Genomic DNA, 72,089 nt, shown 5'->3' with positions numbered 1-72,089 from the left:
ATCCACAGCTATATAGCCGGAGGTGGTCATCACTGTTGAAGACCCATACCAGCCATCATTCATCTATGCCTTGTACGGCCCTAAGCAAGGATGGGCCATGAACGCAGCGTCGCTGTTTCTTCTTCCCGAACGGTCGAAAAATTTAGCAAGAAATCGGATCCAAATCCCGCAGGATTTGGATACAGGGCTCGAGGAGGGCCAGAGAGACGGGATGGGATTTCTCGCTTATCCCACTGTTCGCTGCTCTATAACCCATGGGGTGAAGACTCCCTCTCTTAATCCGTCCGCACCAAACGCGAGCGTGGGATGGCGACGTGGGATCGCATGATCCCATCCCTCCTAATCCGTCCGCCCAAACACGCCCTAAAGGTTGGGATGAAGAATTAACATCGGTGTGATTTAACGGCAATTGCTGCATTTTGAATGATTTTTTTTTTTATGTATATTAGATTTTGCACGGAATACATCACAAGTCTTTTATATATAACAGTAAAATCATACAATTCTGTTTTTTGTGACTTTTGGCTTACCATCAATTCTCTACCCATAATCAGTTCTCCAGCCTTCTCATCCAAATACAAGCTGCTGGCCATATTTAGTAAATCCGATCATCGAGTGGATTCCAATTGATTATGGTCACTGGCCAGTACTAGGGATTCCATGTCTATTTCCAATGCATTTCAAGCATGGGCGACTCTAAAACAAGCTAGAAAAATCGAAGGACAGAGTAGATGTTACACTTGCTCGCATCCAATCTGAGTGTGCGATCTAAAGGCTAGTAAGCCGACATAATGCCACTAATATATGAAATGGCAAGATAAGATCCTCATGCTGATGTGCTAAGCTTAGCAGGTGGAGATCGTGAGGCATGAGGGACATTGCCACTGCGAGATATGTGTCATCGCGCTCGAGTAAAAGTTATTGTTTGACATCTAATGATGCAAGATAGACCATATGATCCGTAATGGCTTAAAAAGTAAACCGTGACCACTACTCTAACTTCCGATGATGCTTCTCACAACACACGGTGGAAGTTGAATAACTATACACATGTGAAGCTGTAAATGGAAAGCTTTAACATGCACAATGAGTTAAGGCGGTGATCAATAGAGATAAATGGTGCAACATGATTGGCTACACAATTTTATTTTTTTTTAAAGCAAGTTGGTTATACTAAAATCACGAAGACAACTCTCAAGATAGGAATACAAGCAGCTATGCTTGCTAGATGATTGGCCAACTAAAAGAACATCTCCCAAACTTAAGTTAAAATACAATCAATTGTGTCTGATAATTAGGCAACATATATATATATATAGGCTAATTCCAATGTGTGTCTTTAGTAAACTGCTTTACACACAGCAAAGAATGAAGAGCTTGATGCCTATGCCACTCCAACACAGTACAATGCCACATTTTTCCAGTTGTACGCTACCCATCCTTTATCTGCAATGGGCACTTATCATTATTGCTATTTTTATTTAACTTATCCACTGATAAGACAATGCAACGCTTATGTCAACTTAGATCGGATAGATTATCCACATAGCTCAGTTAAGAAAGATCTAAGTAACTAATGGATTGTCGTGAACTACTATATCACCGTGAAGCAACGAACAAATAATCGCTCCATCAATCTTCTCAGCGTGAAGTATGTGGCCAAGTAATGAATGGTCAATTGTTTTCCAAATGACCAACTCACTACAAAGCTTGGTTGTGTAGGAAACAAATGAAATGTCATTTTCCATTAAACATCTCATCACAAAGCCCAGTCATGTGATGACCGTGTTAAGCTCAGTCATGTGATGACTGAGATCATTGATAGGGACAGTCAAATCCCTTGATCTTCTCCAACAACCTTAACAAATCTGATTTACAGTCTCTCTTTTGTATTTTAAATTTTAAATCAAATGTTTGTTAGGGTTGTTATTTTCCTCTTTGTTTGTAAATTCAAATCTCTTGTAACTTACAATATCCTAAGTGTATATATATGCAATACACCTCTTGGATCTGGTCATCAAGCCAAAATTCCAAACAGTTCAATCTTTGTCAGACCGGACTGTTAAAAACATAATTGCCATTAACCATCTAGTTACAGAAATCTAGTCTCGTTTGACGAACATATAATTGCTACAATGTCCGTCTAACCACGGAGGTAACTATACGATGAACAAACATTTATCTTTTCATATGAATCATGATTATCTCGCACAACAGAGTTTAGCATGTGATGAACGAATTGTGGTTCCTAATGATCATTTGGCCACCAAAATCACATTGAGGAGCCGATCTAGCAAATGTGTTTGGCAACCTTTTTGCTCCTGACATACAACCATTCTCAACAATCATCTTGTTATGGACAAGCTATCATTAATTACTATTATTATCATTTATGATTTGACTTTTTCAACCAAATGCAATTAAAACTCATTTATTTAATTTATCGGCCTTAGTTTAGTCTTATTTATTTTATACCGAATAATATAAACTATCACACACTTGATTGAAAATAATTTCTTTGCACGAAAAAAAAAATCCTCCATTTTAATTATTGCTTGGTAAAATGAGTAGTTAAGGTTACAAGTGTTTCATTTGAACTGAGCCACAGCTTGCTCCGGCACACGTATCACATCACACACATAACACATGGGACAGAATTGAAATCTACCAATACTCACATCGCAATGAGGCCCACGTGGCTCTGGCTTACTTGAACCCGCTCAAACTCTTGTCCACACGGGCATCACCAGGCCCATGGTAGAAATCATGAGGTGGGCCAATTCAAAAATAGGTTGATCCACTCATCACATGCGCCACTCCCAACTCTTTGTACGAAACAATGCCTTGATGCACCAATATTTGCAAGTTGAAGCGTCCAAACCGAGGGTTCCTATTATCCCATGAGATGCACCTAAAGGGCGTCGCCCATTAGCTTAGAGGCGTTTGGCGTGGGGTGTTAGATGCGATTAGGAGGGATAGAATTGCATTTGGTCCCGTGCAAAGCATTTGGAGGGAAAGGGAAATGTTGGGATTAAGTGGGATGGAATTGTATTTAGTCCCATGGAATTGCATTTGGTCTCATGCAGGATTTCTACGGATTTTGAAATCCACTACACATTACATCGATGCACATGTTTATCCATGCCATCCATCCATATACACCGCTTATGAATGACATTCTGGTTATATATGCGTGCAAGTGGGGTTGTACACAAACGGAGCTAGCTCGGTTAGCTCGCTTGACTCGACTCAAAAAAGCTCAATTCGACTCGGTTCGAAGCCGAGTTCGAGCTGTAACATCTAAAAAAAAAATCGTACAAAGACTCGAGTATTACCTCAGACAGAATGACCTAAGGGCCGTATTCTGCAGTAATTTAGACGGAAATTAATTAAGTACTAAACTAAATTAATCGGCGGATTTAGCTTGAACCACCATTAACAAAATGACAAGGCTTAAAACCATCAAAACCACTAACTCAATACTACTTAAAAACCTAGGAGAAATCCCGTGAGCTTGTCGCTCTCGGGAGTACATCGAAACTCCATATCGAACCTGGACCGCACGTCGAAAGTTCGGTGTCCGCGAAACTATAGGATCATGTCCACCTTGCTAGGCTTGACAACCAGCGCAGGAATCGAGCCCAAATGGTTTCTAGAAATGCATAACTTGAGCCATGAATAAAGTGTGTGAGAAACGCGAATATCTTTAAAAAACGTATCGAAACTTAAGTGAATTGGGTCATTCACTCACAGGCGAAATTGAAGATTTTGGACCTTCAGTTTTTTACCAAACTTCACACATGGGGAAAGAAAATTTTCATTTTCATATCCGTATACTCGTGGCCCCGATTGAGCAAGTTCGACCGTTGATCTAACACGAGTCCTCCACGATCGATCGGCCTATCCAATCGCACCGAAATCACATCTTAGCATAGATCCATAGTAAGGGAACTTACACTGTGACGTGGGTGAGTAGTGGGCCTCTCTATGTGCCCTGTTTGTAAAAAACAGGCACCCTCTGGTTATAAACTAAGTATACCATGGCCCTGGGGTCATTTACATCACTACTGGGCCTATATAAAGCCCTTAAACCACCCCATTTATATTCCATACGAATTTCTCTAACCCTAGGAGAGAGAAGAGAGAAAATAAGAGAAAAGAGTGAGGAGAGAAGATAGAGTTTGGGAGATCGTTGATGTGATCCTTTCCCGCTACTGCATGTACTGAATCACCTCTCCCTTTTCATTACACAATCCATTTCAGCTACGATTTGAGTAAGAAAACCTAACCCTAATCTCGATTTAGAAATCCAGATAGTGTAATCGATGAATTAGCTAACTTATTTCATTATTTAGGTGCCCGACGTTCCGTTTCGGGAACGTAGAATTCGAACCGCGTCCGAATTGAATATTCCGACGAAATGTGCGAGCTATAAACGTTTAGGTTATGGTTTTCAATGCTTTCAATGTCAGCTAATGATTTATGTCTAACTTGATTTCTACCATATTGTCTTAGATACGACGTTTTCGATATATCATGCATGTGTGAACTATATTGAATACATGTTGCATCCCATGTGTTTGTTGAAATGTTTGAATGAACTTGTAATTGTGATTTGTGCTTGCCATGACTGTTAAGCTAGGATTCATGTTTGTCGAATGCATAATGATCTCCTTGTGTAAGGAAATTGCCATAATATATGTCATAACTAATCTGGTTTGTATGTTTGGTGAAGTATAACTTAGGTGTTTGATAAAATGTCTGAATGAGAAAATGTTGATGAAGTGTATTTATTAAAGGTATTAATATAGGATTCTCAATCACTTTATGTATATGTCTAGTTTCTTTCATGTAATTTTAATTTCATCTACGCGATTAATGATAAAAATGCAAGTGTATGGAACATGAGCAATGTGTTTGATGAAATGCTCAAATGAGGAACTTATTTGGATTATTTGTCAAATGCTGAAATGATTATCGCATGTGTTTACTTGTTACATCTGAGTAAGATTGGGGCTACGCCGTAGTTCAGGCAATCGGTAACAGTCCCCATTCAGGTGGCTGAATTAGTCTCGCCACTTCGGATATATTCGACGAATCCGGATTGCACGACGATTATCGATAGTGGTTAGGCCATGAGGGGTGCTTATGCACTTGATGTCGATTAAGTCGGCGTGTGCCTGTACCAATCGAACTTATCTAATAAATCGATTGGCCCATTGTATGTTCACCACGTATGGTGTAACGCCTTGGAAATCGGGGGTCGTGCATACACTAGACTCCCGAGTTCCTGGGTATCACTTATAACCAATTTTTTTTATTAAAGTGTGATTAATCAGGTTTAAATATGCAGCCTGAAATTTCTTAGAACATAAAGTACAACCACACATGTCAATTGAAATGAAAGAGATCAAGTGTATATATATATATATATATATATATATATATATATATATATATATATATATATATATATATATATATATATATATATATATATATATATATATATATATATATATATATATATATATACAGGTCCAAAAATATACAAGGGTCGCACCAAGCGTTGCCTAACAAAATTACAAAAGAATAGTATGTCTAAAAGAATCAAGCTGAATCTACTACTCAGCGATCCAACATCCCATCTACTAAGCCGATGACAACCCGCCCATCAACTGGAAGTAGGAAAACTCGTCCTCCTCCTCGAGGCTCGCATCGCCGAACTCCTCATACTTTGCATCACTTGCATCTATGGGCGAGTCTGGTTGGTGTTTTAAAATACCGTCCCAGAGTGGGAGTGAGCGATCAACTCAGTGGGTATTATTAATCTTAAGTTGTAACAAGCATCAGTTATAATATGAATTTAATGAAAAACAATAATTCATAAACAACTAACTAATCTTATTAATGCATATGTATGATGGATGATATGATGCATGCCTTTATCACAATACTCCCTCGAGCGACTTCATTTAACGATCGCATATGACCAACACTCTCTCAGAGCGACCTCGACTGCGAGTCGCCACCCTAATCAGTGCAATGCAATGCGGTTGTGTTAGCTGAGTTTTTAGTTGGGTCTGTTCATCCAGCAGGTTGGGGAATCTGATACACCCCACGTATCAATGCCCTTAATTGATTACGATGTCTAGGCTCCTCAACGTGCGAGGCCAGGGCACCGCAATCTTTGATCCTGTCGAGTTCCCCATCCCCGACTTTAAGCACATGGGGAGTGCTCAGAAAGGGATCGCTCGCGGTCACTATGGGGAGGCGCGTCACCCCAGCGTAGGCCCACAGCTCTGCCACAATGTCTCATTCCACCATGTCCGGCTCACGAGTCGGTGAATCGGCTTCAGGTGGTTATCAATGGGCTACAATGGTTGTAGGGTGTTCCAGGCTCCATACATATGTGAGCAAACAGGGTTAACAAAGAAGGTTGGTCAGCAAATAGGCTAGACCGCACGAATCAGGCGAGCACGTGACAAACGACATCGGGCACAAGGGACCCATGTAGTCGAACTACTGCCACCCGTACACACCTGCCCAAACCCACGGGCAAGTCCCAGCATAGTCTTACCTTGGGACTACCATCTCTCCTCATGTTCCTAATCAACCCAAAGGTGTGGTGATGATCTATGGCATACCAACTATCCAGGTTATCAACTAGCATACTCCTATTTAGCAAGCTAAAATTATCAAGAAACAAAGTGCATGTGAATTGTGTGGGTAGGTGAGGAAGTTAAGCACTTCATCTTAAGGAACCACATGCACAAGAGTAACGAATCATACATACTATAAAGCAACACTAAATGAGAAATTCAAACAAGCATGAGCAAGTAATCATCCATACACAAAATCACGTGAGAGGCAAGAACAACATCATGGGAGAACCAAACATACAATTCCATACACTTCCAACAAACATGCAATTCCTAGGGTTTCTCTAGATTCTTCAAATATATCATCCAAGCAATCACAATCATTAAACTCGTACTATAATTGGTGTTGAGCCACCTAAGTACAGTAGTCCGCACATATAGTTTGTAGAGATCTTGGAAATGACCTATAAATGCCGAATTCGGAGTCGATTAGCCGGAATCCTGAGGAAGCACATTTGCATGTTAGAATCTCATGCAAAACCTCCCTCAACATAAGGGGTTCCAAATAAATGAGAGATTTACTTACCTAATTGGCGGAGAAGGATTCTCCCGGCTGTGGATGATGAATTTTCTTGAGGAAGAGGTAGGGTTTTGCAAGATGGGACTCCCTTGGGCCCCACTTTGATCTATGACCTACCTTCACTCTCCCTTCCTCTCTTCTTCCTTTCTTCTTTCTCTCTTCTCTCTTTCCTTCCATAGGGCAAATTCGTATTGGGAGAGGGGGTGCCCAAATGAGGCCATTTTATAGTGGCAGATTTGGTGTAAATGGCCCCAATGGCTAGGCTTTTACTATATTAGTCCTATGGGAGGGTCTTTATAACCTATAGGGCCCACTATGGGGCGTACATGTCGATATACAACGTATGATAATTAACCCTAATGATGATCTAAATATGGACATGATCGGCCTGCCATTTAGATGCGTTGATCGATAGATATGATTAGAAGTTTATTCAACGGTCACCGATGGTCGATCGGGGCAGCGGCTATATGGATATGAATAGGAAAATATCCTTACTCTACGTGTGAAGTTTGGTCATAAAGCGACGGTCTGAAACTCTTAACTTCTCATATGAGTAGACGACCCAATTCATTTAAGTTTCAGATTGGTATTTGCACTTCTCATGCACTCGTCCTTTGGCTCAAGTTGAGCGGTTCTGGACAACACCTAGGTCTGACTCCCGTGATGGACGTCAAGCCCAGTAAGACGGACATTATTCTATAGTTCTGGGACTAGTGGCCCACCAACGAGCGGTCTAAAACTTGTTCGAAAAACCAGGGCATTTCTGGAATGAATTAGGTATTGAAATTTCTTGCAGGCGATAATTAGGGTTTAGATTAACTATGTTTATAGTAAGGCCTATTTATAGCTAGTGAAAGTGGAGATTTAGTCATGTTTATTCTAAACCGTCGGTTTTAGGCTAAAAGAGTAATGGGGTTAATTTGGTCTATTACTCAAGATCCGAACCTTAACTGACTCTGCCCCGATTAGATCTTTAATTTAGTCATACTTGTTTTGATCAGTTAATGAAGGGTCGGTTAAATTTTGGCCCTACGTGAGGAAATCATGGGGCTAAACTTGCTGTTCAAATGATCGAGCAGATTTGGTGGTTTCCTATGGTTGATCAATCGGACTTGTGTGGTTCTTTACTGGTACCATCCCTGTATAAACTAACATTGAGTGTTAATGGTCATTTAGGTGATATTATAAGTTAATTTATAAAAGAAATTTCAAGAATTTTTGAGAATCCAAAACAATGAAAATCCAGGATGTTACATATGAACACCACCGCTTGAATCTAAGGTAACCCTTACCGATGTAAATGCCTTTTTTAACCTTAGTACCATGATCCACTAAGACTCATGAGCTGGGCATGGTGGTACGGGATACCGTGTTCGAGTTGTTAGTGACCAGTGAGTAAGACAGGCTCGTGAGCTAAGCATGGTGGTATGGGACACCGTGTTCGAGCTGTTGGCCTACGCCGAGCTGATTAACCACCTCGTAGTGTCCGCGAGTATAAAATTTAAACTTGCCTATTGGCTGCTTTCCATCGGGAGTGACGACCCTACAACTTGCCTATCATATGTACTTGACCAGGAGTAACGAACTTAGATGCATCCTTCAGTTTGGGTTAATGATATAAAGATAGTTACCCTAGCTTTTCAAATCTGTTGTATGAATAAACTAAGTTAATTACTGGGCTAACATGACCATGCATAACACTACATTAGTTAGGACATGCTTTAAAGGTGTGGAAGTCGCACGAAAGGCAGGGTGGTCATATGCAAAATGGTGTTGGCATCGCTTGTTGAGGAAGCTTTGATGTGAGGGCATGCATCATTACTTGCACTCCATTCCTGCATTAATAAGAGTAATTAGGAAGCGATTGTTATGCTGTTTTATCATTATTGCTTGATTGAATTGATAATATGTTAACCTTTGCTTATAGTACCACTGAGTTGATCACTCACTCCCACTTTGGGACGGTGTTTTAAAACACCAATCAGACACTGGTTTATATGTAGATAATGATGAGGTTTACGTGACGGAGCAGGATTTCATGGACGAGGAGGAGGAGTTCTCCTATTGTCAGCTTTCAGGCGGGTTTATGTATACCTTGAGCTGCTTCGTCGGGTTACTGGGAGACCTGTCTAGTTGGACATATTACATTCCCATTTTGTCTATTTTGCAACAAATTTTGTATATATTAAACCCTGTTACATTATCATACTCTGGAGATTGAGAACTTCTTACTTATTTTAATACATACATGTCAGACTTCCGCTTATTCAATTACATTATCTATGGAGTATGATATGCTGTTTTAGTATAATCCCATTCATGCTAATGCATTGGTATGGACGCCACTTAAACATTATTATTTATATTGCATAAGTGATATGCTGAATCTCGAGAGTAGAGCTTTGCTCGACCCTCGAAATCCAGGGCGTTACACGAGCTGATTTTTTGAGTTCGAAAATGAGTTCGACCGAGTTCGAGTAGGCCCCAGCTCGACTCGACTCGGATAGAATCCAGCTCGAATCGAACTAGTTCGGCGACTCGATTACTTTGTCATTGATGTTGCTCACCAATTGTTTGATAAAATGACTCAACGAAATGTGGTAGGTGGCAAGGAAGGTTTGGCTGGTGGCAAGAAATGTATGTACTTTTTTCTCTTTGTTTATTTGTTTTACTTATTTTTATTATTTTTATTTTTTAATATTATTTAGAAGGTGTTTAAGAAAATACCTGTAAAACCATGGACTCTGTTTGTAAAATAGTGGGATTTTGAAGTTGCAGTTAAGGTGTTTGTGGAAATGCCTCAATGGCGAACTCGGCTCAATCTTAGCTCGAACTTGGCCAGAGTTGGCCCGAGCTGCTGACCGATCCGAGCCGAGCTGGCCAGTCAAGCCCGAGGACCAAGCCGAGCCGAGTTCGAGCAGAAGTCAGCCACTGTTAAAGGCCAGCTTGACTTGGTTTAACTCAATGTACACCCCTACGTGTAAGTGAACATATCTGCCGTGAATTTGGTTCATTGATTACAATTCCTTGGTCCACCAAACATGATTTTGCTTAATCTCGTGTTTTTCCATTGCAAAAATTTTATCCCAGGTTTGGATGACTACAATACCATAATATTTCTAGACATGCAATCATTGAATGATAATGATGTTAATCCCATCTAATACGGTTCAATTCGACGAACCAAACAGGTCAGTGTTTTGGATCGTCTGACCGGAGCGCATCAGGGAACTGTTGGCGTACAGGTCCATCACGCCCATACCAGATCGCTCGATTCTACGCAATCCAGACCGTCGACAAACAGAAATCTCTGAGATCAGCAGCAATCCATCAGCGGCCAAATTTCGGACGCCAAGGATTTTCCATATGCGGCGAGTTCAATAAGATCAGCCGTCCAGATTACTGATCACGTAACCCACCTTCATGGACGGGTTGAACAAGGGGAGTTGTAAGACACGTGATCTTGTGGAGCTGCTATCTTTCTCTTATCCACAGGCTATCCGCAGGCCACAAATTGAAAGGGTCAGATCGTCCCGTCAATGAGATTTCTAAGGCGGAGTCCATTCCCTGCAGGACACAACAAAACAACGGTCCGGATTACTGAAACATGACTTTGCACCTGTTGGAACTGGAAGCCCGTTGTACGGACAATAGCTCCTCTCCACAAGCTCTCTTTCATTCCACCAGAAAAAAAACCCTAAAAATTCGAAGAAGGCCGGAGACTCGGACTACGCGAGCTCAGTTTAGGTATGATGAGATTCGTTTCGTATATCTGATTCCCTTTTTATTCAATTCGCTATAAGGGTGCGTTTGGTTGCACCAAATATCATGATATTCACGATTAATCAGTCCATGCTGCAACCAAACGCGCCCTTAACCAAAAAGAAGAAGAAGAAGAAGAAGAAACTGAAATAAGAAGTTCTAACAACTTCCAAATTACAGTACTCGCGGAATTGCTAGTATCACCTGCTCTGACTGATAAATACACCCATCTTTTCTACTTTTTGGTGACACAATAGTACAACGTGTACCCACAAGTAAAAAAGGATGGGTGTATCTATCAGTTAGAGGGGGTGGAGAGTCCGTAGACAGTGGCTGCTCAGTTTTATTTGTTGTTGTGGTTTTTGCACCAAAGCATATGCCCATTGATTTCTCTCATCTAGTGTATTGCACTCAAAGTAGACACGTGGCAAAATTGGCCATGATCTGTGCCGTTCATTGGGTGGTCCCACAATGGTTGGAGCCTGTGAACTACACGGATTGGACGATCTCAGCCTTACATTTGGTGGGCATTACCACATTCTATCCTGCTGTCTATTCTTATGGTCACTGACTGGACGGTTTGTGATCATCCAATTAGCAGGATTGTTGTACCAGGGACGATCAACAGTGGGTCCCACCCAACATATAGGTTGGATTCAAAACATGAGGCACGTCCCGTTTTTGTGGGAGCTCATGATAGATAGCATTGATGCATGGTGAACAAAATATATTAGCACATGATCATTTGCAACTGAGAAACCATCTTGCAATTATGCCCTGCTTGGATGGGGGCCAAGCAAGGGCGGGTCTGATTGAATTTGATTGGATAAGATTACTTCACTTTGATATGTGATGAACAAAAGGAGTTGGAAAATGGCGTCAGTTTTAATGCTACCTCATCTCTTGTTTACCACATTTTCCTTGAACCAAAAGCCCCCTTTTCCCACTTCAAGACTCCCTTAGATAAGATTCTGATAAAGTTGGGATTCATCCATTGCGTGAAGAACTCAGTTTATATTTCAATCATCCAAAACAAAATCGATTTAATGATCCGAACCTCTGGTTAATAAGCATTTGCTTGTTGAATTTAGACCATTGACTCTTTATATATTTTGATCATCCATTAAATATCCACCAATCATACAATTAGGGAAACACACCTATCCACCAATCATACAATTAGGGAAACACGCCTATCCACCAATCATACAATTAGGGAAACACGCCTATCCACCAATCATACAAACCTATGTAAATTTTGGTGTAAGAGCCATCTAAATCAAGGCCCACAATTTCTACAGTTTATATTTATTATTTACTATTTTAATGGATTTGTACGGTTTAGCTTGAGTTCGTTATGTGCCATATGATTCTTTTTACTGCCTGCATATCAACCATCATGCTCTGCTAGCCCTTCCAAAAAAAAAAAAAAAAAAACCGTTATGCTGTGCTGAAGTACCAAAGTTTTCTCATTTTGAGAAGTAGCAAACTGTCTAACAGCCAGATTGCTTCAGTTAATTTCCTAAAGGGGCATACTTTTAGTTTAAAATCCCTCACGCATCCTTTAATAATGCAAAGTTGTAACCTTCCTAAAAATTAATTGCTTGGAAATTTTGCGTTAAGCTCCCCCCCTGAAGATTAGGGCCTTGGGTACTTATTTCCTTCACCATGATCCGACATTTTATTACTGTGCTCTCTCTTTCTCTCTCCTCTTGAAGATTAAGGCCTTTAGTACTTATTTTCATCCTCATGTTCTAAAATTCTGATCATCATCATCATTAATAGAATCGTACAAAAAACTACCTAATTAATATTGAATTTACATTCCGGTGCCTTTTTCAAAAAGGATTTCAAAAAGCTACCTCATTAATTGATATAATTATGATTCCACTACCTTCCATCACCCCATTGTGAGAGCAAATGGGTGGGTGGCACGGGTGGTCAAGAGCCTAGTGCGTCACCTCATGTTAGGTCAAGAGCCAAAAAACAGCTCCATGTGTGATTTAGGTGGACCACATAATTGGAAACAATGCATAGGGCAAGCTCACCCTCTAAATTGTTTCCATTAGTGTGGTCCACGTAAATCACGGATGGGTATGATTTTTGGGATACTAGCTTAAATGCTTGTGTTGAATCTAATGATTGGAGTGGATTTCATATAATTATCATGGTGGACCGTGTAAAAATCAAGGGTGGATGTCTCTCTCCCAACAATTTCCTTTGGTGTGGACCACCAAAATCATAGGTCCACCTCATTTTTGGTCATCGGGACTAATATTGTCCTATTTTATATCTAATGGTAAGAGTTGATCTTAAATAAACATCATGGTGGGTGGGCCCCGTCAAAATCAAGAGCAGTGTACCATACAATTTTTTAATCAGAATACTCTCTATACAGTTGGAGTGAGGGATGCCCGGAGTTGATTTTTGGCAGGGCCAACGGTGATGTTTATGTAAGACTACTCTAACCATTAGATGCGTAATCCCAATTTAGGTCCTGAGCCAAAAAAAGCAGGCTGACTTGTGATTTAGGTGGGACACACCAAAGAAGATAGTTGGGAGAGAGCCATCCGCCCTTGATTTTCATAGAGCCCAGTGTGATGATTATATGAAATCCACTCCAACCATTAGTTGCCACACAAAAATTTAGGCTTGGGGCGTAAAATTCAGGCCCATTTGCGATTCATGTGGGCCATAGCAAGGGAAACAATTTGGAGGTGATTGTTGCCTATGTACCGTTTCCAGTCATGTGCCACTTGAATCACGGATGGGGTGATTTTTTGGGCCCTTGGCTTAATATGAGGTGACGCATTTGGTGGTTGAGATGGATTTTACATAAGCATCATGGTGTGGCCCCCCAAGCAATCGACCTATTTGCTCACCCACCCACCCACCCAATCGGTTGTAAAAAACAGTGTAACTGAAGGTAGTGGAACGATAATAATATCGATTAATGAGGTAGCTGTTTGAAAACCTTTTTGAAAAAGGTGCCAGAATGTAAATTCCATATTAATTAGGTAGTTCTTTGTAAAATTCCCTATTATTAATTTCATCAGTTATAATTGGTCCATATATTTGGATTTCATGATTCCCAAATTCTGGCGTATTCCCATCACTCCTAGAAAATGGATTTTGACTTCATCTCCATAGAGGTCAAGCAAGTTGCCACCTTTTGGTGTGGCAGCGATTGCTTCTGTCAAAAAGTGGGCCCGGGTTATTTGGACCCTGTCATCATCTTCAATTGACTCAACCAGATGACAGCTTGAAAGTCATTGAAGGAGTTCTTGACGTAGAGAGTGGCATTGGCAGATGTTGCCAAGCTTGGCTCAGAAAAGTGCAAGGTAGCAGAAAATCTCTAATCTCCGGCCAAGAAGAAGGAGAGTTGGCTGAGGAGATAGGGGCCACGGATGAGGCTATCAGAAAGCAAACTAAGGATTATGTGGTCTAGAGGCAGGATGTTGATGCCGAGACAGCAGCAGCACAACACGCCTAGCTACTGAAGGACGCTATGGTCCAACAGATGGCCGAGGGATGAAACTTAGTTCCATGCTGACCTTATCTATTAGTGAGAGATGAAATCCTACTGGAGGAATAGGCACCATGCTGGGTTGGCATACTTGATTCCGCTCTACCCTTGGAGGTGAGCACGAATCGAATTTTATTCCTTTGGAGACTGCATGCTAGTCCTTTCATGTTGTCCTTGGATAGTGAGCTCTTAAAGAGATCATAGAACGACGTTGGCTTTGACCATTAGCCGGAATGGTGTAAGGATAGTCTCATGCTAGCCTTGGTTAGCATCATATCCACTCTGCGCCAACTTGGAGGTGATCATGGAATGCTTTGAGCTGGCCAGTTATAGTCAGCTCAGATCAAACTTAATACAATTCAGGAGCCAACAATTTGGATTTTAGGCATTGTCTTGGATGCATTTGAGAAAAATTTGGCAAATATTCTTATTTGGAACAATAAATCATTACATTACTAATTTTATTTATTTATTTATTTATTTTTAATTTTACCCACGAATTCCAGTCGATAAGTTTAGTTTTCTCAGCCCATGATTTCTTGGCAAAAGTTCAATGACCAGCTACCCACACGATATAAACCATTGTTTCCTGGCCTTGGGAGAGTGTTGCTATTGGGTAGAGTTAAACATTGATGCTCTTACCGAGGATGTGGCATTTATATATGAACTTGCAAAGGCTTCTTCATGGATTTGGGTCAAGGTGGTGATAAGGGCTATGGAGCCTCGTTAATTACCGAGGATAAGACCTTAGAAAGGCATGATTGTTGAAATAGGATTTTCGTTAAGCCAATACCAACTAGCTGTGGCATGGTTATGATGATGATGATATTCAGTTTTGTGAATCCAGTTACCTAACAAAATAAGTAAGCATGCTTTGTTAATATAATTGCAACAAAGTTCTCAATTCACTTCCTCAGGTGGATTCACTACATGAAGTACTGAAGTTTATGCTTTATTTTGGGATTATGTTTATGGTAAATTTCATTATATAACAAGAACTAATCCCAATGAAAAGTAGAATAAATTGGATTGGTAAGTAATACCACTCCCAGGCCTCCTAATATAAGACCCAATCTTAGAAATACTAAAAGAATATCTTGTATTGGTCCAAGTAAATCCATTATGTGTAAAATAAGGGATAAATAAAAGCTGAATATTTCATTTTCATGACCTTACTGACTGGGCCAGGAAAAGAGAGGTTACACAATCTTTCTTTTTTTTTTTTTCTTGTATATGATACATTCCCAATTGAATTGAATCTTAATGTGGTGTGGATAGATGTAGATACAATTATTGGACCAATCCCGCTCCTGTATCTGAAATAGTAGTTGAAATTGTATTTTTCAAAATCATCACAAATATATGAATCTGTTCTAAATCCAAATCAAACAGTGACTCTTACCAATCAATAGTTATGTTTTGCAGTTTTTTTTTTCTTTCTAAATCCAAATCTAACCAGCCGAGCTCAATCGCGAGAGCTTGTAACCTGAGCGGGGGCATTGAGATGGTGAGGACGGTTGGCTTGAGTCTCTTGGGTCGGATCTTGGGCAGCGTTATTGGCTCGCCCGTTCCAAGTTGGGTAGTTGACTCACGTGACTCGGGCGAAGGCCTGGGTTACTCGAGTCTTAGAGTGTAGGATACCGCGTGAGGCTGGCTTCACAGAGCAGCGATCACCTTCTGCTCTCGATAGTGGAAGGAAAACGTGTTAGTGCTGACTCGGGCCCAATTCACCCACAGGCCTTGAATCAGCCGGACCACCATCTCTTTAAAATATTATATAAAAAAAATAAATTCTCTTGACGATGGACAACCAGAGTTAGAGACACAAACCGTTTAGATTCAACTCTTCCTGGATTGCTATATTTGGATTTTCTCAATTGATTGAGGAGTGGTGGCCGACCTTCCAGCCTGAAGGTTTTGCAGGCCATAAACTGTTATGCAAGTTAAGATTGTTGAAGGTGAAATTGAAGGATTGGAAAATTAATGTTTTCGCCAAGAGGGAATCGGAGTTGAACGATCTCTTCGCCGAGCTTCAATGTATTGATTTGGAGGTGGAAGACTCATCGATGCCTTTAGATTATTTGGGGGCGCATTCAGATGATTCAAGATATAGCCGCCAGGGCATTGGAAGATGAGACTTTGTGGAAGCTGAAATCTAGAGCCAAGTGGATTTCTGAAGGAGACAAGAACACCAAATATTTCCACAGCATAGCCAATATGAGGCCTCGGGCAAAGGCTATTCATACAATTACAGTTGATGGTATCCAAACAGAGGAAAAATAAGAGATTATCGAGCTAGCCATGAGCCATTTCAGTTCTCTTCTATCTTCAGATGGGTGGAATAGACCGGGCCTCGATCGTATTCATTTCAAGTCCCTTGATGCAGAAGAAGCAAACTCTTTGGAGTCTCCATTCAATGAGGAAGAGGTTAAGTCTGCTGTGGATTCCCGTGGTAGGGGTAAATCCCCTGGCCCTGAAGGGTTCCCCATGGCGTTCTTCCAAACCTTTTGGGAAACCGTAAAGTTGGATGTGATGGAATTCTTGGCCAAATTTCATGAAAGAGGGAGGCTTTCGAGAGGGTTAGGAGCTTCCTTCATTGCATTAATTCCAAAGATGGTAGGTACTTGGTCTTTTTCAGATTACAGACCCATCAGTCTTATTGGAGGCCCTTACAAAATCCTTACTAAAGGTCTCTCTTCTTGGCTAGCCAAAGTTATGGGGAAGCTCATCTCTATTAACCAAAGCGCTTTCATCAGAGGCAGACAGATCGTCGATTGCGCATTAATCGCCAACGAAGTGCTCCATTCCTGTTACGTCTCCAGATAGAAGGCTGTATTCTGTAAGCTGGATATCGAAAAAGCATATGATCACGTGGAATGGGGTTTTCTTCAATATCTCATGAGCGGAATGGGTTTTGGTTCTAAATGTAGAAAATGGGTCGCAACCTGCATCAAATCTGCTCATTTCTCTATTTTCCTCAATGGAACTCCTTTTGGATTCTTTAAGAGTTCCAGGGGGCTCAGGCAAGGTGACCCCTTATCCCTCTTCCTTTTCCTTATGATTGGGGAGGCTCTTTCTCAGCTGCTGTTTAAAGGTCGGGCGGAAAACATCATCAGAGGCATTCTCATGCGTGGACTGCCAATGCCCATAACCCACACTCAGTTTGCCGATGACACACTTATCATTTCTACGGCTAATTAGATTTATATTGACAATCTCAATACAGTACTTTGTTGTTTTGAAGCTGTATCAGGTATGAGAGTCAATATGGCCAAATCCAAGCTCTATGGAGTGAATTTATCAGATGAGGAGTCGGCAAGGTATGCTATGTCGTTGGGTTATTCTACGGGTTCCTTTCCTTCCTCTTTCGTTGGGCTTCCCCTTCTCATCGGCCCCCCTCCCAAGTCAATATGGGATAAAGATAGTGGACAAGATTCAAAAGGCTCTTGCTAGGTGGAAATGCAGGTATCTCTCGATAGGTGGTCGTATGACGCTTATCAAGGCAGCCCCATCCAGTCTCACTACATATCTTATGTCTATGTACAGATGCCCCTCATCTGTGATTGCCGCCATAGACAAATTGAGGCGTGATTTTCTCTGGTGCGGGAAAGACAATCAGAAAAAGTTTCACCTGCTTCATTGGAAGGAGGTTTGTAAACATTATAAAGAGGGAAGTGCGAGCATAAAAAATTTGAAGATCATGAACCAGGCCCTGTTAGGTAAGTGGATTTGGTGTTTGGGGATTGAAGGGGATTCTCTGTGGATTTCCATCATCAAGGGTAATATGGGCTATCGCCTGGTGGCTGGTGGACCAGCGATACGTCTGTTTACAGAGCTTCCCCTCTATGGAAAGGGATCATTCGCATGAAGAAGGAAATGCTCAATTTCATCTCTTACGAGCTCGGAAACGACAAGTCGATTCGCTTTTGGGAAGATAGGTGGCTTGGAGAAACTCCCCTTAAATCCCGCTATCGTAATATCTATCGTTTGACCCCTGTTAGGAATGTTTTTGTGGTAGATTGTTACTCTGTCTCAACTGCCAAAGTGGTTTGGGACGTTAAATGCCTCAGAAATCTCAACGACTGGGAAATTCCTGAGTATATTGATCTCCTTCATGAGATTTCTTACGCCATGGCAGACCCAACAACTCAGGATAATCTCATTTGGCTCAGCGACAAGTTCAGCGCATTCTCAGTCCGTTCCTTCTATTCTCTCCTCCCTTCCTCTGGTCCTCCTTCTGCCTCCGTTGCTCCTTTCCCCCCCCCCCCCCCCCAAAGTATGTCTGTTTTGGTTGGCTCGTTGGTAAGAACAGAATTCTGACAGTTGCTAATCTCAAGAAAAGAGGAATGAATATCGTCAGCATCTGCCTTTGCTGCATGAAAGCAGAGGAAACCGTGGATCATCTCCTGCTTCATTGCATGTTCATGTTCATCTACCAGATTTGGTCGGAATTTCTGTCTCGGTTCAACATTTGCTGGTGTAACCCACTCTGGGCTCACTCCCAATTGTTCTCTTGGCATGGGGTTAGGATGAGTAAAGTTAGAAAAAGCATCTGGAAGATGGTGATCCTGGCAATTTGGTGGTCAGATTGGGAGGAGAGGAATAACAGATGTTTCAATGGCATATCGTCCTCGGTCAAAGATGTCTGGTTAAGGGCAAAAAATCTAATATTTGAATGGGCGGGTAATGTAAATGGGCTGTTTCAGGACAATTTGTTGTTTCTTGGCTGTTAGGTTCTCTGCTATCTCAGCAGGGTCCTTTTTCTTTTTTGTTGTTTCTCTGTCCTTTTTTTCCTTTTATCTATTTCTCAGTTATCCTTAAAATAAATAAATAAATAAATAAAATAAAATAAAAATCCAAATCTAACCAATAAAAATGAAAGAAACTTCGCTTCTTTAGATCCAAACTGAATCTTAGTATGACAGGTGAAAAGTTGCTAGAGTCAACTTATGGGAGCTTCCGATAAGGTCGAGCTTTGTGGGCCCCACCATGATGTGTGTTAGACATCTGAATCGTGCATCTGGTGGGCCCCACAAACAATCAGGAAGGTTTTAATGGGTGGGCGTCTACTCTCAGTTGTTCCCTACCATGTGGCCCACCTAAGCGATAGCTTGGCCTGATTTTTTGTGCCTTACCATGGGAAGGCACATCTAATGGATGAGGTGGATGTCCAACACACATAATAGTGGGGCCTACAGCGCCTGGCCTTATTGGAAACTTCCATATTGTTGACCTTTTCCTTACATTCATATGTACATTCATGCATACAGGGATTATGTTGATGTTTCAAGATTTCTAGCCCAACAGGTTAAGAGATGGGAGGAGTCTTTCTGGGCATGCCTGGACCATGGGCTGAGGATAACTATGAAGCTTCTGATCATTACACAACAAAAATTGGTGGACTACCAGTAAGTAGCCGTAGGACATTTTATAAAACTCATGTGAAATTTTGGAAGAGATGTTGCTCCTTACCTACAAAAGCTCTTTTTTTTTTTTTTTTTTTTTTTGTGGTTTTCAAGGATTGGCCTTTTCCTGAATCAGACATCAGGCCTGATCTGCTTGAGTGTGGCGTATGTGGAGGTAGACTTTGTCTGGTTGCACAGGTCTGTCTTCAGTTTCTTTTAAGTTGTTGAAAATGTACATTTGATATGCAGAACCTCTCAAAAAGGAAAAAAAGAAAAGAAAAGAAAAGAAAAGAAAAAAAAGAGATACTCAGAATGAGATAGCAACCACAACCATAAGTCCTTTTCTTCTCCTTGTAGGTCTATGCTCCTATTGCAATGGATTCTTTAAAGGTTGAAGACCGTACAATCTATATCTTGGGATGTGCAATGACAAAATGTGGAAGCAGCCCTCTTAGGTCACTGTTATCCACGTCTATTGAGCTCTTGTTGAGTTGGTGATGTATTATTCAGAATAGAAATTATAAGGTGCTAGAGTGCACTTCCATACATGTGGACCCATGGTTCCATGATGGAGACTGTTGATTGGATGGGCCTGTGCCTATAGGGGTGGAAGATCCTAACTCTTTTGTTAGTATTATTATTATTATTATTATTATTATTATTATTATTTTGGCCTGCAAATAAATGTTTGGAGACAATTATGGGGATTGTTCACATCAAACGGAAAAAGTCCAATGATTGAAGGGTCAGGATCTTCCATTCCAAAAGATATTTGGGGCACCCCCATCCTGTTGGCTCATCAGATCAATGTCTGGACCATAGAATCATGGGCCCCACATACATGGAATTTTGCATCTTAGCAAACTATATGTTTCCTGAGGCTCAGCATCCTATTCTTCCTCGTCTAAATTACTGATGCTGGAATCAATTGAGAAAAATTCATCCACCTTAAATCTACCTGGAAAAACTTGCAGCTGGCGTACTCTTAGAGTTCAGAAGCCACACAGTGAGGTGGAAGCTAGCCCTGCTGGTCAGAAAGCATCCGCATCGTCCGAAGTGGTTAAAAATTCCAACAAGTGGTGGGAGGAGGGGTGGTGGACGGTAGGAAATGATGATGGAGATGATGGGGATGTGGATCTGGAGGAGTTGGCCAGGGCGCTTTCTGAAGCTGGATCCCTGGCTTCTCATTCCAAAAAACAAAATGGCCATGCACTTTCTGACACTGTCGCAAAAGTCTCACCTATGAAATCGAGCATACGAGTAAAAGATGCCAGCATACCAGGTGAAGCTTACCAATTTTGAAATAATTAACTCTTAATGACCAAACTGCATTGATTGTATGACTCTGGTTTTGTATAATCTCCACTTTTTACGTCTTTGTACAATCAAGGCTCATGGTTCGGTGGTCAATTGACCGTGCCCCAAACTCACGCATATCGGCAGATCATAGCCAATCCAATCTTTTGCCTTTTTTTCAGTTGAATGCGGACCCTTGCTCTACTTCTTAACCATCTATCTGTAGGCCAACGTTGAAGGTTTATGGTTATTCATTAAAAGATACTTTGGGCATGGTCCATCCAGGTTCGCACAGTCAGATACAGTATAGATTACTGAACCATAGGGCCCACTTGTCCAAACTGAAGACCATGATGCTGTGGCATGTCGAGAATCACAGAGTTCCTCTTTGGATAAACCAGTTTGTACCATTATTTCTCATACAGCTGCACTTAAATCTCAGCCATCTTGTCTTTGCATGCATATGATCTCCGACTCCGATAGTGTTGTTAGCTTATGATGATTGCATTGGGTTTCATCTTTGTTTGTTGATTTATGTTATGTTGATTGCAGTGGTGCCTTGCTTTTACATCTATTCTCAGGAAGAGCAATCCTCAGATGATCTCTCTTCTGTTTGTGCCAACTACTCTTCACTTACCATCAAAGGGAACAAAAGCTCTCTTGATGATGATGATGGAGAGGGAGAATTGTGGGAAGCAGAAGGTTACGAATATGATAGAGCTTTGGATGCTGATCGGACCTATCTGAAGTTCAAGAAACGAATGGATGTATATCCAGAGCAATGCTTCAGGTATTGAGGTTGCTAGGAATCTTCTAATGGTTGCAGTGTCGAAACTGATAGAAATTTGATCAGAATGGTAGAGTTGCAATTAGAAATATTGAAAACAAATCACATGCTATTACTTCTTGGTACTACCCCTTGACAAAAATGTTAAAGAAAGGTATTCCATAACAGTAATGGTGGCCGTAACGCATATTGTTGCCTTTGCATAACCGTTTTGAAATACCTTCGGTATAATACAAAAATGAGTTGAACGTGTCCAAACATGACTGGGTGTCCATCCGACCCTCTGCCTCAGGTTGTGGACTCATCATCATCATCATCATTGACACTTTGTCTGAGTTAATTTTGAGCAGGCTTTATGAATCCTATTTAGCCAATCATTATTATTGCTTGGGAAAAGTTCTAGGATCGGCTGCCCACCTGACATCAAACCCTCCTTTACCCTAGGCTTGGGACCGGCTAGTGCATCGCTGTCCAAAACGAAAGACACCACAGCTTGGCAAGCATCAAATTTCTAAAGTTTCTCTAATCCTATGCTGAAATCCCTTGCCACTCCTGCTTGCCAAGGTGGTGGATGGATCATGTGCAGATATGCCTGCTACTTTTCCTTACCTGATGTAGGTTTATCCACTTCAAGACTCGCCTTCTTCAATCAAAGCTTATAGTATGAATGGAAATTGATTTTGGTAGACAGTCGCCCCAGCTTGGTCGTTGTAACCCCCTTTGTGAGGAGGCACCCCTTCTCCCTAAGCTAGAGAGCCGTTTTTCCGAGTTCCTGAGCAAGTGTTGTCTCACGCCCCTACGTACTCTCCTTGCTCATCTCTGTCGGTTTTGGGTACAAGTACCCTTCTGTTGAAGGATGCTTGATATTTCCCTAGGAGTGTGGCAGGGGTTACTTCAGCACACAGCGCCTGTTACTCAGATATGATTACCAAATGTTTATATAGTTTCCTGTAGAAATGCAAAATGTTGGAGGATTTGCTGACTACACATTAGACCATGGGATTTTAAGACTTCCGAGGCGACTCGGACTCAATTGGACCTGATTTGGTTTGATACACGACTCACCCTCATGAGTCACTCCAAATTGGCTGGTCAGGCTGATTCAACCCCAACTCAGGTGAGTCCCAACTTGAGACATGAATGAACAAGTTGGTCTGTGTCCGAGTTTTTCAACCATAGTAGTCTATGGTTTTTTGTTTCCCCCGTTTCTTCCTGAAGGCTTTCCCTGTTATTTCATCTTGATTTCCATGTGAAGATTTATAATTTCAAAGAATAAAAAAAGAAAAGAAAAAAGGAAAAAAAAGAAAGAAAAAGGTTCAGTTTACGCTATCTTCTGTGTAACCCTTCACTTCGTTTCTCTGTTTGTTTTTTTCTTGATTTCTTCTTCTTCAGGTACTCATATGGCGGTAAGCCACTCATAGCTACAACCAACTTGGGAGAACCCAGCACCTGTGGGGTTTGTGGCAGATCCAGACACTATGAGATGCAGCTGATGCCGCCACTCCTATATTTTCTACGGCAGGCTGCTGACGATTCATCTACACATTCACCTGATGATTGGAACTGGATGACCCTCATTATATATACTTGTACCAATGTGGGTAATTTGCCTTTATATAAGTTAAAATATCCAAAACATGTAGAATTATCATCGATTGAAGATATGCTGCTACAATAAGATGTTCCTTGTTGTTGCAGAGCTGTTCTCTCCCATTGCCTGAAAACGGCACCAACAGCAACGGTTGGAGTGTGGTGGAGGAGGCCACTATCATACAGCATGAAAAGTCCTTGCATGGTTCTGCTCGGCTCACTTATTTCACCTGAATTTCATAGTGCAGAAAAGGGAGCTCTCTTGGACATTAACACGTAGGTGAGTTCTTCCATATGATAACAAGCATATGCTTACAGTTAAAAAGGTTCCACCCTTTACCAGTGGTGGAAATTATATGATCCCCAACGCAGGAATATGCGCAAAATCCTCATTCTTTCAGTTTGTGCAAATGGGTCCCGTGGTCCCATTACCCAGCGCATCGTTCTGCTGGATCCCATTGCTGCAGAAAAAGGAAGTTTAACATTTGTTAAGCTGCAGCCACTTATTCTGCATTTTTTGTATTCTCCTTGTGTATAAAGTAGTCTGTGTTGTCTGTTGGACACCATGGGTGCCCGCAAACAGTTGTTGGCATGTGCCAACAGCCCTTTTCTCCTTTTAAAAGGAAGGGATTTACCAACACATTGCATCGAACCGAGGTGTCTTTTCCACTTGTACTGTGAGTTGTTCTGTTGTTGTAAACTAGAAAACTGATCACATGCAGACAAGTACTGCAACTAGTTGTATTGTACCATCTTTCTTGCCAACATGCCACTGGTGCTGGAAATCAGTACCATGAAAACCGTAGGACCCACCTTGAAGATTGCCTGGGACAAATCAGGCCTTTGCGCTTGTCATGTGGGCTACACCTTTAGAGTCGATGGACAACTGACAATCTGACTGGACATACAGGTGTGGCCCGCCTGGTGGGACCAATTAGGTTTTTGCTCCACGCACAGGTGAAAAATGGGCAGGTCCAATCTCCCTGTTGATCACGTGGACTGCCCCTTAAGCATGCCCTGGCTGTAAAATCTGGCTGGTCCGCTCATCAGGTGGGCTACATTGACATTGAATTTAGACCATTGGTCAGTTTGTTGGTGAGCTTCCAGTGGTTTCATTGTACATGCGTGGTGTCTGGTTCATTTGTAGACCTGCCTGTGTTTTTGCAGTCATATTCTGGATTGGACTCAACAAACGGCTTGGATCTTGCATGCATGCTGTTCTCTTCACATTATATAAGACTAAAGAAAAACTAGCTTTGCTCACAACTGACTGACAGAGAATCTTTAATATTTATATGTTATTAAATATTACCATAAAAAACTAGGAAAAATCTCTAATAACTGTCTTAGTCGAGTGTGGGGCTAGGTTTAATGAGGTATGCTCCAAGATCTCAGTAGAGCCAGTTTCGTTGTTGAATGTCCGCCGTTGTGGGGTGTTACAGCATGGTTTCGGTGGTCAAAAAACCAGTTGGAATGGGTTTTCAGCGGTTCAGTATTTGCAGGAAAATCCCATTTGGGAACTGCGTCCGTTGGGGCTATTGGAGTGGATTTGGTGTAGTTTTGAGTAATGCGACTGAGATTTGCTCGAGGGCTAGGATTGTCTCAAAACTCAAGCGAGCTGCACCCCAACAGGAACCATGGAATGAGAAGGCCCACAGGCATAGTTATATGCCATCAAGGTCCGTTTGTAGAGTGAGGGCAACGCAGGCCTTTTCATCCTTGTTGTTTTGGACGTGAGTTGGGCAGTGTGGAGCTCACCATCCACATCGGTGGTCAAATGACGTGTGGCCAGATTTGGTTGGTGGGACCCTACACTTTTAGAGATGGTCCCGAGTCTTTTATCAGCCCAATACGTGCTTGGCCCATCTCTGACAGCCTATAACACAACCAATCAAATCTTGCCACGTCATTTCACTACAAAGGTGAGTGGTGAGCTACTCACCACCCAATCCGCCTCTGTTGCTGGTTGTGTGTACCACTTGAGTTTTGGACTGGCCTGATTGCTGTGTAATGTCCTGACATGATCTATCGCAGATGATGATCAGAGTGGATGAACGGAGGGTTCACAGAGTTTTTGTTTCATGGCCTCATAATGCAGAGGGACACGTGGTGATTGGACGGTAAATCGCCCTAGCATTATGGTTTTTAAACCTTTGCTTCATACCAACATGGCCCCTCTTTCCATGGGAAGGTGAGAGAACTGCGAGTGCACTAATCCTTGGAGCACTTGATCAGTTACCCATGCCTTGCATGTGCAGTGTGCCACATGTGCGAGATCTGAGTCGCACATCACGCAGGCCTAAGTGTATAGGCTCGTCGTGCAGGAATTGGGCTGCCGTGCACATCTGGTTTTTCATGAATGAATATGACTGTCCCCTTTGTCATTCTAACGGTTCATTTCTTCTTAACGGTGTGGCCCACCTGGTGAGTGGACTCGCCGGATATCTAGTCCAGGACTTCTCTACAGTAGAGTTGATCAATCACGGGTTGATCAGGTAGTGTTTCCCACACCACCCCCAGTGGGGATGTGATGACTTGGGCGCAGTGGGGCCCACCTTGATTTTTATTTTTATTTTATAATAATTATTTTATTATATGTATACACACACACGCTGTCCATCCGTTTTTCCAGCTCATTTTAGGGTTTTATATATATACACACACACTCACTGTCCATCCGTTTTTCCAGCTCATTTTAGGGTAATGAACCAAAATATGAAACAGATGAGAAGCTCAGGTGGACTACGCTACAGGAAACAGCTGTGATTTGAACGCCCACCATTAAAAACTTCTTGGGGCCATAGAAGTTTTGGATCAAGCTGGTATTTGTGCTTTCCCTTGATGAGGTGTGTCTGACATTATCAATAGGTTGGTGGGCAAACAAACATTACGTTGTACTCTAGAAAGGTTTCAACGGTGACTGTCATTGTCCCCACCGTTTCCTGTGATGCGGTCCACTTGAGCTTTGGATCTGCTACATTTTCGGGTTCATGCCTTAAAATGATCCGGAAAAACGAATGGACGGCGTGGATATAATCAAGGTGGGCCCCCACAGCGCCCAACACATCACCACACCACCCGAGCGGTGACAAACTAATCCGCGTCCTGTCCTGTGATGGTTGGTTTGGCAAAGCACCTGGTAACTACCGCCGACAAACGTGGAGGTTGCAGGTCCAAGAGAATAAAATAAAAAAGAGAAATGCTTAGATAGTCGGTAAGAGTGTGGTGGATGATACACTGGCAGTTAGAAACTACTCAGAAATTTCCTGCATGGCAACAAATCTCGTATGGGCACCTCATATGTATCAGGAACCAAAAAATTTACTGTTATTTACTTATTGAAACATTCGATTGCTCGGCATTTATTGGACTGTTAGGAATGAAAAATATCTGATGGTCATATTTCAAAGAACAGCTGTCCACAAATCAGAGGTTAGGATTATTCAGCCATGATTTTTATAATCTAACAACTTAAAGACAGTTGCTTCCACAATTTAGAAGGTTTTATTTTTTTAATATAAGCCAATTATGTAATTTCTAAGTGCCTGCGTATCAAGCGTCGTACGCAGCCGGAGTATCGAATAACTCCCCAATAATTATTTTTTTTTTGCTTTTTATATTAAAAAAAGCCCCCGAAGCGAGAGTTCTTTCCTTGCACGACTCTCGACACGAGAAATTCCATATTTATTTTTAGTTTCCGGAGGACGCGGATTGTGTAGTAACTCACCACGCTAGAGCGTCGTGAGTAAACTCTGTTAGGCCCAGCTTCGTTTTTCCCACTCATTTTATGTCATTAAACCAAATTTCTAGCATATCAAAAGCTAAGTGGACCACACCACAGAAACAGTGGGGATAATGATGTCCACCGTTGAAACCTTCTCAAAGTTCCCCAGTAATGTTTATTTGTCATCCAACCTGTTCAAAAGGTCACACTGACACGATGAATGGAAAACACAAATATCAACTTTATCTAAAACTCATGCTCCCCAACAAGTTTCCCAGACAAGTTTCCAACGGTAGTTGTTCAATTCCTGTTTTATGTGGTATGCTTTGCTTGAGCTGCTTCAATTTTAGGCATCAGGTAAAATGGGCTCTAAAAATGGATAGACGGCGTGGATAAAACACATACATCAGGGTGTGGGCCCTGGAGTTTACTCGCCACGCTATAGCTTGATGAGTAGGACAGTGTGGATAAAATACATACATAACAGTGGGGCCCACAGAGTTTACTCGCTGAGCTGCTTACCCCGCAATCCGCGTCCGTTTCCGAAGGCCCTCCCCAACAACCGGTAGATGACATGAGTTCGTTTTGCATCAGACGCGACACAGGATTGCCACTAACTAGCATGCGCCGCCACGGTAGGGCCAACGTGCTGAGATGCTCAGATGATCGGAGAACGCAGATTAGGTGCGACCCCGGATCCAGCGAGGTAGGTGCGGCCCTGACCGTCGGGCCCACCTTGATGTATGTGTTGTATATCCAGTCCGTCCATCGGTTTTGCAACTCATTTTAGAACATGGTCCCAAAAATAAAGTATATACAAATCTCAGGTGGACCACACAGTAAGGACTGAATTCCCACTAAGATTTTCTCGGGGGTTTTGGATCAAGCTGCTATTTGTATTCTGGAAGAAACTGGACGGATGATTCTGATAATCGCTATGCTCGGATGAAATTACAACATTCAAAAGAAGACTTTTAAGGGTCCGCATTCAACTTTAGCAATAGAAGGTCAGGATCATCGCTGAAGCATAATCGCCTCACGAGCCTGATTTATAATAGTGAGTAGAGAATGGACGGCACTAATCATCCTTCTCAGCATGTGGGCCCAATGGGGCGACACTTGCTGGGGATCCCGATCTTAAGGCAGAGGCAAAGCCTCCACAACATTTGCGGTTAGGATCATCCGACCATCTCAGAAGGCGAGCCCAATGTAGCGCAACAAATTCCATGGATTCTCAGTCGCAACGATTGGAAATAAAGTCCAGAGCCATGATAAGCAAGACTACCGTGATAGTCTACAACCATTTAAAAATGGTGGCTACTCGGCAAATTCACGTGTGGCGCTCGTGCATGTCTATCTAAACCAGCCAAATTGCGAGACACGTCCTGATGAAATCATATCTCTTAAATCACAATTTTCATGCAATCTCAACCATCCAATTCATAACCACCAAATAGATAATGAAAGTAAATTAGGCGGCTGTACAAAAAATCCAAGACTAAAATAAGAGATTACTATTTCATTTGATTTGAATGGTGCAAGAACGTGGATTGCCAGCTACCCTGTCACAGGAAGTTTCTCCTGGAAAGTTAGGTGGGCCCACACTGATGTTTGATAAATCTACCATATCCATCTACTCTAAGGCATATACAAAATTCAAGTGGGGCTGCACGGCGGTAAAAAAGTGATGATTGAACCACTAGAGCCAGTCAGCTTAAAAATGTATGCCTTGCACTGGCTTATTTTACCAATAGGATTTTTAGTGTCCACTGTTAAAATATTCACGAGACTATGAAAGTTTTGGATCAGGCTAATATTTTTATGCTTTCAGTTTACTATAAGTATAATCTTATGAACATTTTGGATGTCACATAAACATTATAGTAGACCCGGGTAGGTTTCAATTGTATGCATTTCCTTTCGTTTGACCCACTTGAATTTTAAATCTAGCTCATTTTTGGGGTCATTTTATAACATGAGTTGGAAAAACGAATGCATGGGGTGGATTTCTCACAAACATTACCCCACCTAGCTTTTGAGCATAAGAACTTCATGCGATACCTGACATCCCTGGTACAATGATTTCAGGTGGATAATAAAGACATTGATGATGACGACTGGGCTGATGGGAATGAAGACCAACAACTTCTTTTTCATTCTTTTTTTTAAAAAAAAAAAATTATTTTAATCATGTAAAAAGAGTACAATCACCAACACTCACCTAATTTACCCTCCATTTAGTAATGGATGGCTCTAAAATTTTAGAAAAGGGATTTGTATGGCCGCCATGCTGGCTATTTTTGTCAATTAATTTCTTTTTAACCTATAAGAGGCTTTATTGAGGCCACCACAATAATTGTGTGACACCTGCTCTATACATTTATTATGCCATCTCATGTTAAGATGTCATGCTAAAAATTGAGCAGATCATGAATTGAGTAAGCCATATTACCAGAAGCAATAGAGATGAATCACTGTTGTTAAAATTATTTATCCTTATATTTGCATGTAACCCCACATTTTTCATCCACCTCTCTCCTTTTTAGATTCTCCCCTACCACCTCCACGTGAGTTGTAATCAATGTATTAATAATTAGTCATTTTCTAAAGAAAAGAAAAATTCATATGTTTCTATATTGTTTATTAAATAATCAATGTATGACGTGTGACTTTGTAAGTGAGAAAGTAGAGAATTACATGGCAGGGATTTTCAACATATTGTTTGATTAAAAGAAGTGTATTTTCAAAGTAGGATAATCATGCCTCACGTCATGTTCATTTATTATAATTGGAATAGTTGCTTGCCAAGTTGGAATCTAGTGCACTAATAATGGAGCGTGGGTCTTCACCAATTAATAGGAAAAAAGGTGTCGAAGAATGGCAAGGTTGTTGTGCATTAACATATAGTACACCTTCATGGCCCCAATGTTGGAAGATTTGGCCGTTCTCTGTGACCTATAAAAACCGGTTTATCTAACATCCCTCACACATGTTGTGTGAAGTGCAACATGCTACAGCCACATTGCTTATGCTTGTGCGCTCATGCGCATGCGTTTCAATCTTCAAATCTTCAAATAAAAATGCAATACACACCTCTACATATAAAATACAAAATATATTTTTTTATTTTTGATGCGTGACTAAAGAAAACTAAACTTTTCATTTAAAATTTTTGAATCATTTTAGTGGAAAAATAAAAATTTTAAATATTTTGATTTTTTCGAAAGCTAAATTTTCAACATTGAAGGAGCTTGTGCACGGACCATGAGCCAATCTCCTTGGATGGAAGACCCTAGACCTATCCTATATATGTTTCGCCTCCGTTAGGCTGGGATGCTTGGTACAGATGGCTCGTTTCATAATCCATCCACAATGAGACTGGCCGATGGTCTGGACACATGAAACACCGAGCCCACTTGTACATGCCATAGTTCTAGCTAAAACCTGGTGAATGGATTGGAAGCTCGGTGAGTCAAGAAGATTAAGAAAGTCCAATCCATTAATCTCTACTGTTTATTAGGGGTGGGCATCGAGTCAAGTCGAGTCGAGGTGGGCCAAGTTCAGCTTGGCTTGTCCATGATGTACTCGAGTTTGGGCTTGAGCTCAAGCTCGGCCTCAAGCTCAACATTGAAGCTTGACTTGTTTATCAAAGTTGTCGAGTCGAGTTCGAGTCGAGCTAGTGGTTCGAGTCGAGTCGAGTTTACCTCGAGTCGAGCTCAAGCTTGTTGGGTGAGAAAGTAATGGACTCTGTTCTTGATCCTCCTCCATTGATTTAGAAGAGAAGCTAAATTTAAAAAAAATAAAATTAAAGAGGCATTTTGCATGACGCTCCACCAAGCAAAATTCATTTTTGGTTTGGCCCGGCAATCGAAATAGGGTGTAGTCCATCTTTTAGCAGTCCAGAAAATTCATCTGTGTGGACCCTATGATAGAAGAACCATGGGGCCAAAAGCATCCTCAATTGTATGTTCCGAATTACCCATCATCAAGCCCATACTTTTCAATAGATAGGATTTTGAACAGACCTAGGACCCACCTGTATTGTTGCTGCTCAGACAAAAGCGCAGTTTCCATTACCTTGCAAATGATCTGAAGACTTGTAGCTCACAACATATTCAGGAAGGATATGTCTATTCATGTGAGTGCTCCATGCAAGATACCATTTTAGATTCAAGAGATCATCAACACCAACATCAAACTCTTCGTTGCTGGGGTGAAAGCAAAGAGATCCCACTTTAACTTTCTCCGTATTCCCCACAACTTTAATATATTTATTAATCGAGCCGAGTCTAAGCTCGAGTTTGAGCTTCGAGTCGAGTTGAAATGCCCCTTGGTCAAACTTGGCTTGAACGAAACTTGAGCTTCAAATAATTAGCTTAAATTGGCTTGAATCGGCCATTTAAGCCGAGTCAATCCGAGCTGACTCGAGCCAATTCGAGCGAGTTTTTCGAGCTAGCTCGACTCATGAACAGCCCTACTGTTTATTAGGATCAATGCACATTTCATTGGCAACCATGCAAATATCATGCTGATATGCTAAATATGAATCATTTGATTAATGGTTTTTAATATTAATGGTCAAAATCATTTACACAAAAGTAGGTCCAATCAAACAATTTGATCCAGAAAAAATGGGTTGCTTGTTATTCTAAAGAATCACTTAAGTTATGTCCATGGCTTAAAAAGTGGACGACTGTAGAGAATAAAGCCAAATCAAAGATGGAGTGGACCATCCGATCAGTATGATTTTTGTAAGATAGCTTAAGAAATGTTTTATAGATTTAATGGACGTTTCTGATCAATTAAATAGACTGACAAGTGAACCAATGGAAGTAGGAGCACTTATAACATATAGTGCTTTAGGAGTATGAAGCAAATAACGTTGTGGAGTGACTTGAGTCTACCGAACCCTGTCAGTCGCATTTCTAGGGTTTTGAGCTAATTAACATGGGTCGGGCATCATATAGTTCCTCGGCTGAAGGATATGGATAATATCCCCAGGTTTTCGCCATGTACGGTGGGCCCATAGATCAGTAATTTAGACGGTTGGTATGATGGGAGCAATCATGGATGGACCATACTACAAAAATATACTTGATAGGACAGTCCTACATCTTCAATTGGCAGCACACAAATAGACAGTTAAATAAAACTATTCATATTTAACTATAACATAGGCCCCTGATTAGTGGGGCATACTATATATATATATATATATATATATATATATATATATATATAGGCCATTGTTTATCGACACAATACCAATCAAACCAACGGTGTAGATAATCCAATTAGGGGCCGACACATCAGACTGTTTCATAGATGGTAGCAAACCCGACTTGTCTTAAACCCCGTCTGTCCCTTGCTAGGAGCGGACAGGGGCTCTGAGGGGCCACTATGATATATGGATTGTATCCACACCGTCCATCCATTTTTCCACATTATTTTAAGGGAAATGCCCATAAATGAGGCAATTTCAAGTCTCAATAGTGCCACACAGTGGGGATTAAATACCTACTATTGAAAACATTTTGGAGGCCGTAGAATATTTGGATTGAGCTGATACTTGTGTTTTACTTTCCTATAGATATATCTGATCACCTTATGAATGGGTTGGATGGCAATTAACTATCATGTTGAGCCTTATAAAGTTTTTAAGAGTGTGTGTCATTGTCACCTCTGCTTCCTGTGGTGTGGTCCACTTAAGCCTTGGATCTGACTCTTTTTTGGGCTTGTACCCTAAAATGGGCCGGCTCAACCAAGGGACGGATTGGATATAACAGGGATTTCTGCAACCCAGGGTTCCAGGAAAGTAGCGTCCTTATTTGCCTGTCGATATTCTGGGGAAAAGTAGGACAGAAGCCAACCCAAACACGCTACGGAATCTGATTTTGATGGCTGAGTTGTCAAACATGGGCTTTGATTGTGTTGCTCTAATCATTTGCCAAGTCAACCTGGAGACTTATATCTAGCGTACATGGACGGTTTATATTACAGAGCTGTAACAACCGTTATAACGATATTATTGTGGACGTGAACCACTGGTTTCAACCATGGTTTAAAAATTCCGGTTTTAGTGTGTATCAGGGTATCGGGTCGTTTACCATTGATACTGGTCGTATCAACCCATATCGGCTTGTAGAGAATGGATTAGGTGTGTCCCCGGCATATAGTGTGACTCTTAATGTGGGGCCCACCTTGATGCATGTATACCATATCATTCATCCATTTTGCAAGATTATTTTAGTGCGTGAGCTAAAAAATGAAGTAGATTCAATTCCTACGTGGACAATAGTGATTGACCATTAATTGGCCAGAAAAGTTTTAGATCAAGTTGATATTTGTCTTCTTCCTTTACATAGGTTTTTCACTTGTATATGGTATTTGGCTGAGGAAGCTTAGGACAGGCTGGAGGTCTTGCCTTCTTGGGACTCCATAGACCAAGATATGCTTCAATTATGGGCAATACAATCTACTTTAGGGCCTGTTTGGGAGCATTGATTTGAAACCTCCATGGATTTGAAATACTCTTGTTGTGTTTAGCACCCTTGATTGAGAATCAACTTTAATCCCTAAAGTAGCTATTCATAGTATATCGGTAGGGGTTTGAATTTAATTGCTAAAACAACTTTAATATCTTTAATTAATGAATCGTATGTAATTTTTGACACAATGTAATAAGCCGCTGAAATATATACTTTACCAAAAAATGATGAAATTCGATGTCTTGGATGGACCACAAGCACAAGATCATGTCTGAGCGACTAACCAATGATTTTTAACCGTTGATTTACAGGGACAATGTTTGGACGGTGCTGATCATCGTATTAAAGTAATTATAGTGATGCAATTGATAATCTAATTATTTTAGGATATCATTAGTGGGTCATGTGTACAATAGATTAATAGTCTAGTGATACACATGTTACACATGCAACAATGGAAATGCTTTTAGACGGAATCCAAGGTTTCATCTTAGATTTCTAACTCCTGATTGAGGGAATTTGAAACCCCCTTTACTTTATGGTGCCTAACAATCTAGGGGATTTGAAATCCCCTAAAATCCTCCCAAATCCAAGGTGCCAAATGACCCCTTGGTATATCATATAGATGTAAAAAAAGCTTATCAACAAGTTGGATGGTAAATAAACATTACAAAAACATAGGCCCTAGGAAGCTTTTAATGGTAACGTATTCAATTACCATTGTTTCTTATAGTATGGTCCACATGATCTACTCCAATTTTTGAGCTGATGCACTAAAATGATCTTGCAAGTCGAATTGAATGGACCACGTCGGTATAGAACATATGCATCAAGGTGTTCCCAAACCAAGTGCCACACTTAATCTGCTCCTGGCCTTGTATTGGCCTGAGATTGTGTCGTCAATGATACTGGTGCATGTTCAGCTGTTATTATAAACATTGGTTTTGCCCACCATTTTAAGCAACTTCCGTTTTTTATTTTTGGACAAGTACAATAAACATTAGTATGTATTTAAATAATTTTGAGCCCACTTTAAGCGTACCCATTTTTTATTTTTTTTAAATGTCACAATCATGTATCACAAATTTGCCATTTATAGTAGTAGGGTGTTGCACATGCATAACGGGATAAAGGGACGTATATGCTAGACATGCATGTGAAATTAAGTTCGTACATGTGCACATTCCTAGCATGGAGTTCTAATGCTCAATGAATCAATTGAAGTGATCCGGTAAAACAAAAATTGTTCATAGTCAAATATACCAAAGTGGATTGTCCGAGGTGCCACGCACACCACCAACCTTTGTGGCGTGTTAATGTCAACGAGTTTTGTGGGCCCCACCATTATATATATATATATATATATGTTATATATATATTATATATATATATATATATATATATATATATATATATATATATGTTATAACTACATTGCCTATCCATTTTGTTAGATCATTTTAGAGAATAATCCAAAAATGGGGCAAGATTCAAAACTTAAGTGGACCACTTGATAGAAAGAAGAGGGAATTGACCAATACCTACCATTGAAAACCTCTTGAGATTTAAATGGTGGGTGCCGTTGCCTCTACTGCTTTCTGAAATGTGGTCTACTTAGGCTTTAGATATGGCTTATTTTTGGGCCATGCCCTAAATTGATCTCTCAAAGTGGATGGACGGTGTGGAAATAACACATAAATCATTGTGGGACCCACATAATTTGGTAACGTCAACATACGTGACAAGCTCTTTGCATTGAACCATTGTGACCATTCAGTTTTAACCATGTGTTTGCAGGGTATTAATCAGATGGTTTAGAATCTTCCCATGAGGGGGTCACACGTTTTTTATGACTGCGTGTGCGTGCTCACAGTCAATGCACACACATGTGGAAAGGCTCCCATTTTTATTATATTAGAATGCACTTGCAAGATATAAGTGTCATTTAACCGGAAGTGGGCACACAATCTCTTTTATCCTATGGATAAGATAACAAGTTAGCCCCAGATTCATCGAAAGACCCCCGGTTGTGAAGAGAGGTACGATGGGATGTGGTCTGAGTACTGGCGGGTACTGCTTTTGTCATCATGACCTCTCTTCTCGAGATGATGTGGCAGAATTTAATTGGACAGTAAATTACTACTGATCTGTAACCAGTTTCAAACGGAAGTGAATTGGCTGGGGTACCACACACCAGCTATAGCTATATAGCTGCTCTATGTACGTGCCTTCGTGCGAAGACAAGCGCTGACGCTCCCGAGCTCCAAGTACGAACGGTTGGAAGGAGATCAAAGTTACATGAGCCTCACAATGATACATTTATTATATCTACACCTTTCATCTAATTTTACGGATCATTTTAAAGCATTATCAAAAAAATGAATCACATCCAAAGATTATCTAGACCACACAAATAGCAGCAGATGTAATGATTTTTGTTGTTAAAAAATTTATAAGGCCACCGTAACTTTTATTTTCCATCCAATCTGTTCATAAGGTCACTAAGACTTAGATGAAGAGGAAAAAAAATCTCATATTGATCCAAAACTTCTATGACCCCAAAAAGGATTTCAATGGTAGACATTCAATCCCCAATTACTTTTTGCAGTGTGGTTCACTTGATAGTTATCTTTGTCCTATTTTTAGCTTCAAGCCTTAAGATGTGCTCACCACGTAAATGAATTGTTTAAATATAACACATACCTTATGACCAACCTGCATAATTTGTTGACATCAATACAACAGCTATATATAGCTAGTGCGAGCTACCCCAGCCAATCCGCTTCCCAAATGTGCCATAAGTGATTATATATCTGACAACGGTCTATTATCCAGTCAAATTCGTGGCTTGGAATAAAAAGGTTTTACCTACTTATTAGATAAGACATACTCTAAAATGCAGGCAAATGGCAATTGTGTAAGAGATCTAGACTATACGCATGGGTGAAAAAAGTAACAATGTATTTTAAAAATTTTGGTAGGAAACTTGTCAAGTCAGCAACGTACTTTGAATGAGCTTTAATCATTTGTTAGTAACAAATGTTATTTTCATGTTTGTTGGAATGTGATTGGACTGATCCAACTTTAAAAATCACCTTCTTTTTTTTTATATATTTATTTTTAAATACGCACACACACCTCACACATGCCTAAATGGGATTTCACCACCTATGGATACACAAACCCTCGACCGGGTGTTGAAACTCTTGAAAGTCCATAACACCGGAGCAAGAGAAAGGATCCTTCGCCATTCGCCTTAGCACGTCTGCTTTAAAAGGTTGTTGCATGGATGCTCCGTGCAGACGGTTCCATCGAATGATTTTCTCTTGCAACTGAAGACCCGACGCGTATTTGGGGCGTCACACAACACCAATAATAGATAGGTCAATATCCAATCATATACGGACACGTGTTCAAGCTTTGAATTTCGCGTTCTTTTTGTCCATTGGGAATTTAAAAAAATAGTGGACATTCTACGTACAGCTGATATTGGTAGGGCCATCTTTCAGCCCAGCACACGTGTTATGTTTTCTCATCATTTTTTACCGTCCATCTAGATTAACCTAATGTTGATGTATGATGATAAAAACAACATACACGTCGGACGATCTTATACATCTAATCGATGTCCTTCGAACAAACGATAAATCGATAAATATTCATATTTTTTACTATTTTAATTTAAAATTAAAATTAATAATAGGACTAGAGAGATGAACGGACCTGATTCAAATGTTACTCTTCCACTTATATTGTGAAGAGAAGTGTCCACCATATCCTGGTTCAACCGAATTTACCGTATCATCTCTCGTTCGCTATTTTGACGACACCGCAATTTTGCGGATCCCAAAGTATCTTATTCAAACATGCGAGTTAGAGACATTTGGAATCCAAAGCACGCGGATTAGATACTACCCCGTCTGTTCGGAGCTCGGTGGCGTAGGCTCCGAGGGCCACTGAAGGGGCGCCTTGGTGTATGAATTTTATACACACCGTTCATCTATTTTTTTCATATCATTATAAGGATATGAAAACAGAAATAAGGCAAATAGAAACGTCATGTGAACTGTTACAGGTAAATCTGAGCCGACCTATACCGAGGCCGACTTAGAGATATCAACAAGCAAAGCTTTAGATGGATAGCGTCCTAATTGACCTGATTCCAGGTCCTTTTGTGGAACTTTAGTGTTGACCTAAAACTTAGAAGAAACCATCATCCAACTGACCCGCCAATTCCGACTTGGACTAGTTCACTTGTGAAGCTCAGATGGATATATTGGAGCCCCCAACCCGGATGGGAATGTGGCCGATGGATATATTCGAGCCCCCAACCTGGATGGGAATGTGGCCGAGGATCGTGCTAAATAGTCAACTCTAGTGACGCAGGTCCAAAGATCACCTGATGCACAATCCCATGGTAATGGCTGACATCAGCGCGTGCGTGGCTCTCGCATAATGGCGGAGACTGTGTCGAGATTATTGAACACGTTTAGTTCAACCAGAAGGTATATATAAGGGACATTACGACAGCGAAAGGTACGCAATATCTAACACCCTAAGGGCGTGTTTGGCCGGACCAATCCCATGGGATTAGGTGGGATGGAATGGTTTTTAAGGTAATGATGGTGGTGTCAGTGTTTGTCTGTTGATCCCATGGGTTTGGAATAGCCCATGGGATATCCAGCAGGGTGTTTGGATGGTCACAAATGGATAGGTTTGCATCTCCACTGCTTCTCACGGTGTGCCCCACTCACTGCTTTATAGCTGCCTCAAAACAACTTCATAACTGAATTTAGGCAGGTGAAAATGATGGAGGGAGTAAATATCTCATTGATATTTTGGTGAGCCCTACACAATGGTGAAAACCTTTATCCCGGGATTGGCGGAATCCAAGTGCTGTTTACTAGGGTGCGGTGGAATGATTTTTATCCAGCCATCCCAAACAAAAAAAAAAGAAGATAGGATGTAAATAATATAACCTTCCAAAAACGTATTTATCTCATATCTAGCGCCCAGCGAAACACGGCCTAAATCTACCCTATGCAACGTAGACTCAGATTCTTAGCCTGATTTTGGCATTAGAGGGTTCCTTACTCTAACCAGGGTCTCCTTTGTCTTCCCTCAGGGTTCGGTCCGAGTACCTAGAGCTCGGTGAAGGGTGAGCCAAATTTTAGCATCAACATGGACCACACCACATGAAGTAGCGGTGCCAAGGATCTCTACCATTGAAATCTTTTCAGGGTCAATTGAATGGTTTATTTACCATCTAACCTGTCTATATAGTCATATACACTGGTATGAATATACACTGGTATGAAGTGCAAAAACAAATACCATTTTGATCCAAAATTTTTGTGCCCCTAAGAAAATTTCAACGGTAGGAATTTAATCCCCACTTTATGGTCCAATTGAGATTTGGATCTTCGTTATCTTTTGGTTCATGATCTACAGATGGATTGTGTAGATAAAATTCATATATCATGTTGGCCTCTCAATGGCCCTTGGATCCTCCGCCTGTTGCAGCTCTGACCAATGGGGTAGTACTTAATCAGCCCTAAATCCCAATGGCGCGAATTAGGTACTACCCCAAATGTTCGGAGCTTAGGATAGACGAAGGATCCAAGGGTCATTGGGGAGCCAACGTGACGTATTACTTTTATCCATACCCTTTATCCTCTTTTTCGTATCATTATATACTACTAAAATACTGAACTAAAAATAAGACAGATACAAGGCACAAATGGACCACAACATAGAAAGCAGCTGTGCTAAGGATGCCCACGGTTGAAACTTTCTTAGGGCCCATTGTATCATTTATTTTCCATCTAATCCGTTGATATGGCCATATACACATGGATAAAGTGAACAAACAAATATCATCTTGATCCAAAACTTTATAGCGGTTCATAATAAATTCTCAACGGTAGTAGTTTAATCCTGACCATGAGTCTCTATCTGAGACTTGTATCTAGGGGTGCACATTTAACCGGTAGAACCGTAGAATCGGACCGGAACCGACCAAACGGTCCGGTTTGGTCTGGTTCTAGAGTGCACCGGTTTCGGTTCCGGTTCCAAAAATCAAAGAACCGGTGACATCGGTTCGGTTCTCGATTTGGGGGTATGTAGAACCGAACCGAACCGTGAACCGATCCGTAGAACCAAACCGTGGATCCGATCCGTAGAACCGAACCGTGGAACCGAACCTTGAACCGAACCGATGTATTTTTGCATACCTTATAATAATTTTATAAAGAATAATTATTTTCGTAAATGTATTTTTAAACACCTTATACAACATCTAAACCATTCATTAAATGGACCACAATGTGGATGGACATGGGCTTGCAAATAGGCTGAATTATAAAAAGCCAAGAACCGTGGAACCGATCCGGAACCGAACCGGTTTTAACGGTTCGGTTCCGGTTCGGTTCTAGGGTGCCAACGGTTGAGTTCCGGTTCCAAATTTCCTAGAACCGTTAGTAACGGTTCGGTTCCGGTTTCACCCTAAAACCGGACCAAATCGAACCGTGTGCACTCCTACTTGTATCTTAGTTATTTTTTATATAATATTTTAAAATAACATGAAAAATAAATAAATTGGACAGTATAGATAAAGCTAATACATCACGGTGGCCCTTGAGTGCCCTCGGAGCCTCCGCCTGTCCCGAGTACCTAATCCGCGCGCAAATCGGAAAAGCCGCGTATGACACGGTGACCGATACTGACTGCCACCTGTCTGGATGCAGCGAATAGGGTGCGGTGCTTTAGCTTCTCCGCATGAGACAGCAAACTATTTTAACGGATCGGCGTGGTGTTAGCCTGACTCGGCTAATCGGCTACGCCAGCGGAATTAGAAGGGAACCATTGGGCACGGATTGCGTACTGTGGGGTCTAAAATGACGTATTTGTCTCATCCAGGCCATTCATACGTTTTTACAAAACATTTTAACGAAATATTAAAAAATCGAGCATATCCAAAAGTTCAAGTGGAACACACCAAAGGGAGGTTTCAACATAGACGTCATCATTCCCATTGTTTGCTACTCTGTGGCCCACTTGAGATTTATCTATATTTCAATTTTGGTATCATACCATAAAATGATATATAAAAACGGATGGACGAAGTTGATAAGACATATACAAGTGATCCCCACAGATTTTACTCAGGACGCTATATCCTGCTGAGTTACTCAGTACGCAGTCCGCGTCCGGTAGTTTACCACATTTCGGCAAGAGGATTGCTTCTCGCACACGCTCACATAAAAACACCCACACGTGCTAATTTGGCACGAACGTGTGGAATTGGGTGGGTTCATCTGGCCGGTCATGGTGAATGTCATGTTTTTATAAGAAGGAAGGTTTACTCATCAAGGTGTGGAACGTTGGTTTTCTTTCACCGTCTACTTTTTTCCTACTCTATCATCTAACGGATGGTAAGCCTTACTGTTGGCTAGTGTATCTCTCCACGGTGTACGGCCAATGAACGGTTCCGATCATTATCATCATCACAGTCTTGCTTGTTCCAGCTGTCTGGCCGAGATCTCACACTCCACTTCCAGTTTTGCACGTGCAGGCCGTTCGTGGTTGGCTTTGTGAGACTGGCGACAACGGCACAACAACTTGTGTATGATACATCTTAATCTCCACGATACTACTTGTACAAATACATGTACTTTTCAAAAGGTGGGCCCCACCATGAAGATGACACTTGTCTAAAATCAGGCTGATCGGCTCCATTGGTGGGCTGCACCTGTATGTTGAGTCACACTTGCGGTGTTAATTCCAACCGTCTGGCCCACTTGATGACAGGAACAGCTTCGTTTTATTGCCGGGCGAATCATTTCCATGGTATTGATGCCCTCCACAGAAGGGTTTGGTAGGAAAGATGACACGACACCGCGAGTTGCGGTTCGGAAGTGGACTCCTTGATGACCCTAGTGGCAAGCGCTGTGGGTCTACTGTGTGATGTTTTTGTTTTATCCATGCCGTCCATCCGTTTTTTCAGCTTGTTTTAGACCAAAAACCCAAACATGAAGTAGATTCAAAGCTCAAGTGAACCACACTCCAGGAACCAGTGATGATTGAACACCAACCGTTAAAAACTTCCTGGGACCAAACTTTTGGATGAAGCTGATGTTTGTTTTTCCCTTCATCCAGATCCGCGTGACCTTGTGAATAAGTTGGATGGCTAATAGACATCACGGTGGGCCCTAGGAAGGTTTCAACGGTGGTTGTCACCATCCCGACTGTTTCCATCGGTTTGGTCCACTTGAGCTTTGGATCAGCATTGTTTTTAGATTTTTGCCCTAAAATAAGCTGGCAACCTGGATGGATGGCGTGGATATAAAACAGATACATACAGTGGTCCCCACAGAGCATGCCGGCGAGGATGTGGTAGGGTCGGTAGGGAATTCGTTTCCAATCGTACCATCCAAACTTTGGATCCCACGGAAGCGGATTGGCTGGCGTACCACACAGCAGCAGGTACGTGTCGTGCGCAGACGAGGACGCTCCTCCAGCTACGAGTTATACGAACGGTTCAAAGGAGATCAAAGTTCCATGGCCCCACAGTGATGTATTTATTATATCTATGCGGTTTATCTATTTTTAGAGATTATTTTAGAGCATTATCCAATAAATGAATCATATCCTAAGATCATATGGACCACACCACAAATAGCAGCGGAGATAATGATTTTCAGCCTTAAATAATTCATAGGGCCCACCATAACGTTTATTTTTCATCCCATTTGTTCGTAAGGTCACAAAGACCTGAATGAATAGGAAAAATAAATTTTATATTGATTCAAAACCTCAATAACCCCAAAAAGTATTCCAACGGTAGATGTTTAATTTTCCACTGCTTTTTGCAGTGTGGTCTAATTAATAGTTAGATTTATTATATTTTTCTTCTCAAGTTTTAAGACAAGCTCGCCAAATTAATTGATCGGTCTGATATAACACGTACCTCATGGTAAGACCCACAGAACTTACTGATGTAAATACAGTAGCTAAGTAGTTGGTATAAGGCACAGCAGCCGCTTCTGGATCCACAGCAGACCATTTTCTTAGCCGTACATTTGATGATGATAACCGACACAAGCTCCATCATCAAGCCCATAATTTGGACGGCGGGGATTGACTTGCATGTGCGCAGCTATAAGAGAGACATGCTGCCGTCATTCAATGATGATTGCTCGAATATAGACACTGTCAACTTGAGAAAAACTTTGATACTCGGACAATGTGTGGTGGATGACACGCAGGCACTTAGAAGTCCCATACCTGGGATGCAAATGGTTAAATTAAACTGTCCAAATGGTGTGTCCCAGTTTAGATGGACCGTTAGCCAAAGATTACACTTCTTTGGTTTTCTGACTATCGGATTAATAGGAATTTATTGGACGGTCAGATTAAAGAAAATCCAATGACCCAATTTCAGCAAATAGGTATCCCCTACTCCGATGTGGTCGGTGGTCGGTGCTCTGTGGGCTCCACCATGATGTAGGTGTTCCATCCACTCCGTTCATCCATTTTTACAGATCATTTTACAATATATCTCAAAAATGAGAGGGATATAAATCTCAGGTGGACCACACCCCAGGAAAACAATATTGATTGAATATCCACCATTAAAATCCTCCCAAGGCCAACTGTTCTGTTTATTTGACATCCAATCTATTGATTAGGTCATACAGACCCAGATGAAGGTTAAAAACAAATATCAGCTTGATCCAAAAGCTTTTATTTCACCCCAAATTTTTTTAATGGTCGACGTTCATTTAACACTGTTTCCTGTAATGTGGTCCACTTGAGATTTGGATATACCTAATTTTTGGTCTCAAACCATGAAATGATATAGAAAAATAGATGGACGGCATGGATGAAATACATACATCATGGCGGGGCCCACAGAGCACAGACCATCAGCCATTGGCTGATGGCAGGGGGGGTAGCCAATCCCTTTCCACATACGTGGATCTAATTCATTCACTGGGACCCACATGTAAAGGCCCTTGTTTGACCCGAATACGACTCGGATCCGATCAGAACCCGACTCGAAACTAAGGTCCAAAGACCCCTTCGGTGCCCGACAGGCGACAGCTACCCCAAAAAAAAAGGAGACCTGATCCATGGCTCGACCCTTCGTCAAACCGTGCAAGGACCCAAATTTGTAGTTTGCTTATTAAGCCATGTGTGTGGGTGATCACAACCATTCAATTAGTAGGTCGCATCACAAAAATAAGCCATGGGCAAAGCGTGGGTCCACTACATATGACCCTTTCTTATAATGGGCCGGGATGATTATGTACGCCTGAACCACATGGTAATTACCATGCATTCGAAATATGTTGGGTCCACCCATGTTATGTGTACCTAGAATCCAATCCGTGCATCTGGTGTCTCTCATCATGTTCACTATACATAACAAGAATCATCCTAATCCAAAACTCAGGTGGACCACACAACAGGGAGCAATGTACTGTCACACCTAAAACATATATATATATATATATATATATATATATATATATATATATATATATATATATATATATATATATATATATATATTTGCGTGGTGTGGCCGCCCCTAGTTTGGAATGGTCAATGAGTTTTCATGTACCTCTTTATCCTGGTAGGGCTCAGCCGACGAACGGGATGGAATGCATGTATAAAACGCCGTGGGCCCCATATTCCATCTGAACGTTTCTATGGTAGGTGTCTCCCCAATGTCTCCATTTGTTTCCCTTTGTGTGGCCCACTTGAGTTTTGAATCAGGCTGAAGTTTGATATCTAAGCCTAAAATTGAGGGGAGTATATTAATGACATGTCCTCTTGGCCCCACAAGACTAGGGCTGTACATCGAGCCGAGTTGAGACGAGGTGAGCCAAAATGGGCTTGACTCGAATGTGCTATCCTCAGGTTTGAGTTCGAGCTCAAACTCACCATTGGAGCTTGGCTTGTTTGTCAAATCTTTTGAGTCAAGTTTAAGGCAAGCGAAGTAGATTGAATCAAGGTGAGCTTACCTCGAATCAAGTTAAGCCTGCTCCCAAGCTAATTCCCGACCCATTAATATATATATATATATATATATATATATATATATATATATATATATAGTTGAGCCGTGTTCGAGTCAAGTCAAGTTAAGATTTACTATGATCGTATTCAACTTGTTTTTAAAGCGAGCTGAGTTACATGAAGCTTAGTTTGTCTTGAGTTGTCGTTCAAGCATAGTCTAGCACAGCTAAATCGAGTCGAGTCGAGCGAGCTTTTTGAGCTAACTTAGCTCGTGTAAAGCCCTACATGGACCATAACTTATGATAAATACTCTTCTTTTATTTTAACACACCACCCTACACAGAACACAACCCAAAAAAGGAGAATGATCTAAGACTTAAGTAAACCACACAATAGGAAGTAGTAGTTATAATAACACCTATGGTTGAAACCTTCCCAGGCTCTCATGAGGTCATATGGTCATGAACGAAGGAAATATACAAATATCAATTTCATCTAAAAGTTTTGTTGGCCTTAAAAAAGTTTTAAATGATAGCTATTTAATCCCATTGTGTGGTTGGCTCTACCTTGGAATCTCTTCATTTTTCATCTTGTACCTTAAAATGGTATGGCAAAATGGATGGATGGTGCATATAAAACCCATACTTCATGACGGTTCCTCAAAGCCCATGTGTTCTTTGGTAGGGATAGGTGGGTAGTATCCAACTCACGTCTAGTCTGAAATGCTCCCACCTTTCAGCTAAGTAAATATTTGACCCAACAACTTCCAAACATATATCAGGTAGGGTATACTTTGGGTGGATCTAATCATTGGATCCCTAATTGTGGGGCCCACCGTGATGTACATGCCTTACATCCACACTGTCCATCCATTTTGAAATCTCATTTTAAGACATGATTTAAAAAATGAAGCAGATCTAAATATTAGGTGGACCATATCATAGGAAATAGTTGTGATTGAATCCTCACCATTAAAACCTTCATGGGGGCCACCAGAATGTTTAGTTGCCATTCAACCTGTTGATAAGGTCACAAAAACCTAGATGACTAGACCACACAAACATTAGCTTGTTCCAAAACTTTTGTGGCCCCAAAGAAATTTTCAATGGTTGATTACCATTGTTTCTGGTATTATGGTCCACTTGAGATTTAGACATGCTTTATTTTTGGGATCATCAAAATGGATGAACATCATGGATATAATGCGCACATACAGCAGTGGGCCCCACGGCCAGAGATCCCACCCACCTCGGTGGATCCCTGCCACCCTTTTATGTATGCTCTATATTTAGGGGCAACCTACCGTCCGATTAAGTTCAGCCTGATCAAGCTGGAGGGAGCCCCAGTCAAGCCGGGCAGACTCAATCAGCCTTATTTGAAAAGTCCCAACTCTAGCCGTGGGAATTTTGAAAATGCAGGCAAAGCGCAGCTTTCATGTCTCTTTCGGTGGACCCGTTGAGATGGACGTGCAGTCTCCGTCAGCAAAAAGGCTTACTATAGTGATACAACGTCAACCGTCCATCAAGAAGTTATTGGGGACGTGAAGGAAGTGGAGAAAAATTCGATCAAGCAAAGACCATAGTTATGAAATTTGATATAATGGCTAGGTGCTTTTCATTGGCTAGCGTAGGATTTTTTGTTTTCTGCCAATATCCAGGTTAGGTGGAGACCGTTGAGGTGGGCCACCAGGTTTAACGAGTGGAACGATTGATGGCTGAAAAAATCTACTTCGTTTCACCACATTCAGCTAATCCCTTTCAAAAGACTGCTTTCGGAAAAAAAAAAAAGAAAGAACCATCTTAAATTAGAGGGCATAGATATGTACAATCCTCCTCTTCACACGTCCCATTCACAAGAAGTTTTTAACAGTGGGTATCCAGTCACCACTGTTCCAGTGGAGTGGTCCACATGACATTTGGGTCTGCTTCATTTTGCCCAAAAAGGAGCTGGCAAAATGAATGGACGGCATGGATATGCAACACATACATCAAGGTGGGCCGCCCCACCATCACGGCCTGACGGAACTCAAGTTTTAGGCAGAAGGAACCCAATCGTTCATCCACTGGGGTATTAATTAAACCAATCCTCAATTGTGATGTCATAAATGTGATAGCCTCGTCACGTGAAGCAATTATTATTTTAACCCTCTGAATATTGTCCGAATGAAAATATCCTTGTGCCCGTTTTAGGGTAACTTCCCGTGGAATTCAGATAATTTTAGAATGGGATGAGCTCCACAATCAATAATTAAGGTCACCTCTTAATTAATCTAATTCGTTTAATTTTATTGGACAACTGTGAACTCACAATAAGATTATTTAAAAAAATAAAATTAGAGTTGTGTGTGACCCAAAATTGCATTAGAATTGTATGTTAATTTCGAATTGTTTTATTTGGTATGGTATATTTGTGACGAATTTTTTTCCTAAAACTCCAGTAGATTTCATGAAATTAAAATCCATTTAATATGGACAGCTTGAATCAACTCCAAGACGATCTAGTGGGCCATATCTAAGACATTGAATGGGTTCAATAGGTGAGTCCTTTATGCGGGATCGTCAATATTAACTGTAGATCATCAATATTCAGTGAGGATCGTTGATATTAATTATGGATCACTGATATTCACTATGGATCATCGATACACACTGTGGATCATCAATCAAACGAAAACGGTTATAATTCCCTCGTTAGATGTCTGATTTGGACGATCTTGTACTGATTGGAAATATAATTTGATGAACATTCAAATATCTTTATAATCACTTTATATAGACACTATTTGATTACTCAAAAGTGGGCCCAAAGTTATCGTGGGTTGCTGATAGTCACTATAGATCGTCGATCCCATGAAAACGGTCATAACTCCTTTCTTTCATTTCTGGTTTAGGTGATTTTATATTTGTGGAATGGTAATTTGATTAATTTTCCTATGATTTTTGAATTACTTTATTTAAACGTAATTTTATATTACAATAACACCCAGATCCATAGCTCAATTGTAGACTGAGTGGAGATACCTCATTTCAACACTTGAGGTCTTGATATCGATCCCTAGTCGGGGTGGCTAACATGGAGTGTGTGTACTGACATGGGTGTGTACTAACAAGCTAACACCCCCCCTCCCTCTAAAAAAAAAAAATTATATTATAATATTCATCTATTTCAATATTTATCACATTAATTCATTATAACATTATTTTATTACAACATTTTTCAGTTGAAAAAATTGATTAATCACAATATTCTTCTATACTCTCATTTCCTTAAAAAAACTCTCACCATTCATATCAAACCAAATAAAAAAACAATTATAAAGGGAACCATCACACCCTCATCCTTTTCACAAATTCTCGCAATCAATAACCATCAACATAAACAAATACAACACCAAAAAACTCACATTTAGTCATCATATGTTATTTGTTGGAGATTGTGGCCAAAGAACTTGAAAAAAGTTTTTTTTTTTTTTTTAAATAAACCCCCAAGCTTCACTGGAGGTTGTCCGAAGTTTTTCATCGTTGCTAAGGATTGTAGTGTCTGTCCACCCAATTACTAACCCTAAAGAGGCTTCAGCTCTTTGCGTGTTCACCTCTTGTGAAAAAAGAATGAAGAATAAAGAAGAGAATGCCATAAGGCATTATCTTGGAGCAAATCTAATCCGTTCATATGAAAGATGTTTTATTTTCATGTCATATGTTGAAGTTTGAGTGAAAAACTAATCATAGATGGACCACATCGGACGAAAACAATTTAGAATTAATATATAACGTAAATGGAGTTGCAGGGTATAAATAACTCTAATTTTTAAATGATCCTATTATGAGTTCACGATTATCAGGTAAAAGTGAATTAAACATATTGAATAAGGGGTGACTTTAATTGTTAATTTAGTGAAGGCCATACCCATTCTTAAAACAAACAGTCAACTTCTAAAAGACTATTGCGGTACCGAAGCGCAGCCAGCAAAGAGGCACTTTCACCTTGGAAAAGTCAAATATTACTCACAAGTTGAAATAATAATACCTTCAACTACTGATATCATTACCTTTATGATATGATAAGTGATGGCTATTTTAATTAGTAACACTTAACACTTGCGAAGAAAAGTGAATTAGGTGCAACCTTGGCCTCACCAAAGACCGTGCACCACTTACCATAGGGCTGCCGTGGAGCTACGCTTTGATGTATGTATTATGTACCTATGTTATCCTTCGGTTTTTACATGTCAATTCAAGGCATTATCCAAAAAAATGTAAATCCAAATATGAGGTGGGTCATGCCCTAAGAAATAAGTGGTGATCGACTATTAATGCACTACAAAAGTTTTGGATAACTTGACATTTGTTTTTTTCTCCATGTTAGCTTACGTGACTTTATCAACAGATTGTATGATAAATAAACGCCATGGGAGAAGCTTTTAATGGTAGGACAGTCAATCACCACTGTTTTTTATTATATGGTCTACCTAATTATTGGATGTGCTTAATTTTTTATTTTTTATTTGGCTAATGCCCTAAATGTTTGAAAAAACAGATGGACGGCATGGATACATAGCAGATACATCAAGGTGGGCCTCACCGTAACCCCATGGTAAGGGCCGCATGCACTGTCTTGGTGATGCCGGCGTCTCACCCAATCCGGTCTCGCTCAAGAGCCAGCTGTGGTTGGCCAATCATATCAAGATGATCTGGAACGTTCATTCGGTTGGCCTCATCGTTGAGTGGCATAAACCAAAGATTTCTCCAATTTAGGGAACCTAACCGTTTGACCAGTGGCATGAAATGGGCAGTTGAAATGTAAAAATACGGTCCAGACTCACTAGCTCGATGTCCTTCGATTGAATGGTTATGCTCCAGTGTTTGCATTGAAGTGATTTTCAGATCAACGGTGACAATCAAAGCAGTGGTCCAGAATCCAGAGAATGCTGCAATCATACGGGTGGGCCCGATTTTGTTTTTTACTCTTCGCGGAAAAAGGCTTCTATGATGTCATTTTCCAGTGAATCAGGAGTTCAAGTTTCCTCTTTCGCGGTTCATAATCCTAGTATGTGCCCCAGCTCACTGGGGTCCACATGCAGAGTGGTCCAATAATCGGAACCATCCATGTTTTGGAATCTCTGCTGTAAGAGCTGTCCAAAAAAAATTACACTGATTTTCAATTTCTTGCATTTAACTTTAATAATCAAGGTCTGGGATCATCTCTGTATCTTGATCATGGGATAGTAGTCTATTAACGGTATAAAGAGAATATAGACGGTTCAAAAATCATAGGAATATCTCAGCACGTGGGCCCAAATTGGTGGCCACACACGCTGAATCCTGACTCCGATAGAGGCGAAACGAACTCGTGAAGGGCGGTTTCCTCCGCCGTTTTCTTTTTAATTTTTCATTTTATTCTTCTTCATAAATTCAAATTCAAGTAAATGGAACACTCTACTGTACACATGGTAGGAGAGACGCTGGATCGAAACCGTCCACCCAATGGATCTTAGCATTGATGGTTTTTGTTTAAAACGATAATAAAATTGGATGATCCTACACGTGTAGTTGGTGGCCCACTAATGGACGGTAGCAAACAAATTTGATTAACGTTGACATTGTCAGTAAAATATAGAGGCGATAATTTGGATTTGGAATTCGTCCGCATGGCGTTGAACGTGAATTTCGACAACAACCTTACACGGAGCCCGTCCAATGAATACTCCGCTGGGTCCAGCGAGATGTTTGGATGACATACACTCCATCCATCAGTTTCGCTGGCTCATTTTAAGAAGCAGGGAGATCTAAAATTCAAATGGGCACACCACAGGAAAATATAGGGATGAAGGCGTTTATTTCCAATATCACTACACCACAGGAAAATATAGGGATGAAGGCGTTTATTTCCAATATCACTACACAACTGCCGAATGGATGAAGGCGTTTATTTCCAATATCACTACACAACTGCCGAATGGACCGCTTTTATCTTTGTATGGGGGCGCGGTTTGGGTGGATCGCTAAATGTGGGGCCCTCTGTGATGTGTGTGCATTGAATCCACACCATCCGTCCATTTTGAAGGTCATTTGAGAGCATGATCCCAAAAATGAAGCAGATCCAAATTTCAGGTGGACTATACTACAGGAAGGAAACAGCAGTGACTTAATCCCCACCATTAAAATCTTCATTGTACCCGCTGGAATGTTTATTTGACATCCAACCTGTTGATGAAGTCACAAAGAGACCATACAAAGAGAAATCCACACCGTCCATCCGTTTTGAGAGGTCATTTTAGGACATGAGAATGGATCCAAAGCTCAAGTAGGTCACACGAGAGGGGAAACTGGGGAAATAAATTCCTACCATGGAAGCCTTCCTGGGCTCCAACACGATGTTTATATGCCATCCAAACCGTTTATAAGGTTATCACCACTGGGATGAAGTGAAAATACCAAAATAATTGCCTCGCACAAAAAAATCGATGGCCACAAGAATGTTTCAATGATTAACATTGAATTCCCACTGTTTTCTCTAGTGTGACCCATTGAAGTTTTGGATACACATCATTTTTAGTCTCATCTCCTACAATGAGCTCTCAAAACGTCTGAACGGATTGAATTTCTAACAAACATCTACGTGGGCCCCACCCAGCATCCCTGCGCAGTAACTTCTGCTAAAGGCTTTCCCAGTAAATCCCCGTCCGGTGTGGGCTTACAAAACCCATATATATATATATATATATAGAGGAAAAGGTACTATGCGCTCAACCTCACGATTAGCTCCCGTGAGGTCGAGCTGTGTGGGCGCCACCGTGATGCGTGTCGACCATCAACACCGTGCATTTGATGGGTACCCTCTAAATTATGGGATACCCCAAAGATCAGCCGTATACGGAACTCAGGTGGGCCATACCATCTAAAATCATGTGAAACACCATTAAAACATATAAAAGCACTTGGTGGGGCCAGTGAAACTTGGTCTGAACTCTCATGCAAGTGGGACACACATAATAAATGGGCTGGATTTGCAAACCACATCTCGGTGGGCCCAAAAAACTGATTATGAATGTTTTAATGGTGCACGGCCCCTCCCTACTTCTGTATGTGGTATGGCCCACAAAAGTCACAGATTGACTTGATTTTTTATTCCTAGGTCCACGATGGAATGGTGCATCTGACTGATGGGTTAGATGTTCGAAAAGCATCACGGTGGGGCCCACACAGCTCGACCCCATGGGACGGACTTGTGAGGTCGAGCGCATATATATATATATACCCTGCCAGGTATCGCAACATCCCTCATGCAAACATGTCAGTATTGTAATCAGTATTAATGTACAACATGAGTACCATGGACAAGGTAGGTCCCAACACCATTAAGATCACACATCCAAAAAATATCAGGCCTTTTCACTCCCCACGTGGGCCATATGTCTGCATAAGGTGCAGGTGGTAAAAAATGTAGGGCACCGTAGTTTCCACAGTGCTGATTTCCTCAACAGTGAGTGGTGTTGATTAAATGTATACATGGTCCATCCCCTTTTCCAACTCATTTTAGGATGAAATTTAAGCAGATCAAAATCTTAAGTAGACCACACCATTTGTCACAGTGGTGAATGACTATTAAAAACATTTTATGTATCACAAAAGTTTCGTATCAAGCTCTTCTTTATGTTTTCCCTTAATCTAGGTCTAGTTGACCTTATCAACGGTTAACAAACATTTCGGTGGGCATTATTGTAGGCACTAGGAAGTTTTTAATGGGGGGTGTTCAATATAACTGTTTTATGATGATAGTCCACCTAATATTTGGATCTACTTAATTTTTTGGACATGTCTGAAAATGGGCTGGAAAATGGATGGATGGCATGGATATACAACATATCATTAAGGTGGGTACCACCGACTAAGGGTTACTTGGGTAACACGTTTAAGATTGGGACGGCTACGCTAGTATGATGTCACTTGGTGGCGTGTCAAAGATAGGCTTTGCTCTATCAAACAACTTTCAAACAAGATTTGCATAGAGGGGTTGAGAATTTGGTAGTGACCTGTCTAGTACCAGGCTTGGTACTGCTTATTACCGATTAAAGCTCCATGACCGCACTATAATGCTTGTGTTTTATCAAGTTGTCCATTTATGTTTCAGCTTATTTTTGTACATTATCCAAACAATGAGGCAGATCCAAAGCTCAAGTAAAACTACACTATTGGAATCAATAGGGATTGAATGCTTATGGTTGAAACTTCTCATGAGCCACATACATTTTGAATCGGGCTGATTTTTCTCTTCATCCAAATTTATATGATTTTATGAACCGGTTGAATGACAAACAAACATTACCATGTAGCCTTGGAAGGTTTCAAGGGCATTACTATTCCCACTTACCGTGGTGTAAGCCACTTGAGCCTTAGAACTACCTCTCATTATTTTAGCTCATACCCTAAAATGTGACTGCAAAATGATTAGACTGTGGATAAAACACATACATGCACCGTGGTGAAGCCCAAGGAGCTTTCTTAGTACCAAGCTGGGTGTTGGAGTATCACTATCAAATTCAGAGTCCTGTATATGACATCTCTGACAACAATTTGCTGTGGAGTCAAAAACTTTTATGTTGGCAAAAGGGATCCTGATCTAAATGAGAGCAATGCTAAAATGTAAAAGTAAAAAGAATAAAAAGTATAAAAATTTACATAATTTGACAACATGTCTTTATTCACTAAAAAATAATATAAGACTTTCTTTTTTCGTGAGAACAAAGAGAACATGAGGCTTACCCCTCTTCTCTCGTGAAAAAATCACCATTTCACTACGCGTCCTCCTTTTATATACAACACTGCCTAAAACACTTCAAACATAGCTATGAAGTGTGTTAAGGTTGAAGGGAAATGCATAGGTCACTACCTTATTATTTTTTATTTATTTTTGGGTTAGTTTGTTAGTACACACCCATGTCAGTACACACCTCCATGTTAGCCACCCCGCCCGGGATCGATCGATACCAAGACCTCAATTGTTGAAATGAGGTATCTCCACTCAATCTGCCAGTTGAGCTATGGATCTGAGTGTATATAGGTCACTACCCCAACATATGATAGGGTAGCTACATGAAATCATTTCCCGTTCTTTCGTTCCTTTTAAATATGGTCAGGCTTCCATGCTATTTCCTACTAGGGAAGTTATTTGATACTTTAGCAGAGTGTGACAGGTCATAAGCAAGTACTAAGAGATTATAGGCATGACATGTGTTGAGGTCAAAATCTGGTCGGCACTCTCCCCAGTCTCCCGAACTGTAGATCACTGTAACGTTTCGATCCTACACAATGATAACAGATAAAGGTGACCCTGGTTAAGACGGGGGACCCTCCGATGCCTAAGTCAGGTTAAGGGAATCTGGGTTTAAGTAGGGAGTAATGGAGGATGTCAGATCTTGTGTACCTGTAATGGTGGAGTCTCAATGTATTTATACCTGACTGTTGGACAGTCCGGGGCTCGCTATTGTCGGCACGATTTACCCAATCAGCGGGATACTGAGATTGTGAGGATATCATATGCAATCCGTGGATCGTGTAGCACATCGTGCGGATAATGCGTATCTGGGAGCGAAGTATTCGACCACGTTTGCTTATGGTAGTTTCCAAATTTAGCAGACGGAGTACGTGGCTCAACATATTGCCTTGGCTCGGCTCATCTTGACAAGACGTCACTCAGCCTTGGTCATTTAGCTTGCTGAAGAAAACTTTCTTGGTCCAAATCAAATTTCGAACTGAGTTAGTGGACCTAGCTTCTTACTTGTCAAGCGCTTTGGAATCTATGGAAACCTTCTACTTGAAGTTCGAGGCAAGATGTCAGATTTATCTTATTAGGTCGAACTTCTTACAACTGACGTCAGTGATCGGATCGTTCGTCTTCCATCAGATGTCAGGAAAACAGCTTATCACTTCCGATCGGAGTGTGGAAGTCACTCCGATCTGCAGTCTTAAAGTAAGAGCACCTTTATGGTGTACAACCTCTTCAGGGCGCTCACACCGGGTCGGACGAGCATCGCCTACATTATTCACGCACTTGGTTGAATTAGTTTGGTGCTTACCCTTGGATTTACTAGGAGTTCGAATCTTCCTATAACAACATGAACCAGTGTAAATTCAAACTGTCCAAATTTGTTGCATTATAGATAATTTTGCCCAGTAAGGTGCTATTAAACATTCTTTTTTTGACCATTGAATGCTTTTTTACATCGATTGACCATTCAAAATAAACAATCATTCATTTAAAAAATATGTAATTAGTGTGATCTTGATATATTATCCATCTAAATCAAGGTCCATATCCTAGACTTTGCGGTGTTTGGTAGATGGGTTTTATAATTCCAAGCTTTGTAATTTTTTGATTTTTATAAAAAATCAATATAGTTTACGCTCTTTGATTGGTTTTACATTTGTCAGGATTTCTATTTTTAGACCTTACTTCAAAAAGAGAAAATCTCAGGTCCAATCAATTGGATCACGAGTTATGGTCCAACCAACGGATGACTTGCAAACTTCCTGTGTATACAACATAAATTTCATGTGTATATGACATCTAACTTGTACAATAGCTTATACTATTACGGGGATCACCCTTAGAAAAACTCATAAACAATCACTCATTGGGTGGACCGCACTTATATTTTGCTATTTATTAATGGCTAGATCACATTGTTTTATACAATGTATTAAATTGATAAGTATATGGGAATGAGTTTTATAGTCGGGCAATTTTCATGATGTCACGTGAACTTAATAGCTTGGAAGTTATCATCTAGGTAGGTTATAATTTTCGATCCAACCAATTGAACTTGAGACCTCTTCATGGAAAAAAGTCCAAAATATTTACTAAAAAAGGAAGAACTTAAAAGATTAAAATAGAATTAAACATTCTAAAGATGGGATCAGGATCTTTCTTCAATGGTCCAATTTTTTTAAGTGATGGCACTCATTGTGGAGACCTGAAAAACTCTCAGATGGAATATTTTAACCTTTGATTCTTCAGAAATTAAAGAGATTTAAGAGGGTCAACGCATTCTAGTATAATAAATAAATGATTTATTTCCTATGTTCAAGGTGAGGCCCTTCATATTAATGGTCTGGATGACCAGGTCAGAGGGCCAAAGTCCCAAACTAATTCTCAATAAGTCTGTATTCTAGCAAGTCTCTGAAGCTCTTTCCCTTCCCTCTAATTCAATTGAATCAGCTAAAATCGGCCGAGTCATGGGTGACTCGTGGCGTGGAACCGGTTCGTGTTGGACCTAGTCTGAGTCGACTCGGACGAGTTTTTAAAAATGTTCAACCCAGTTTGACACCTCGTGTCGTGTGAATCCCGCGATAAATCGGGGGGAAAATCGTTTCTGTAGCTGTGAATCAAAACACCAGAAAAACCAGAAAATCGAACAAGAAACGTTGGCCTTCACGCGCGCGTGGGCCCAAACACAAAGCCAAGCCGGCAATCTCAACGGCGCATCGCGTGAGAATCGAAGCCGATACAAAACGACGCTGTCTGCCAGCTAAGTGTTCCAGACCATTTTTTTTTTCCATATTTTATCATTTCTTTCTGGAAAAACGTCTGGTAGCTCGCGCGAGTACCCCATATCGTAGTTCTCATCAAGAGGTTCACATCCCCTCATCACACCCGTTCAGAAGTGGGCAATCATAAATGTCCAATGATATAAAAGGTTCACTGATGGAAGATCGGTGGGACAAAGCTACCACTTTTCACGGGCGCGGATCCACCGAGGAGGGTGGGATGCTGACCATGAGGCCCACCGTGATGAATGTACGTGGTATCCACGCCGTCAATCTGTTTTGAAAACTCATTGTCGGGCATGACCGAAAAAGGAAGCAGATCGAAATATCAGGTGGACCATAATACAGGAAACGAGCATTAAAAATTTCTCGTGGCCAGGAAGTTTTTGGATGAAGCTGATATTTGTGTGGTATCTTCGTCCATGTCTTTGTGACCCATGAAACAAGTTCGATGGCAAATAAAGATTGCATTGGCCCTGTTAAGTTTTTAACGGTGGGGATTCAATGATGACTGTTTTGTGTGGCATGGTCCACTTAAGATTTGGATCTGCTTCATTTTTGGGTTAATGTCCTAAAATGAGCTGTCTAAATGGATGGACGGTGTGGATGTATGGTACATAGATCACAGTGGGCCCCACAGTTAGGGATCCACCGAAACCGCGCCCACTTTTCACAATCGATGAGCAAAGCTGCATTAAATACGAGGCAGGATGAGATCTGTGAGGTTTTAGGAACGTGGGTGAACTGCAGGTAAAAGCAGATGAACGGCTGAGATTGACAGAGGTGACCTACCCACGTCTAAGAACTACAGATTTACTAAGTGCCTCGGATGCCAGACTGGGACCACTACTCTATTTATAAGTTCTTCACCACAGTGATTTTCCCTCTTGTATGTTCTCTCTTTCAGCAGAAAATCTAGGAGTCGGATTGAAATCTCCCAATCTATTCGTCCCCGTTCTAGATTTCATTATGAGCTTTCAGGTACTTTTTTTGGTTCGGATTTTATGCTTTTTCTTTCGATTTTTCGTGCTTTCTGTGTAGATTTGTGCACTTATGTTCAGAAATTAGGGTTTTCAGTTGCTAGGGTTTGCTTTCTTAATGATTTTGGACCCTGATCTGTTCCTTTACGTTTATTTCTTTTGATTGATTGTTTCGTAGCGGGTTTTGATTTCCTTTCGATGCTGTTTCCGAGAATTAGATTTTGTTGATTTCAGCTCATGATTTTAGAGGAGTGAATTTTGGTGCTTCAGATTATTTGCAATTATTATTCATTGAAGGGTCCGTTTCTGGAGGCCAAAATCGTAAATCTTGCTTGTTTCGACGAGATCTGGGTTGTTTCTCTCGAACTGCTGTGGACCGTTCATCGTTCAAAAATTATACCGGTTGGACGATCCTAACCATCTAAATGGCGGCAGAAACTTGACACTTTGAGTGACAAAAATAAATGATGGTCTAGATTCAGTTGGAAAATCCATCTAATTGGATGGATATGATCGTCAGATGGGTGTGGTTTTTGAGCTATGCACCATCCACGGTTTGACGTGTTGGATGAAGGTCCGATCTTATCTTTGTGTATCGCGTGTACAGTTTTGAACTGAGGGCACGGAATTTTCTGTCATGGATGTCTATTCTTCATTCAGATGAGAAGTAAAACAGGCGGATTTAATTTCGTTAAGGTTTTCTCTTGTTGGTTTGCATTTCTTAGTTTGTATCCATGGGTTCTTGTAGATCTTATCAGCCTGGGACATTTTTTAATGTATGAAGTATGGATAGGATTGTTTTGGGTGATGATTTTGGATGGTATGTGGCATCCGTGGGTCTCTGCAAAAAACTCTCCATCAAGTAACTTGGTGAGTTGACTCGGTTGAGAATTGGGTAAAACTTGGTATTTTCAGAGCCCAATAAAATCTTGTTTGAGATTTTTAAAACTTGTCGAGTTGATAGAGCTTGGTGAGTTGCTTGAACATGTATGTAGGGGTTTTGTGTTCTTTCTTCATGAATTGAATTCGCTAATAAAAGTGTGAATTCTACTTGGTTTTTATCTTTCTGCTTTTGAAGGGTTGGGTTGCGCCAGGTTTTACCGAACATATACAACAGGGTCAACACCCTTCCTCTTCCTCATTTTCTCTTTTAGATTTGTAGATTTGGCTACTTTTGCTTTTCTTTTTCTAATGTTTTTTTTTTTTGCCATAAGTTAATCTACTATTCTCAAATCTTTTTTCCAAATAATTTCAAGATAAAAAAGTTTCATTGGTATTTTGTTAAATGAAAAAGTAAACAATCAAAAGATACATGAGAACTCAGTTCTAAAATTTAACTGCCCTCTTTTGAGTATCACTATGAATTTTAACAAATCAAGCCTAAGGTAAGCTGTGGTTTTCATTTTATAGCTATTTCTGTAGTATTCATATTACAATCGACTTGAACAAGTACTCAATCAAGTCCTGAGTTTGCTCAGACTTGCACTCTCATTGGCTCCAAGTTGATTGTCCAATTTTTAGAACCTGGGTTTTATAGACTGTCGTGTAATCTTTCAAAAAAATATAAAAATATAAAAAATACTGTTGTGTAGTTTTACAACTCTGTATTGATATTTTGAGTTACTATCGAAAAGCTTCTGCATCAGATGGACCAAGTTTCATTACCTCTCTGCCAAATAAAGAACTTTTTTTTTTTTTTCCCAGAAAGAATTTCAAATGAGTAAAATTGGGTTTTCTCTCTGTAGAAATTGAGCTTCTGTGGTAGGTCATGTTTTGTCACTCCAGGAAGCTGATTTCTAGCCGCTTCAATTTTAGGAAGAGGAATTTTGAATGACTTTGTTGCTGAGTTTTACTTGTGTGTCTCATGTGAAAATAATTAAAAGGAAAATTTGATAGTGAGGAATGTTGTTTCCATTTCCTGTGGAGTAAAGTTTTCACTGTATGATTAACCTCTGGATTTGAAATATCTCTGCTTACGTACTTGCTATTGGCCATAGTTCACAAGAATGGCCTCATTAGGTGAGGAAACGGTTAAGGATTTATCCAGCATGAGATATCTCATTGCTCGAGGAACCCTAGATGCTGTAGGAGTAAAGGATCAATCATAAAAAATAAAAATAAAAATTTATTGTGCTGTAGATATCACCAAGTCTTGTATCATTTCACGATGCCATGAGAATCGCTAGAAACATGCAAAAAGTATATCTTGCCTGATCGTGAAAGTGGACAATTGGCTTCTGAGAATTATATATATTGCATGCTCGTTTGACCCTTTTATAATGAAGGTTGGCAATTCATCAAAAAAGACAAAAAAAAGGAGAGAAGAAAAGCGAAGGTTGGCAGTTACCTCTAGTATTAGACTAGTTATAACTACACCATGCATTATGGAGTTAATAGGTTCAATTTACTTTTCTGGACTTCTTGAATATAGAAGGAAACCTTAGAGATCTTATTGTGGTCTGCATACTTGGAATGTCTCCCTGTAGCTTTGTTTTATTGTTATTATTATTTATGTTGTTTTTTGGGGAAGATGACATTATCATTAAGCAACTGGCGAAAAAACACAAAGCACAGAAGAAGGTGACCCTGTTGTCAGTCCACTGTCAAATAAAAATAGAAACAGACAACAAAAGCACAAGAGCAGAAAACAAAAAACAGCGGCCTGGAACCCCAGTTAATCACCCAAGAATAATTGACTCCGAGTTATTTCTAAACTTGGGCTACCGAGATTCTAGAGAGTTCTGGGTGACAACTGGCCTATTCCAGAACCAAGGAAACTTTAAAATAGGACAGAGCTGTCTCTGTGGCAGTCTTCCCTTAAAAAATTCTTGTATTCCAGAAGGGGGGTAGAGATACTGAACGCATCTTCCACGATCTGGAAAAGGGCCTGAAGACCACTGTGGCATAACCCCCCAAGGTGATCTCTAAATCCCAGCTGACTCTAAACAGCTTGAAAAATTGGTCCCCACAAATGCTAGCTACGCGGAGCTTTGAATTTGGAAGACCTTTAATTTCTTTATCAATTGCATTTTTCCACATTTACTTGAAACCAGTGTTTTAAATAGCGTATGGCGTATAGCGTAGTGCTCACTCCTCCAAAGTGTGAGTGTAGGCTACATAGGGTGTAGCACTTCTAAATTTTAAATTAAGGGGCTGTTTGATTTTTAATTTCCCTAGTAAATACATGGAAATAAGTAATTATTACTTACTCCACCTGTTTGAAATTCACCAGGAATTACATTTCGAAAAGTGGTCCAGACAACACCTGTTATTACTAGGGTATTCCGTATCGATAACGGTGGCCGTAACGGTCGCCACCATTACCGATATGGGTATCAGCCATAACAGCTGATACGGGGGCGTAACAACCGTTACGACCCCCGTAACAGTTGAAAATTTTCTTTTGCCCGAAAAATTATGAAAAAATATCTAGAAAATCAAGAATAATGTAAATTTTCAAATATGTATTCATTTTTTGTTTTGTACATGTTTATGGTAGTGTAACGGTCCACTTTTTGGTGAGAGTGTTGTATCGGGCTGTCTAGTGAATTGTTTAATATGATTATGTCTCTAATGTTTACACATCACAATCAAGCATTAGAACTAGAAATCAGAAAAAGGCATAAATACTGCTTTTTCAATTTTTTGAAAAAAAAAAAGGCCCTTGGAGATTCTATTTGCTCAAATCACTTCAATTTACAGTTTTAATCTTAAAAGCTATAGTAAGAGTGGTTGAAATCTGTCGTAAAATGATATAGGAGAGTTTTGGAATGAGAAAAGTGAAAAACAGGAGAAAAATGAATTTAAATAGAGAAAAAAAGTAATCGTCCTGTAACGGCCTTTACGGCCACTGTAACGGTCGATACTGTCTCAAAAAACTAACTGCCCCTTTTCACCCCCGTATCGCGTAACGGTTATGATTGTTACCTATATGTATCGGCCTTTACGGGCATATCGTAACGGATACGGAACACCTTGGTTATTACTGATTTAAATATGTGGCCCCCACCATGATATATGTGAGTTACCCACACCATCCATCCTTTAAAAAAAATACATTTTAAGGCATGAACCCAAAAATGAGGAAAATCAATAGCTCTAGTGGACCACACCTTGGGGAACAATGATCATTAAGACGTCAATGGTTGAAAGCTGTTTTCTCCCTTGGGCCCACATTGATGTTTATTTGTCATCTAACCTGTTCATAAGGTCACACTGTCATGGATAAAGGGGAAACAAAAATATCAGTTTGATCTAAAACTTTTGGGGTCCTCAAGAAGCTTTCAATGGTAGGAGTTCAATTCCCATTGTTTCCTGTGTTGTGGTCCACTTGATCTTTGGATCTGTCACAATTTTTGGCTCATGCCCTAAAATGAGTTGGCTAAAGGGATGGACGGTGTGAATAAGGCACACACCATGGTGGGCCGCATAATTTAACATTTTTCTCCTCGGGTCACATGAGGAGTGCTATAAATGAAAGGTGGCGGTCAACATCACCTTGAAAATCCAACCAGAAATACATAGGTAAATAATTATTACCCATTTACCTTGAATTACCTCTGTAATTAGAAAATCAAACAGGTCATAATTAAGGTTGCACTTGGTTGCATCAAATCAAGAAATTTCATGGTATTCTGCACCAAATTGGACTGACTAATAATGAAATTTCATGATGTTTGGTGCAACCAAACACAACTTATATAGCAAAAGTTAATTATAAAGATAAAGAAAGAGCGATAAAACTGGTTTAGTATTGTTACTTCTATGATTTACTGAAATGATCTAACTATTATATATATATATATATATATATATATATATCTTAAATAGAAAATGTAACAAATCATTAAAAAATTTAGTCGAGCTTTGTTTTAGTGAAAAGTAACTTGTAGTGTAAGCTATGTAGGGTCTAGTGTAGGCTATGTAGCATGTGGCTTATGTTATTCACGAACTACGTAGCATTGGGGCTAAGCTACGTATGTAGTGTAGGCTACATGTTGCATAGCGTAAGCTATTTAAGACACTGATTGAAACTGAGAATTGAAAATCCAAAGTGCATGCATGTATCTTGTATGAGGAGAATTGACTACTCTGTGTATTATAGGAGAAATGCCCCCAACTGCATTGCTGTTATGATGACTGAGCCAATTCATTGGAAGAATATATCAAATAGTCATTTTCTATTCTGCTGATGTGGTTGCTTGGTTGGAGATAATATTTCATTAGGTATGGATAGGAGTGTCCATGTACTTACATCTGAAAATATAAGTAGGCTGTTATATGATTGCTGTCTCCTGGACTTCCTATGGCTGCTAACTGTGTTTTTCTCCTGAATTTATCAGTTAGGCAAATAGTGGTTCAACTGGGGCAGGTTGGGTCAGGTGGTTGGTCGACCCAAGCCCAACCTGACTTCAAGAGCACCCAACCTGTTACCTGACCCGACCTGAATTCTAACCAATGTGCCCAACTTGATTTCTCTATGCTCAACCCCAACCCAAACTGACCCAAGTACATGTGAATTTCCTCAACCCAACCTAACCTGACCTGAATTTGCTCAACCCAAGCCCCAACCTTATTTCAGGTTGGTATTTTCCAACCCTAACCAAACCTGAGGACCTAGACAACCCAACCCAACCAACCTGACCTTGGGTTGGGTCAACTGAACCCAAAGTTACAGTTGTAGTATAATTGACTCAGTTTACTGTACTCTTGTATATCGTTTGTGTAATTTATGTAATATTCATTTAGATATGATATGAAGAGAGTAACAGAGCGTAGATTAATAAAGACATTGACTCAATTTATAGGTAGCCAATCTTCTCTTTGCGTTTAATTATGCCTTTGTTGGATTGAGCATCTTGTTAAATTATTTTCTTTCTAAAAGCAGAGATTAAGGTAGAGGGAGAAGATAGCTCCATATTAGATACTCGTAGATACAATTATTTGCAAATTACACATTATGTTCACATTGCATATATACACATGTATTTGGATGGATCTTGCATGGCGTACCCATTTATTTTGGAAACTGCTTCTAAGTGGAGGGCATGAGTTGTAATATTCTTATTCAAACCCTCTTTGCTGATAGAATCCTTATTCCCTTCGTTTAGACTCTGCTTGTATTTATGCTTTTGTAGTTCGACATACATCGCACAGAGTATATTATAGATAAAATAAAGCCGGCCCTTTACCGTTGTCTTTGAACCATGCAACATATTATATCCGCATTTGTCCGGTGAATGATTGCTTTCAGGTTGTATATGAGCGTGCTCTCCTTTGATAGGATTATGAAGCGTGAGGGTTCTTCACCAAGGAGCAAAAGGCACTCTGCAGATCTTCTCAGTGCATCGATCTTGACTGTTCTTCTTAAAGGCTTTTATCCTAGAAACGTAGTAAGATATGGTGGGATTTCTGCAGGAATTTTATCTTTAAGTGCTACAGAACCAAATCACTGAGCAGAATGGACAGATTGGACACATCCGGTTTTGTAAGCGGTGGACGCCCTATGATAAAATTCCTTGTATTTTTTCATTTAGCTTATTGTGCGGACCCATTAAACAGTATGGTAATGATGCAGTTCTGATAGGAGAGCTGTGCATTCTTGGGTTTGAGTTGGTCCTGTGGTAGGGTGCAGTACTGAAGGCTGTTGGACTTCCAGGTGCCCAAATCCCCTCGCATCTGGTATTTTCCACTCTTTTATTTTTGAAAGGGTACAGAGAATGGATCTCAACTTGACAGATATCTTGTTCCCCGACGATGGTCGACCAATCAATTCATATGGAGACATTGGACGCATCTCGGATTGTGGTAAAACTGACAATTTGGGTGATACGGCATTGCGTCTAGACTGTCTTGGTTACAGAATGAGCAAGACTGCCAAAATCAGCAATCCTCAGAGAAACCACAATACTCCAGCCTCGGATGATGGTTGCAGGTTGGTTCTTGGGTTAGGACCAATGCCAAGTTCGTATCTTGATGATTATTATCCAATTGGGGCAACCAAAATCAAGGAATCTGCCACCCTATTCAGCCAACTCTTGGCTGCTGACAGCGACTGCGAAATCCTGAAACTTGGGCTTTCCAGAGGGACTGAGGAAATTCGAGGTCCCCATGAAAATGCAGTTTCAGCACAAACCGAGCCCCATCAATCTTACTTCCAAAACCAACTGCCTGCCAACGGAAAAAGAATACTCATTCCAGTGGTGGACGAGGGTTCCACTTCAGCCAAGAGGAAGTCAGGTGGGTACATGCCTTCTCTCCTCATGGCTCCGAGGCTAGAGACTAGCAAGAACTTGCCAGAAACCAGAGAGCTTCTAGAGTCTGGGGCCAGTGCGGAACATCATCTTCAGTTTAGTCCTGGGCCCTCGGCCTCCACCGAATGTTCGGTGGGCACGTTCTCTGAGCCTATGACAGCTGCAGCACTTTCTGACCATCGGAGCCACCATCCAAAGAAGTGCAGGTTCAAAGGGTGTTCCAAGGGAGCAAGAGGTGCGTCAGGGCTCTGCATCGCACATGGAGGTGGGCAGAGGTGCCAGAAACCCGGATGCAACAAGGGGGCCGAGAGCCGAACGGCATACTGCAAGGCCCATGGGGGAGGTAGGAGGTGCCTGTGCCTGGGCTGCACCAAGAGCGCAGAGGGTAAGACTGAGTACTGCATCGCACATGGAGGGGGCAGGCGGTGTGGGCATCCAGACTGCACAAAGGCTGCACGTGGCAAGTCAGGCCTGTGTATCAGGCACGGTGGTGGGAAGAGGTGCATGGTGGAAGGATGCACCCGCAGTGCCGAGGGGCAGGCTGGGCTGTGCATCTCGCATGGCGGGGGGCGCCGGTGCCAGCACCCAGGGTGCAACAAGGGGGCCCAGGGGAGCACCATGCACTGCAAGGCTCATGGTGGGGGCAAGCGGTGTGTGTTTGTTGGCTGCACCAAGGGCGCTGAGGGGAGCACGCCGCTCTGCAAAGGGCACGGTGGGGGGAAGCGCTGCCTATTTGACGGCGGTGGCATCTGTCCAAAGAGTGTGCATGGCGGGACTGACTACTGTGTGGCGCACGGCGGGGGGAAGCGGTGTGCTGTGCCAGGCTGCACCAAGAGCGCCCGGGGGCGCACTGACTGTTGCGTCAGGCATGGCGGGGGCAAGCGGTGCCGGTTCGAGAACTGTGGGAAGAGCGCACAGGGGAGCACGGATTTCTGCAAGGCCCATGGCGGAGGTAAGCGGTGCACGTGGGGCCAGGGCACGTGTGAAAAGTTTGCAAGGGGAAAGAGCGGGCTGTGCGCAGCCCATGGCAGCATGGTCCAGGACAAGGGGAAGGGCGGCGGAATGATCAGCCCCCACCTCTTCCAGGGGCTCGTGTCCATGTCAACAATGGGGAGCAGCTTGGACAATGATCATTCCTCGGGACTGAGCGCGGTTTCGGACTGCGTCGAGTCATCAGAGAACAGCGGGAGAAGGCAGCTAATACCCCCACAGGTGCTGGTGCCTCTGTCCATGAAATCCTCATCTTCCTCTTCACACATGGGTTCTGAAAAGGGTACAAAAGAGAGTAGGAGCCGTAGCTTTGATGTGCCAGAAGGGAGAGTGCATGGTGGGGGCCTCATGTCTCTACTTGGAGGAGATCTGAAGAATGCTGTGGATGGAATTGTCAATTTGGAGGGTGTAATTTAAAATTTGATTTGTCTATATGGATTAGGAGGGAAGGGTGGAATGTGACAAATAGTCATAGAGCTTTGCTTAGCCCACATGCTTGTACAAAGAATGCCATCTACACGCCCACCAACTCTGTTGCCAGACAAGTTCAATATCCAAGCCGTCCATTTGGTGTGTCTGTTAGTGTAGATGTTCTCATCCAAAAAAATAAATCTAGTCCATTCATCAGGTTGGTCAGCGTTAGGAACAGTTGAACTTGTAAAAGAAATTCAGCCTAGTGTTTTTCAGCTTTGCATTTGTTTAGTGAACTGTGGGCCACCTGATTCTTAGTCGAGAGAAAGATTAAACTAAGATAAATGGATTGGATCTGGTACCAATGTACCATGGGCGGATGTGTGGCGTGTACATGAGCAATCTTGTATACTACACGTGTGGGCATAGCAAATCTCATAATAATGTGTCAATTTGGGCTTAGCAAATCTCATAATAAATAATAGTAATGCGTCAAATTGGGTTTGGGTTTTGTAAGTAATGTGGAAATTGAAATAAGAAATGCGATTGGTGTAGGGGGTTAGTTTGGTAGCTTGTATTTGACATACATTTGGTAATTTATCATGGAATTCATGTGAATTGAAATCAGCAGATCTGATAATTGTGTTTGGCAGCCTACATTTGGAGCGCATTGGTGGAGATAAGAGTGAGAATCATGTGAAATGGAATCATATGGTTTTATTATGATTTCAAAAAAAGATGTTGGTGTATTTCATGGCCTTTGGTATATTTATGTTTCAATTCACATTAAATACTCTTCCAAAAACACCAATTACCACCCATTCACACTAATTACCACTGATTAGACACCCCCAACCCACCCTAACTGATTTAGGGAGGGATTGGGTTGGGGGTGTTTGGGTGCAGATTTTAATAGAATTATTTTTGTACTTCTCATTGTGGCTAGAAGTGGTTTGAAAAAGAAGGAGAGCTTTGATGGGGTTTCATGTCATGTTTGTAATATTGACCCATGCTTCTCACTAGCTTATGAAGATCTGGGTTCACAGGCACTTGCATGTTACCTATTTCTAGAACTGGTTGGTAGACACCTGAAAATGAGATTATCATTTTCTTTTGCAAAGGATTAAAATTAATCTCGTCGAGGCAATTATAATCCCTAATACATTATTTATGATTAGCTAAAATGAGAATGAACTCATCTTGGGGTGTCTGCGGAACAGGCTATCAAAGATTACTACAAGCTTCGAATGGTGGGATATGCTGCATATGCATGCATTTTTACTGTGTTGGGGGTATGGAATAAATGATCCTAGCCATCCAATGGGTGGCCTACAATTTGATGGTAAGTCTGATGAAAGTGGTGAATAGGGTTGTCTTATAGGGGTGAGTTGTGAAACATAGCCATTGATGAAAGGGCAGAGTACAGGGAAGGACGTGATTGATGCACCTGATTGATGCAGGTGGCTGCCTTCTCAGTAATCTAAGCTGTTGATCCAAAGGGCTCCATCATGGGACAGGGAATGACTCTGCATGTATCTGCCATTAGAAGATCGTAGTAATCATGGGATGGGTCATGTTTCAGTGTCTCTCTCCAATACACAGGTAGACATTTTGGATTGTCCCAAAACAGGATTTTCGATCACTAAAAGGTGGCACCACAGTGGATCTGATTGATTAATCAACTTTTGGCAAAAGTAATCAGGTTGCTACTTTTACCTTTCCACCGGTGGGAAAGTATCAGAGATGTATACTTTATCAGAGCTAAGATTTTTTTTATTTTTTTTGTTGAACGGTGGAGATGGTCTTTCTTTCTTTTGGTGATGCAATTAAAGAAGATACAACTGCCTTGCACCATGATCCACTAAGAAGTTGTTTTGTTGCCTTCTCTTCCTCTCTCATCTCTTGCACGGGTCCGGATCCTCTGTTGCTGGGGAGCATGGAAATCCTGCACCCTGCATTCTTATTGTGATGACACCAGCACTGTTGTAATGAAAATGCAGGGAGCAGGAAATCCATACTTCCCAGCAGCAGAGGATCCGGATTCTGCAGGCACATATATGAATAGATGTAAAGATGTTATTCTTAATATCTTCCATGGTCAAATTTTCAAGCACAAGATTCAAAGCGGCAATAGACTCGAGTGCAGGAGCAAGGAAACGTCTATTTCAAAATGTAAAAATAGATTAGTAAGAGAAAGAGCGAGATTCCGAAGAGTGATGAAATGGATTAGTGGGAGAGATTCCGAAGAGTGCTGAAATGGATTAGTAGGAGCAAGAGCGAGATTCTGAAGATGAAAGGATCTTGCATGAGATTTCCACTGATATCGAAATAAGACTAACCAAAATGGAGAGATTTCCACTGATATCTAAATAAGACTTCCAAATGGAATCTATGTTTGAATTCATTAGTATCTCCAAGATTAAAGAGATGAATTCTTTCTTTCTTTCCTTTTCTTTTCTTAGTACTTCAATTTGAAATTAACGTTCATGGATTATGCAAGTCCTGCCATTCAAACACAAGCACATGCCCGTCAACTTCAAGTCACGAAATAGAACTGCTCCAGCCATTCTTCTACTTGGGACTATGGTTGGCTGAAGCGTGAAGCGAAGCTGCAACAAATTTGGGTGTAGAAAATATTAGAATCGAGAATCCAAAGTGGAGATTCAAAGCTGGAGCAACACTTACAAGGATCTCCAAGTAAGATTGGGACCCAACTACTGTAATGTCATGTCCCGGCAAGGTGGGTTGGAAGCTAGGCTTCTGAAAGATTACTGCCATGATGACCTGTGAAAAATTCATGGCTATAGTATTATTATATACAGGTATTCTTCTTACGTGATGGAGAAATTCTTAGGCCTTGGATGCATTGGAACATGAACAGTGTCCCAATGCACTAGTCGGTGCAAGTGGGGGCCATGCTTAGCTAATCCAAACCATTTAACTAACACCGCATGTTGGAAGCTTTCTATTATTGACCCTTTGATAAGTGGCTTACAAATAGACGGTTGTGAAAAACAGATAGCAGCGATCCAGGAAAAAAGACCACGTATTGGATGACTAAGATTATCAAAGCTGGAAATTTTTTCATGGTCTCCACCACGCGTGGTGGGCCCATCAGTTTGATGGTTCTGATCGTCTATATCGAATGGATGAATCATAGGACTATCCACATCTTAAGCATGTATCAGGACCTTAAAAAATTCAGAATTCATACATGTATAATTCCTAGCTTGTTCGTCTGCAATTATTTGAGAATGTATTCGAGTTTGGTTTGGATATTTCCGCCGCTGCAATCTGTTTTCATTCAGTAGAATTATTTTATACTCTGGGAATGTGATGGTTGATAAGCAGGTGCTCATACACGTGGCATGCTTTAACTCAAAATTGAACTGTTTAAATTTTAGATAGGTCATCACCCAAAGCTAGATTGATCGAGCAATCCTAACATCTGATTAATGGGACCCGCTGTAGACAGGTCCTCACCACCCATACAACCTCTAGGTCGTGGGCCTAAAATAACTAGGTCCGTTTCAGTTTTAGGCCTGACCGGGCTCAGGCGGTGTTTTCAGGTCATGCTCGGACTGACACTGATCAGACCCAGGACTGGCCCACCGAATATCCTTTGTGAAATCTCATGTTAGAACCTGATCCGACAAATGAAGCATATCTAAAGCTTAAACGGTCGGCATCACAGGAAACGGTTGAGATGAGGACTCCCAACCATTGAAACATTCCTGGGGCCCACCATGATGTTTTTATACCATCCAACCCGTTCCTAAGACAATTCCAACCAAGATTAAAGGGAAATACAAAATATCAGGCTGATCCAAAACATTGGTGGGCACAAGAAGGTTTCAATGGTGGGAATCCCATACCCACTGTTTCCTGTCGTGTGGCACAATTGAGCTTTGAATCTTACCGAAATTTGATGTCCTAGCATGAGCTGGATGAATGGATTGACGGAGCAGATGACCACATACGTTACTCTGAGCCCCAAAGAGCTTTTTGTTACACGGACTCATTACAACAGTAGCAGGAAATTCCCGTCCGTCTGCGTGGTGCCCACCGCGTTCTCTATGCCATCCAATCCACGCATTATGTGAACGCCATGATGAAAGTAGGATGACTCGAAAATCAGGCCCATCTAACCATTAGGTGGGTCACACCATAGAAAAGAAATGAACAACGGCCCAAAAACATCTCGATTCACATAGTGGTCCACATCATGGTTGGATTTCCCTGATTTTCACAAAGACCCACTTCACAGTGAGGCCACCGTGCTGCACGGTTTGGATCTCATATCCGCAACACTGCGAATAAGCTTACAACGACTTCAAACGGAACCGAACCTCAGTTCCACGCAATTACGAACCAACCCAACAACCCTTTCTAACACAAGATTTCCCAACAATAACCGACCGAATCCAACCATAACATGTTCCAATCTTACCCTTCTTCCCCATCTTTCCTCCCAACCTCTTACACGTGTATGGCATCAAACTCGTACAAAAGGTGGGCCCCACTCATCAGGAATGCTAAACATGTACATAGGTTCAAATCGTCAGCCATCAATTAATTTCGATGGTGTGGTCTTCATATGACTACTGACTTTCACACCAGATGCATTTCATTACAAGTCCCACATTTTCAACGGCTAGGATGTCCTACACATGTGATATCTACTCGCTCAAAAAAAAAAAAAAAATCAAAAAAATCAAAAAAATCTAGCATGGCAACCTTCCATGCAACGGTTGCATATGATCACTCTTCAAAATAACAAAAAACTCATATATGCATTAACATGTTAATCACAAACATTAGTAAGATCCTTACTGTTCTTTCAAGAATCTTGTGCATAGAACTCTATAATCTCCTCCACGTTCAGTTCAAACAAAGAAGAACAGTCATTATACATCAACCACAGCATGTGTTCGAACAGGATCGCATCGACGCCGACGAAAATCTCTTCTTCTTCTCCTCTTCCATTTCCATCCTTCTCTTTCAATTCCTTCTTTCTCATTACTTCAAGCAAAACCCGAAACGGGTCTTTCTCGAAAATAACCGGGTCGACTACAAACACCCTTTTCTCCTTTCCAACCACCACAGTCACCGACGCGTTCTCCGAATCGCCGACAGCGTCATCAGATAGAGGATGATATCCGATCCGTCGTTGCCATTTCCGACGCATGAAGAAGGGGCAACAATCCATTTGGGTTTTTCTTCTTTTCGACGATGGGATTGAATTGAGGGATTGTGAATTGGAGAATTTGAAAACTGAGTGATAGAGAAAATATGGTTTTTTGCTGGTCTTTGGTTTTTGGTTTTTGTTCTCTTCTTTTATGTTGCCTTCTGTTTTGGTTTGATTTGGTCTTTTGCTTGTGTTTGGAGAAGAAAGCGAAGGCTTATTAGAGAATAGATTGTGAGTGGACCCAGAATCAGAATCGTTGATTCTATTTTATAAGATTAGAAAAAGTATCCGGTGCCATCAATTGCACCTACTGATAATCTACTATACGGGGCACATGTGTGTGATCAGGACCGTTCATCTTCTGGCCCACCATCCGGTGATGTTAGCTACTGATTAGAGGAATTTTTATTATGCATGCATAGTTCGAGAAAAGGTCCAATTGGACTAAATCATCCAATTGGACGGCAAGGATCATCTATCGAAATAATTCCCTAATTTGAAATTTCTGATTACGAACGAATTTGTAATCCTAGTTCGGCTTCTGGTTTATGTGCTTGCATGGTGGGGCCTACCATATGGCCGTTCAGATGTACACGTGTGCCTTGTGCACGTGGAGATAGGGAGACTGATTACTAACTTAAGCGTAAGGTTTCGCACGGATCCTTTACCAGTAAGTGTTCTTTGGGTTTGCTAGCTCCACACGCATCCCTCTCCACAGTCATCACACGTGCAAACCTTGAAAGGTGGAACGCACGAGCGGAAAATAAGGTGGTGCATACCCTGAATATGACCATAGATGAAAATCAGGACAGTACAGTCATCAAAGTGGGCCATACACGTCTATTGAATGCTGACCGTTCACTACTTTATCTAGACCGTCCATTGTTTTCGTATACTGATAACCCAAACTAAGAGTGGGCTATCCTGGTTTTG

At 41.0% G+C, this 72,089-nt stretch overlaps 3 protein-coding genes across 7 annotated transcripts; 2 read left to right on the top strand and 1 right to left on the bottom strand.

Annotated features, from left to right (window-relative positions):
• Positions 1-10,829: 10,829 nt before the first annotated feature.
• On the top strand, positions 10,830-24,191 carry LOC131242159 (uncharacterized). Of its 4 annotated transcripts, none has more exons than XM_058240610.1 (8): positions 10,830-10,932; positions 19,781-19,881; positions 19,993-20,076; positions 20,236-20,333; positions 20,853-21,160; positions 21,727-21,964; positions 23,354-23,558; positions 23,660-24,191. In XM_058240610.1, exons 2-8 carry the CDS (start codon positions 19,789-19,791, stop codon positions 23,783-23,785), a joined length of 1,152 nt encoding a protein of 383 aa, XP_058096593.1. In that variant the 5' UTR covers positions 10,830-10,932; positions 19,781-19,788; the 3' UTR covers positions 23,786-24,191. The 4 variants fall into 4 exon arrangements, with proteins under 4 accessions (XP_058096593.1, XP_058096595.1, XP_058096594.1 ...); XM_058240612.1 differs by having other exon boundaries at positions 10,847-10,932; positions 19,744-19,881; XM_058240611.1 differs by having other exon boundaries at positions 10,896-10,932; positions 19,765-19,881.
• A 32,909-nt stretch (positions 24,192-57,100) lies between these two features.
• LOC131242158 (uncharacterized) lies at positions 57,101-66,608 on the top strand. 2 transcript variants are annotated; one of them, XM_058240608.1, is made up of 2 exons: positions 57,101-57,315; positions 63,598-66,608. In XM_058240608.1, the coding sequence occupies exon 2, from the start codon at positions 64,034-64,036 to the stop codon at positions 65,972-65,974; it is 1,941 nt and encodes a 646-aa protein (XP_058096591.1). In that variant the 5' UTR covers positions 57,101-57,315; positions 63,598-64,033; the 3' UTR covers positions 65,975-66,608. The 2 variants fall into 2 exon arrangements, with proteins under 2 accessions (XP_058096591.1, XP_058096592.1); XM_058240609.1 differs by having other exon boundaries at positions 63,568-66,608.
• A 4,200-nt stretch (positions 66,609-70,808) lies between these two features.
• On the bottom strand, positions 70,809-71,177 carry LOC131241981 (auxin-responsive protein SAUR78-like). The gene has a single exon (XM_058240337.1). The coding sequence runs from the start codon at positions 71,175-71,177 to the stop codon at positions 70,809-70,811; it is 369 nt and encodes a 122-aa protein (XP_058096320.1).
• Between the last annotated feature and the right edge of the window lie 912 nt (positions 71,178-72,089).

This window comes from Magnolia sinica, chromosome 4 (genome assembly GCF_029962835.1).
Source record: "Magnolia sinica isolate HGM2019 chromosome 4, MsV1, whole genome shotgun sequence".
Taxonomy (NCBI): Eukaryota; Viridiplantae; Streptophyta; class Magnoliopsida; order Magnoliales; family Magnoliaceae; genus Magnolia; species Magnolia sinica.
This window is presented reverse-complemented; position numbering and strand designations above follow the sequence as displayed.

Coding starts and splice junctions, on each gene's coding strand:
- LOC131241981 (XM_058240337.1), bottom strand. CDS start 71,177: ATGGATTGTTGCCCCTTCTTCATGCGTCGGAAATGGCAACGACGGATC.
- LOC131242159 (XM_058240610.1), top strand. CDS start 19,789: ATGGGAGGAGTCTTTCTGGGCATGCCTGGACCATGGGCTGAGGATAAC. Junction 19,882..19,992: donor CAAAAATTGGTGGACTACCA/GTAAGTAGCCGT, acceptor GTGGTTTTCAAG/GATTGGCCTTTTCCTGAATC. Junction 21,161..21,726: donor AAAAGATGCCAGCATACCAG/GTGAAGCTTACC, acceptor TGTTGATTGCAG/TGGTGCCTTGCTTTTACATC.
- LOC131242158 (XM_058240608.1), top strand. CDS start 64,034: ATGGATCTCAACTTGACAGATATCTTGTTCCCCGACGATGGTCGACCA.